The 72,089-nt window shown below is 43.0% G+C and overlaps 1 protein-coding gene across 1 annotated transcript; it reads left to right on the top strand.

The window, feature by feature from the left end:
• Positions 1-31,074: 31,074 nt before the first annotated feature.
• On the top strand, positions 31,075-59,744 carry LOC120940821. The gene is made up of 7 exons (XM_040353892.1): positions 31,075-31,270; positions 36,554-36,698; positions 41,263-41,376; positions 50,806-50,950; positions 53,180-53,328; positions 56,821-56,960; positions 58,839-59,744. Exons 1-7 carry the CDS (start codon positions 31,168-31,170, stop codon positions 59,018-59,020), a joined length of 978 nt encoding a protein of 325 aa, XP_040209826.1. The 5' UTR covers positions 31,075-31,167; the 3' UTR covers positions 59,021-59,744.
• Positions 59,745-72,089: the final 12,345 nt, after the last annotated feature.

The raw sequence follows: 72,089 nt of genomic DNA, 5'->3' as shown, positions 1-72,089 counted from the left end.
ATTAACCTTCAATCCCCAATTCTAGCCAGACGGACTGGCTCCGACACCCGCTCTTAACCTGCAGAACACAATAAAAGGTATTTCACAAGCTGGTTCCACTTAGCATTTCAAAAGCCGGTGTCCTTACATTGAATGTCCCTCTCCTGTGTAACAGATGTCAAGTAGAAACACTTTAACCAGTTAACCACCAGCCGCCGTCCAAAAACGGAGGCAAGGTGGTTGCTTAACTGGGGGTCGCCGTTCTGAAACGGCGCCCAGCAGAAGCAGTAATGCCCGCCGCCTCGGGCGCGCACACAGAAAATTATGTGCGCGCCGGGTCTATGAGACCCGGCGCTACACAGATCACGGTAACTGACCGACAACAGCGGTCTTTTACCATGTGATCGCGCCGTCCAATGACGGCGCGATCACAGGTAAACAAACCGGCGTCATTTGATGACGCCGGTTCCTCCCTCCTCTCGCTGTACCGATCGGTACAGTGTGAGAGGAGAGCGCGGATGGCAGCAGCAGTGTGGGATGGATCTGTGACTATTGCAGTCACAGATCCATCCATCCCTGCTCAGCCATCCCTGCATTAACCCCTGCAATACTCTGCCTTCCCTGCGCAATACTCTGCAATGCTCTGCCTTTCCTGCGCAATTACTCTGCAATACCCCCGCGCAATACTCTGCAAAACCCCCGCGCAATACTCTGCAAAACCCCCACGCAATACTCTGCAAAACCCCCGCGCAATACTCTGCAAAACCCCCGCGCAATACTCTGCAAAACCCCCACGCAATACTCTGCAAAACCCCCGCGCAATACTCTGCAATACCCCCGCGCAATACTCTGCAATACCCCCGCGCAATACTCTGCAATACCCCCGCTCAATACTCTGCAATACCCCCCACACAATACACTGCAATACCCCCGCACCAATACTCTGCAATACCCCCACGCAATACTCTGCAGTACCCCTTGCGCGATACTCTGCAATACCCCCACGCAATACTCTGCAATACCCCCGCGCAATACTCTGCAATACCCCCGCGCAATACTCTGCAATACCCCCGCGCAATACTCTGCAGTACCCCCTGCCAGTACTCTGCAGTACCCCTTGCGCAATACTCTGCAGTACCCCCGCACAATACTCTGCAATACCCCCCGCGCAATACTCTGCAGTACCCCCTGCACAATACTCTGCAATACCCCCCGCACAATACTCTGCAATACCCCCCGCACAATACTCTGCAATACCCCCCGCACAATACTCTGCAATACCCCCCGCACAATACTCTGCAATACCCCCCACACAATACTCTGCAATACCCCCACACAATACTCTGCAATACCCCCCACACAATACTCTGCAATACCCCCGCACCAATACTCTGCAATACCCCCGCACCAATACTCTGCAATACCCCCGCACCAATACTCTGCAATACCCCCGCACCAATACTTTGCAATACCCCGGCCAATACTTTGCAATACCACGGCCAATACACTGCAATACCCAGAAAATACTCTGGGGAAAAAAATGTGTTTTAACCACTTTCCGCCCACGTCATATGAGGTCCTTGACTTTGTGCAGGGATATCTAAATGATGCCTGCAGCTACAGGCATCATTCAGATATCATTTTTTTCAGCCGGCGATTCTCTACACCATAAGAACAATCATGGCGGCTGTTCCGCCTCTTGATCGTTCTTACGGGAGGCAAAAAGGGACGTCCCCACTCCCTTCGCCCTCCGGTGCTTCTTCTGACTCACCGCTGCAATCGAAGCCAGGATCGTTTTTTTTCTTGTTTTTTTTCAGGCTTCCCAGCCTAGAGGTGAGATGTGGGGTCTTATTGACCCCATATCTCACTGTAAAGAGGACCTGTCATGCTATATTCCTATTACAAGGGATGTTTCCATTCCTTGTAATTGGAATAAAAGTGATCAAAACATTTATTTTTGGGGAAAAACGTGTCAAACTAAAATAAATAAAGTAAAATGAACAATAAAAATAAACAATAAATATTTAAAGCGCCCCTGTTCCCGCGTGCTCGTATACAGAAGCGAATGTGTACGTAAGTCCCGCCCACATATGAAAACAGTGTTCAAACCACACATGTGGGGTATCGCTGCGAACGTTAGAGCGAGAGCAATCATTTTGGCCCCAGACCTCCTCTGTAACTAAAAACATGTAACCAGTAAAAACATTTAAAACGTCACCTATGGGGATTTTTAAGTAGCGAAGTTTGGCGCCATTCCACAAGCGTGTGCAATATTGAAGGGTGACATGTTGGGTATCTATTTACTCGACGTAACTTCATCTTTCATATTATGCAAAAACATTGGGCTAACTTTAATGTTTTTTTTTTAAAAGCACAAAACAGTTTTATTTCCCAAAAAAATGCGTTCGAAAAATTGCTGTGCAAATACCATGCAACGACCGCCATTGTATTCTCTAGGGTCTTTGCTAAAAAAGCATATATAATGTTTTGGGGTTCTATGTAATTTTCTAGCAAATAAATGATGATTTTTACATGTAGGAGAGAAATGTCAGAACTGGTCTGGGTGCTCCAGAACGCCTGATGGTGCTCCCTGCATGTCGGGCCTCTGTATGTGGCCACGCTGTGTAAAAGTCTCACACATGTGGTATCGCCATACTTGGGAGGAATAGCAGAATGTGTTTTGGGGTGTAATTTGTGGTATGCATATGCTGTGTGTGAGAAATAACCTGCTAATATGAAACTTTTGTGGAAAAAAAATAAAAATAAAAAAAAAACTTGATTTTGCAAAGAATTGTGGGAAAAAATGACAACTTCAAAAAACTCACCATGCCTTTTTCTAAATACCTTGGAATGTCTTCTTTCCAAAAAGGGGTCATTTAGGGGGTATTTGTACTTTTCTGGCATGTTAGGGTCTCAAGAAATGAGATAGGCCGTCAGTACATCAGATGTGATCAAATTGATCAATTTTCAGTAATTGGTACCATAGCTTGTAGACCTTATAACTTTCACCCAGACTAAATAATATCCAATTTTTTTTTAACCAAAGATATGTAGCAGTATACATTTTAGGCCAAATTTATGAAGAAAAATTCATTTTTTGCAAAATTTTATAATAGAAATGAAGAAAAATTCATTTTTTTACAAAATTTTCGTTCTTTTTTCATTTATAGCGAAAAAAATAAAAACCGCAGAGGTGATCAAATACCACCAAAAGAAAGCTCTATTTGTGGGAAAAAAAGGACAAAAATGTCATTTGGTTACAGTGTTGTCATTGTTATTGTCATTCAAAATGTGAGAGCACCGAAAGCTGAAAATTGGTCTGGTTATTAAGTGGGTTTAAGTGCCCAGTTGTCAAGTGGTTAATATCTCAAGATCCATGACACTTTTCAACTCCCTTAATATCATATGTCTTTTTTCTGGAGAATTGAGGCCTCTTACATTATATGTGATAAAATTTACATCAGTCATTTAAATTTCTTATTCCTACGTTTTTTACGGGATGTACAGATCCTACCCCCCTTCTCCTTCCCACTCCCCTTCACCCCCTCCCTCCCTCCCATCCACCCCCCTCCATCCAACCCCTCACCCCCTCCCTTGTTGGTAATTTGACCTCATGGTCTTAGTGCAGGATTTTCCTCCTTAAAGTGGAGTTCCGGCCACATTTTCACTTTTTAAATATAAATACCCCTGTAATACACAAGCTTAATGTCTTCTAGTAAAGTTAGTCTGTAAACTAAGGTCCGTTTTGTTAGGTTGTTACAGCATTTAGACACTTTATAAAATAGAAATTGACTGGGGCCATCTTAAGTGTGTGCATCATGAAGCCAGACTGTATGACTTCCTGGATTTCAGCCTTGCAAATCTCGCACATGCTCAGTGCTGCACAAGCAGTGTCAGATCAGGTTTCAGCACCTGTGCTGTCCAAGTCACATGATTCTTTGAGACTGGGGAATGCACAGACTCGTGCAAAGTTACACCCACTACATTCCCAGGAGTCTGTGCGGTGCATTAAGCACCTAGGTGCAGGAAGTGGAAAGATTAACTATTCTGCCTAGCAACAACACTTTGAAGGCATCTAAAAAAAAAAAAAAAAATTCGTAAAGGACTAATGAAATTTTTCTAAAAGTACTGATGTAATGCTATATTTATGGGTGGAACTCCACTTTAAGGCCACCTTTGGCACTCTGCACTTCTAGGCCCGATGTGGAATTCTGTTTGGCACAATGGATCTCCTTTCCCCTACTACTAGGGAGGTGGTACCAGAACAGTCAACGAGTCCTGGTCCCCCATCCCCCACTATTTATTTTCCTTTTCCCCTTTTTATTTTGTTTACTTTTACTCACCCTCCACCCCACCTCCCCCCCCCCATCGATCCGGTCAAGGACACTAAGGAATGAGGAACAGGGAGAGGGAGAGAGAGAGGGGGGGGGAAACACAACCATAAATGCAGAGCATATGCAGTCTTGAAATTATTCAGTTACATCAACATCAGGTGCTTGGTAGCTGGTGGTTATTCAAGCCTGATTCATTTTTATGAAGGTCAGTTAATCGACCGAGTCGGTGGAGAGGCGCACCCTGTGATCCGTTACAAAGCCTCCAGCAGCACTGAATGTGCGTTCTGAAAGAACGCTGGATGCAGGACAGGCCAGTAGTTCAATTGCATACTGTGCAAGCTCTGGCCAGTGATCCATCCTCAAGACCCAGTAACCCAGGGGATTTTCGGTGGGAAAGGTGTGCAAGTATGATCTTGCCCCTAGGTATTCCGGCACCATGTAAAACAGACGCTGGCGATGGTTGCTGGAACCGGTCATACCTTGGGGCTGCAGACTAAAAAATTGTCTGAAAGCATCGGTCAGACAGCCACCTTCTCCATTGCTCCTTCTTTGACTGACCGAAGCCTCAGCAACACGTTGTCCATGACCAGGATTTTGTAACATCCCAGTCTCTGGGAACACGTTGCACAGACCTTTCTGCAAGGCCTCCCTAAGATGTTTCATCTTCTGCTCCCTCTGCGCCGGGAAGATAAGATTTGCAACCTTACCCTTGTAATGTGGATCAAGGAGGCTTGCCAGCCAGTAATGATCCCTCTCCTTGATAGCACGAATACAAGGATCCACGTAGCTTTAGGTGCACACTGTGCAGAGGACACAGTACACCAAGTGAGAATACTTGCTGATCAGTCACTGCCTGTGGTATTAATATGAGAACACCAGCAATTGTATTCACATAGCTTTTTTGTGCACTGTGATTGGCCAAAGCATGCAGGTCATAGTGCATGCTTGGCCAATCATCAGCCAGCAATGCACCGCCATGCCGCAGTGAATTATGGGCCGTGACACGCCACTCGAATTTGGCGCGAATGGCCATAACGGTTGTAATTCGCTGAATGGTCGAACATACGATGTTCGAGTCGAACAGGAGTTCGGCTCGAACATGAAGTTCATCCCTAGATAGGAGGGTAGTTAGAATGGGTAGGGTGATGCAAGGGTTAGTAACAGATAGTATAATGTCATCTGCAAATAAACTGAGCTTATGATAATAGCTAAGGATTAGAGAACAGTTTGGCCTGAGCATGAGTTCGGGCCAAACATTGTCTGTTTGCACGTTCACCGAATCATCAGGGCATTCGACCATTTGTTCAGCCAGCCGAACAACAACAATGCACTGAGCCACCGCAAGTGGAAAGAAAATGATAAATGGTTTTCAAAATTTCTTAAAAATAAATATCTGAAAAGTGTGGCTTGCATTTGTATTTAGCCCCCTTTACTCTGATATCCCTAACTAAAATCTTGTGGAACCAATTGCCTTCAGAAGTCGTCTAATTAGTAAATAGAGTCCACCTGTGTGTAATTTAATCTCAGTGAAAAATCTCAGCATTGCACAATACTGTTTTAAAATCCTTGTTTTTCTGTTAAATTTATATTTACAATAATATTTTCACTGCACAAAAGAGGCACCTTTTTGCCTAAATGAAACATATAATCTGGCTGAATGTCTTATAGACTGATTGGCAGGGTTAAATTTCATGACAGATCTACTTTTAAGGGTCAGGAGGAAAGGGAAGTCTATATGTGAAGTGACTACAAGTTTACAATTGTGTAGCAATTGTACAACTACTTTGATTGGTACACCGTTTATATATAGACTGTGAATGTTTTGATGGCAGGTTGTGATTTCTTGTTGAAAAATGTAAAACATATACGTCTTATTATCTTTGCTAAAAACGTGTTTACTTCAAGCTTTTCTCATTGTAAATACCAAATTTGCGTTAAATAATACAGACAACTCCTGCTGTGTGTCTTATTTTAATTTTGTCTGACAACAAAAGAACATCTCTTATGCCTTGGAGGACAATTGCTTGATGCTTCAATCAGCTGCACTTTTGACTTTAGATTAAAGTGATTGCCTAGTCTGTTGAATTATCTGATCACTTAACTAGATAAAGCTGAAGATTAGTGTTCCTCTGAAAATACATAATAGTATGCACAGAGCAGATGCTGCATTGGGCTTTATATCCTTGCTAAGTCATTTGTTTTCTCAAATGTTTGGCCTACAGATATAGGTTCACAATGTTCTGATGAAGTTCAAAGCAAGTTCTCGTTACTAAACAATATTTATGTAGCGGTACCCCCGCAGGGGCTGCTCACAATTGTGGTTTGTCTGTCACCCTGCCCAGCCCTGCATTCACTCTCAGGCACTCCATGACATAAAGCAGTCAGTGAACTTTTTTTATTTTTTATTGAGGGGATGGGAGCTATAGGATGCCCAGCATGGATCAATATAAACAGAAATTCCTGTACAAACCCCTTCAAGCGGAGTTTCACCCGGTTCTGTGTTCATTAAAAGTCAGCAGCTAAAAAAAGTGTAGCTGCTGACTTTTAATAAACACACACTCACCTGTCCCATGGTCCAGTGTTTCAGGTGCCCGAAGCTCCGCTCCTCTCTCCCGGCGGATGTAGTCCCAAGGGAGGGGGCGAGCACGAGCACGCTGACAAACCTTCATCCAGAATGGCTTGGATTATGGGGGCAAGCTTACTGAGGAGGAACAGGAAGTGAGAAATTCAGACAAAGAAAAAAAACATTTAGAAGGGAAATCGAAGGAAAAAGTAAGTGAACCAACAATGCACTAGCTTAAAGGAACCTGTTTAGAAAATAAAAAGCGAACCTTTACAATCCCTTTAGCCTAGGTTCACACTGCTGCGATTTTGCCGTGATTTTGTCGCGATTTTGGCCGCAATTTAATGTAAATCGCGGCCCGAAATCGCAAAAAGTAGTACAGGAACTACTTTTTGAAATCGCAGATGCGGCGTCGCACTGATTAGGACAGTGCCATTGCCGACAATTGCCGCCGATTTGAGATGCGATTTGACATGTCAAATCACATCTCAAATCGTTCCAAATCGTACCCAGTGTGAACCAGGGCTAACGCATGTATACTTTTTCTATCCTAGGGGGAGTTGTACTGTTTGGACATGTTCAAAGGTCTTTGACTCTAGTGAGAGTCAGTCACATAATAGCTTTATTGCAGTGTAGCTGAATGGGTTTAAAGCCTCTGACAGTGATGTAGCTGGCCCAAACCAACATATCAACAACTCTAAATAGGCACTGAATATTTTTGCGTAACATAGAATTTAGCAGGTACTCTTAGCAGATTGATCCAAGATAAAATGTCTAACACCCCACTTGGATTATTAGTGATATTATTCCTCCAATATAAATTGATATGTGGTATGTCCATAGTGTACATAGATTATACATATATAATTATGGCATAAACATTGACAGTTGCATAACTTGAAAATGTCCAGAAGGTATCTGTTGTCCATACCTTGTTTCCAGTGTAAATATATTTTATTTGTGAACAATAATCAAAAGATAATAAGAATAAGCATTGTCACTCATGTGTCAAAGGTACATGATATCTGAATCCGAAAACCTGAATCCGATTGATGGGTTTACTAATACATCGATGTACAGGCATAAGCCCTATATACATAGGGCCAGATTCACAAAGAGATACGACGGTGTATCTACAGATACACCATCATATCTCTGACTTACACTGGTCCTATCTATGCGCCTGATTCATAGAATCAGATACGCATAGATAGGACTAAGATCTGACAGTGTTACACTGTGTTACACTGTCGGATCTTTTTTTCAATTTAAAAATGGCGCCGGGGGCGTTCCCGCTGATTTACGATAAATAATATGTAAATCAGCGAGATACGCAAATTCACGAACGTACGCGGACCCGTCGCAGTGTTCTTACGTCGTTTCCGTAGCGGTTTTCCCGTCGTATACTTACCCCTGTTTTTAGCAGGCGCAGCCAATGTTAAGTATAGCTGGCGTTCCTGCGTCGAATTTGAATTTTCCAACGTCGTTTGCGTACGCCGATTCACGAACACGCGCGTCGCAAGTCCCGCTCACGTCGGAACCACTGACGTCCTAGTGACGTCAGTGGGAGCAATGCACGCTGGGAAATTCCCCGGACGGCGCATGCGCATTTAAATCGGCGCGGGAACGCGCCTGATTTAAATAGTACACTCCCACACAATTTGAATTCCGCCGGGGGATTTAGGATCCGCCGTCGCAAGTTTAGAGGTAAGTGGTTTGTGAATTAGCCACTTGCCTCCTAAACTTGCGGGAGCGGATCTTAATTCACGTAGATCGAGCGGATCTATACAGGGAGTGCAGAATTATTAGGCAAATGAGTATTTTGACCACATCATCCTCTTTATGCATGTTGTCTTACTCCAAGCTGTATAGGCTCGAAAGCCTACTACCAATTAAGCATATTAGGTGATGTACATCTCTGTAATGAGAAGGTGTGTGGTTTAATGACATCAACACCCTATATCAGGTGTGCAGAATTATTAGTCAACTTCCTTTCCTTTGGCAAAATGGGTCAAAAGAAGGACTTGACAGGCTCAGAAAAGTCAAAAATAGTGAGATATCTTGCAGAGGGATGCAGCACTCTTAAAATTGCAAAGCTTCTGAAGCGTGATCATCTAACAATCAAGCGTTTCATTCAAAATAGTCAACAGGGTCGCAAGAACCTTTTAGAAAAACCAAGGCGCAAAATAACTGCCCATGAACTGAGAAAAGTCAAGCGTGCAGCTGCCAAGATGCCACTTGCCACCAGTTTGGCCATATTTCAGAGCTGCAACATCACTGGAGTGCCCAAAAGCACAAGGTGTGCAATACTCAGAGACATGGCCAATGTAAGAAAGGCTGAAAGACGACGACCACTGAACAAGACACACAAGCTGAAACGTCAAGACTGGGCCAAGAAATATCTCAAGAATGATTTTTCTAAGGTTTTATGGCCTGCTGAAATGAGAGTGAGTCTTGATGGGCCAGATGGATGGGCCCGTGGCTGGATTGGTAAAGGGCAGAGAGCTCCAGTCCGACTCAGACGCCAGCAAGGTGGAGGTGGAGTACTGGTTTGGGCTGGTATCATCAAAGATGAGCTGGTGGGGCCTTTTCGGGTTGAGGATGGAGTCAAGCTCAACTCCCAGTCCTACTGCCAGTTTCTGGAAGACACCTTCTTCAAGCAGTGATACAGGAAGAAGTCTGCATCCTTCAAGAAAAACATGATTTTCATGCAGGACAATGCTCCAGCACACGCGTCCAAGTACTCCACAGCGTGGCTGGCAAGAAAGGGTATAAAAGAAGAAAAACTAATGACATGGCCTCCTTGTTCACCTGATCTGAACCCCATTGAGAACCTGTGGTCCATCATCAAATGTGAGATTTACAAGGAGGGAAAACAGTACACCTCTCTGAACAGTGTCTGGGAGGCTGTGGTTGCTGCTGCACGCAATGTTGATGGTGAACAGATCAAAACACTGACAGAATCCATGGATGGCAGGCTTTTGAGTGTCCATGCAAAGAAAGGTGGCTATATTGGTCACTGATTTGTTTTTGTTTTGTTTTTGAATGTCATAAATGTATATTTGTGAATGTTCAGATGTTATATTGGTTTCACTGGTAAAAATAAATAATTTAAATGGGTATATATTTATTTTTTGTTAAGTTGCCTAATAATTATGCACAGTAATAGTAGTCACCTGCACACACAGATATCCCCCTAAAATAGCTAGAATAAAAAAAAAACAAAGAACTACTTCCAAAAATATTCAGCTTTTGGGTTCATTGAGAACATGTTTGTTGTTCAATAATAAAATGAATCCTCAAAAATACAACTTGCCTAATAATTCTGCACTACCTGTAGATCCGCTGAGCTACGTGAATCTGGCCCAAAGAGTATTACAGAAAGACTTACACATGTACACACATATTTCACTCTTTTATATGCTTACCCATTAGAAATCAAAATGATCTGCAAGCATGTCTTGTATATTAAACTGCAATATCAATTTTGCAGCTCAATGGATAGAGAAATACATTTACATAATTGCACTGCATATGAATTTATAATTCCCTTCCTTTGAAAATCTATAGCACTTTCTAAAAAAGGTAAAGAGAATATGATAAAGAAGGATTGCTATAACTGAACTATAGTTATGTGAGCTGGGTTGCTCAGTCTTTACCACCCATTTACACAAATGGGGATAATCCACACTGTTTAGAAAAAGCAGCACTTACATTTTTAATAAATAACCTTACATAATAACAACCTTCATCATAATGAGGGCTATGTATTGCATTGCAATGGCGTCACTAGGGTTGGTAATACCTGTTGCAGTAAAACATGCTGTCACCCCCGCATAATTTCTTTCCCTGTGCGCAAGATCATAATTTGGGCCCTAATTCCTGAGGAAGAAGTTCTAGCATAAGCAGCGCGCCACGGCACAAATTGGGTGTGGTTTTTGGGGGGCTATAGGTAGCGCCTGATGGTTACATAGTATAGTAAAGATGCCCGATGATTGAGGGGTTACTTGCCTTGTGCAGCCATTCAGCTACCCCTCGGCTCCTTCTTGACAAGGTTGCCAACGCCCCACAACTCTTTTGAGAAAACATGGAAAATCTACTGACAGAACACATTTTTAGCTGAGAACCTGCCAGACACATTTTCACACGGTTTAGAAAAAGCAGCGCTGACATTTTTTTAAAGGTATTTATTAAACATATTAAACTATTTCTAATGTACATACAGTGCACTTGCAGATCGCTACATTTACATATTGTGGTTATCCTTGTGCCAATAAAGTTAATTTTCAAAATATTCAAGTTCAGGGTTCGCCAAAGCATACTGATTGATACATTACAGCCGGTACTGTGCAACCTAAGCATGTCAGGATCCCCCCCGTAGGGCATTGCAGAATTCTGGACATTATCAACTCCCTGTGGCTCAGTCCAGGTGTATCGCGCCATAGTGACCTAATTCTTTCAAATCTACCTGGGTTTCGCCTGTGTTGATAAATATAGCGTTCCATAACCAGAGTATTACCCATGTGTTTTCTCCACTGGGCGACTGTGGGCTGTGAGATCGATTTCCATCCCATCAAAATAAGTTTTCGGACTTGAAACAGCGCCCTAAATGCAGTCCTAACCATCCCAGGGATTACCTCTTCCAAAACTAGCGCTTACATTTTTAATCAATAATCATAATAACAACCTTCATAATGATAGCTATGTATTGTATAAGCAATGGTGTCATTAGTGTTGGTGTCACCTGGTGCAGTAAAATATGGTGTCACCCCCCAATAAAAAATTTCCCAGTGTGCAAAATCTTAATTTGGCTTTAATGCCAGAGGAAGAAGTGCAGCAAAAATTAAGTGTGGTTTTTGGGGGCTATAGGTAGCATCTGATGGTTTCATAGTACAGTAAAGATGCCTGATGATTGAGGAGTTACTTGCCTTGTGTGGCCATTCGGCTCCCACTCTGCTCCTTCCTGACAGGGTTGCCAACCCTCCACAACTTTTTTCAAACTGAGAAAACATGGGAAATCTACTGACAGGATAAACATTTTTTACCGAGAACTTAAAATAGGATAGAAAATTCCATTAGACATTAAGAGGGGGTGTAGGGATAGAGACGGAAGCAGGGAGGAGGGAGAGATAGGAAAAGGAGGGAGAGAGGGATGGGGGATGGTGAAGCAGGAGAGAGATGGAGGAAGGAGAAGGGAAAAGAGCTGGGTAAAGAGAGAAGGAGGGAGGTGAGAAGGGGGAGTGAGATAGAGAGGTGTGGGTTTAGAGAAAGAAAGGGAGAGAGAGAGCGAGGCTGAGAGAGTGGGGGTGAGAGAGTTGGTGAGGGGGGTGAGAGAGTTGGTGAGGGGGGTGAGAGACAGGGGTGAGAAAGAGGTGGTGGTGGGGTGAGAGGTAGTGAGAGAGAGGGGGGTGAGAAAGGGGGGTGAGAGAGAAAAAGGGGGTGAGAGTGACAGGGGAGAGAAAGAGAGGTGGAGAGAGGGAGACACTTCTCTCACAACCTGTGATCATTCTCTTTAAATGCATAGGGCTGGATTCACAAAGAGTTACGCCGGCGTATCATTAGATACGCCGACATAACTCGGAATCTAAGCCGTCATAAGTTTAGTGTATGCTCAAACTGAGATACACTTAAACCTAGCTAAGATACGGCGGCCTGCGCCGTCGTATCTTAGGGTGCAATTTTTCCGCTGGCTGCTAGGTGGCGCTTCCGTTGACTTCAGCGTAGAATATGTAAATGACTAGATACGCTGATTCACGAACGTACGCTTGCCCGTCGCAGTAAAGATACGCCGTTTCCGTAAGAGGTACGCCGGCGTAAATATAAAGCTGCCCCCTAGGTGGCCTAGCCAATGTTAAGTATGGCCGTCGTTCCCGCGTCGAAATTTGAAAATTTTACGTCGTTTGCGTAAGACGTCCGTGAATGGGGCTGGACGTAATTTACGTTCACGTCGAAACCAATACGTCCTTGCGGCGTACTTTGGAGCAATGCACGCTGGGATATGTACACGGACGGCGCATGCGCCGTTCGTAAAAAACTTCAATCACGTCGGGTCACCAATCATTTACATAAAACACGCCCCCCTCATCCTCATTTGAATTAGGTGCGCTTACGCCGGCCCCATTTACACTATGCCGCCGTAAGTTAGGAGGCAAGTGCTTTGTGAATACAGCACTTGCCTCTCTGACTTAAGGCGGCGTAGCGTAAAAACGATACGCTACGCCGCCGTAAAAATGCACCAATCTACGTGAATCCAGCCCATACTGGCCAGCCTGCACATTCTCTTTTTACCTACTGTATATCCTTACCACTCCTTTCAAATTCACTTCCCTTCACTTCTGTCCACTACCATTTTCTTCACTGGCCATTATAGGGAGGGTCTATTTAACCTGTGTGACAGACGGAAAGAGATGATGTGGGTGCCAGAGATCACAGCGGGGCAGTACCTGGATGCCGGGCGCTAGCGATGCTTCTACTGCCCCATCCCCTCCACATTATCCTGTGTCTCTTCCCTGGGAGGAAGGAGTTTGATGGCTGGGCACGGCGGTCGGGGTAAAGGTGGGAGTGGGGGTCATTGGCTTTTAGGGGGATGCAACTGAGATCTGCAGCACCCCCTAGTTCTGGCAATAAGTTTCTTATGGGGCCCCCTACTGGCCACAGGCCCTTGGGTAGTGCCTGAATGGTCAGTTTACCCCTAGTGTTAGCCCTCTGGTGGGTGTCACCCAGGTGCAGTGTGCACTCCAATAGTGATGGTGTGAAAAGGCATACATAGTTGTCAAATCATATACTTTATGGTCAGTTTTGTTGAAATGTATCCAGCCGGTCAAATAAACTTAAAGCTTAAAGGGGTTGTAAAGGTAAAAAAAAAATCCCTAAATAGCTTCCTTTACCTTAGTGCAGTCCTCCTTCACTTACCTCATCCTTCAATTTTTCTTTTTAATGTCCTTATTTCTAATGAGAAATACTCACTTCATGTTCTTCTGTCTGTAACTACACACTGTAATGTGAGGCTTTCTCCCTGATGTGGAGAAAGCCTCTTGAGGGGGGAGGGGGCGAGCAGGAGTGTCAGGACGCCCACTAACGCACAGCTATCTCTATCTGCAAAGTAGAGAGCATCCTGACCCTTCTGCTCTCCCCCCGCAGGGCACCCCCCTGCCCAAAGCACTCACCCCCTCATGTTGAGGGCATGCGGCCTGGTACGGCTCAGGAGGGGAGGCGCTCGCTCGTTCCCACCCTATTTCCTGACCGGCCGGGCTGCGTGCTCGGATAAGGGTCTGGTGTGGATTTTGGGGGGACCCCCACGCTGTTTTTTCGGTGTAGGGGGTTCCCCTTTAAATCCGTACCAGACCCAAGGGCCTGGTATGCTCTTGGAGGGGGAACTCATGCTGTTTTTTTGTTTAAAATTTGGCGTGGAGTTCCCCCTCAAGATCAGCAAAGCACAAGTCGCATGCCAAAGTCGGATCATGCAAGACGGCGTTCCGACTTTGATCCGACTTCAATGATATTCAATGAAGTGAAGTAGGATCAAGTTGGACCAAAGTAGTACATGGATAATTTTCAAAGTCGGTCTGATATGTGTCAGACCAGTTAAGACTGCTCCCATAGGGAAACATTCATTTTCACACGTCATGCGACATGAGCTCCCAATGTCTGAGCGTTTGTGGGACCAGTGTGAACCCGGCCTTACTGAGCCAAATTCTCCATCTGTGTCTTACACACTTCCCCTCCCACGTACTGCAGCTCAGAGTGGGATAGGTTCAGCAACAGAGGCAGTGCTGTCAATTCAGAAAACAATGGGCAGGACTAAGTGTGGCCAGGTGCTGATTGATAAGCTCTAATGGGCAGGGCCCTCTGATTCCTCTTGTACCAAATTGTAATGTAACTATAATGTCTGCCTTTATTTTGCTTAGCACTGCGCAAACTGTTGGCACTATATAAAACCTGTATAATAATAATAATAATAAGCTACAAACCTGTGAATCAACAGTGGCAATGCTGAAAATCACACCCCCTGCAACATTGTTTCATCCCACTGCTTTGCAAGTAAGCACAGCCTACATGAGAGTGGCAACTCTGCCCTGAAATCAGAAAGCAGTGCAGCATTGTTGCCACACCATTACTAGGAGCTGTATTAGGTGGACTTCCCAGTCAAGCTCAGTGGGTATTTTTTGAGACATTTTTCACCTCCTTCAAACACCTTTCCAACTTGTTTATATAGGGATGGATAAAGGAGCACAGGGGACACCTTTGGACAGAAACATTGTCAGTCTTGGAGAGAGTGTTATGCCCCGTACACACCATCACTTTATGTGATGAAAAAAAACGACATTTTCTGTGAAGTAAAAAATGACGTTTTTGAAACTTCAATTTTCAAAGACGAAGTTGCCTACACACCATCGTTTTTCTCACAATGTTCTAGCAAAGCGAGGTTACGTTCTCACCACTTTTTCCATTGAAGCTTGCTTTATAAGTTCCTTCTGGGCATGCGCGGGTGAAAAAACGTCTTTTTAAACAACGTTTTTTACTACACACTGTCAATTTCTGTGAAGTAAAAGTTGACGTTTTGAAAAACGACACATAAAATTGAAGCATGCTTCAATTTTTTTTGGTCGTTTTTTAGAAGACATAAAACGACGTTTTCCCCCACACACGGTCAATTAAAGTGACGTTTTTAAAAACGTAATTTTTTTTCATCACATAAAGTGATGGTGTGTACGGGGCATGAGATGTGCAAGCAGATTTAGTAACATTTACAAGATGAAGCAAAACTCTGGCTAGTACTTTATAAGCAGTTACAGCAGTTGTTTTTCTTTTAGGATAACATTTTTTACATAATTTACATAAAAAAAAAATAGCATTGTAAGCACCCCCCGCCAGTGGTAAAACATTATTATTATTATTATTATTATACAGGATTTATATAGCACCAACAGTTTATGCAGCGCTTTACAACATGAAAATGATTTGTCTCATCCCTATAACTGCTATATCTGCAGGACAACTTGTTATTTTTAAAAACAATAGACTTACTGGCCAGATGATAATAAAGGAAAGAAAACCTATAAGAAAAAAATGCAGCCATCACATCTAAGAATTGGTAAGCTGCAATGTAATAAATGTTTGCTTTTGTGTTTAATTCCATTTCAAAGCGGTAGTAAACCACGAAAAGAAAAACAAAGAAAATCTCCCTGCAAGTTAATGTCATAATGTGCTAGTATGCATTGCATTAGAGCACATTATGAAAGACTTAGCTTAAAACAATGCCCTCCGGCGGCACGCTCTCACGGCTGACAGAGCTTCCATCTTCACCCGCAGCATAGCTATCTTAATGGAGGGCACACCGTCCATTAAGGCTCCATTCACACCTAGGCGTATATACGCCTGAAGCCCGACGCCGCAGCAGCCCCTAATACGCTGGAGGGGTGATTTTACATTGCCCTCTATGGAGATGGTTCACATCTCCACGCCGAACACCGAAACGTCGTACGCCTGAAGCTCAAAACAAGTCCCGGACCCTTTTTTCAGGCGGCTTCGGCGTTCTGCATAGGAGATGTGGACCTGGGGGTAGGCTACATTCACAATCGCGGCGTTTTGTCGCCGCAAATCGCGGTACAAATCGCCTCAATTTGTCGCCCCAATTCGCGGGACAAAACGCCGCGATTAGGTACGTCAAGGTGTGAATGCAGCCTAAGAGTGACATCACTGGTGCTGCTTAGATAAATATCTCCTAAACTGTACACAATTAGGAGATATTTAATGTACCCACAGGTAAGCCTTTCCTGTAGATCTAAATACAAAAAACACCTTTACTACCACTTTAAGTAATGTAAAGTGTGGCCATAAACATGCCATCCCAACTCTGATTTGACACTCAATCCGGAGTTTAGTTGAGGATTGGGCTGATTAGGTCTACCATAGGGGGTGATAATGAGCACTAGAGTCCATCGAAAGTGCTCAAAGCTTGGCGAATCTTTGTTAACCTCACTGAGAAAAGGGAAGGAGGTATTGCATTGCATATTTACTGCATATTATTTGCTCAAGGTGTATATGAAACAGCAGTAGATAATATCTTTTTTGCTATAGTCCTTGGAAGTCATCTGCCCATCCTTGGACAGATTGTGGGTTAGGGTTGGTGCCTTTAGCTATTTTTCCTTTTATCAGTTACAAATTGAAATTTTCACCTTATAAATATCTTTTCGTTTGTATTTGGCAGTTGGAAATATGTGCGTTCATTAGACCTGAACATGTTATTTGTTAGTACATGGTATAACAGGCTAGTATTTCTATATCAACAGCTTCCATGTGAGATGTTCTTGACAGCTACATTACAAATTGTAAATTTACCTAAGTCAGTGTTTTTCAACAGAATATGGCTGCTAAATGGTGCATGTAATGGAATTAAGTAAAATTGTGTCAAGGGAAATCTAACAGCATATATACAAGGTAATGTTTTCTTCACGTTCGAGAACCAGCTCATAGTTTTCTCGTCTGTTTCAAATTTAGCAATGACAGACTAACCTCTTTAAAGAGGCAGGACTATTTAGCAAGAAATAAGGGCCCGGATTCACATACCTGCGTGCATCTTTCTGCCGGCGTAGCGCATCTCATATGCGCTACGCCGACGTATCCCAAAAGGCAAGCAGAGTATTCACGAAGCACTTGCTCTCTACGTTGCGCCAGCGTAACGTAAATTATTTGGCGTAAGCCCGCCTAATTCAAAGTAGGTGGACGGTGGGCGTGATCCATTTAAATGAACCGTGACCCCATGCAAATGATGGTCCGAACGAATGGCGCATGCGCGCGCATGCTCAGAATCACGTCGAAGATACTCCCTAACATACGACGGCTCAATGCCTACGACGTTAACGTAACCTACGCCCAACCCCATTCACGTACTACTACGTAAACGACGTAAATTACGACGACTGTTCCGTCGTTCATATCTTTGCATGGGATGCACCTCCTATAGGTGGAATAACTTTACGCCGGACGTACACCTTACGTAAACGGCGTATATTACTGCGACGGCCGCAAGTACGTTTGTGAATCGGCATACCTCGGTCATTTGCATATTCGACGCTTAAATTAATGGAATCGCCCCTTGCGGCCAGCGTAAATATGCGCCCAGGCTCCGACGGCGTAGGAAACTTACGTCGTCGGATAATGCCAAATTTCAGGCGTATCTTGCATTAAGAGTCCAGCTTATAGATACGACGGCGCATCTGTGCACTTACGTGGCATATCTAGAGATACGTCGGCGTAAGTGCTACGAGAATCCGGGCCAAGGTGTTTAATTATTCATATGTCACAAAACTTTTCTGTATAGAAATGTCCAGCTGGATTACACTGTTGATTAAATTATATGGGCAAGGAACACCTACACATTAAAGGGGAGGTTCACCCTAAAAACGACTTTCTAGTATTACATTGGCCCCCCACATTACAATACAATTATGCCTATTATGTTTTTTTTTGTGCTGTACATACCTTGATACAGCTTATTCCCCCGTGGCTTCCGGGTTGCGAGTCCCGCGGGAGTGGGCGTTCCTAACATGCTGTTGATTGACGTGATGACAAAAAACGAGCTCCCCCCCGTCGCGTAAGCTGCGTCACGATTGGCGAAAGGAGCCGAACGACGAGTCGGCGCTATATTGCGCCTGCGCACCGCCGTTCGGCTCCTTTCGCCAATCGTGACGCAGCTTACGCGACGGGGGGAGCTCGTTTTTGGTCATCACGTCAATCAACAGCATGTTAGGAACGCCCACTCCCGCGGGACTCGCAACCCGGAAGCCATGGGTGAATTAGCTGTACCAAGGTACAGCACAAAAAAAAACATAATAGGCATAATTGTATTGTAATGTGGGGGGCCAATGTAATAATAGAAAGTCGTTTTTAGGGTGAATCTCCCCTTTAAATTTCTTATATTTAAAGGCAAAACTTAAATTATTGACTGACAGGTTTTCCTAAATGAGTGAATTAAAAATGGAAGGTGGTATCATATTTTCTTTTATCGTGGATGGAACTCCATTGGGTGGCGGGGTTGTATTTATTCCTAGGACTGAACTGAAAAGAAGCATGGAGCCCATGATACTACTACTACACCAACACTAAGAGCAAGAGACCTTCACATGCTGTTCCTGTCCTCGACAAAGACTCAAGTTACTAATGCTCTGAGCAGTGCTCATTTATTTTTAAGAATTATATCCACACAGGCCAGTCGTGTATTTAGGTTTTGTGCTGCCTAGGCCCGACTAAACTTTTGCACCTCCTAATTAAATTATAACCCACCCCTTCCTGTTATGGCCTCACACTGTTTTTTTAAGACCCGCCCAGGGGGGTGGGACACTACCAAAATGAAAAAAAAAAGTGTTGATTATAATTCTACTTTAAGCACAAATTTCTGATAATTTTATTTAAGGACTAAGAAAATATAACCATGCCAATGGTGCAACAGAAACATAGCACAGTGAGGAAGGTTTGTGGTCCAGGATGATAGGACAGTCAAAATTAGAAGCGCTCCCCCACACACAGTCGGGAAATGCCGGGCGGAAGCAGAGCGTCCGCTTTATGTGGGGCGCTAGACTAATTTGCCTAACAGTGTAGTGCAAGCCGGCATGGACTCCTTTTGTGCTGCCCCCCTGCAAAGTGCTGCCCTGGGCCTTGTTGGCCTTGGCTAGGATACATCGTTGACACAGGCATAGGTGCAAAACTGGCAATGTCATGGGGTAATACTTGATGGTGTTAACACATGCCCCCTGCACAAAGGCTAAAAATGTCACTTCAAAGCTGGTTATACGAGTTACCAAAGGAAAGCGGAAAGCAGCTGGGCTAACATGGGCAGAGAGTCTGCTCAGTGAAGACTGAGAACTGAGAGATCAGCGGCCTTTTATCACTCAGTTCTGTCTTATGCCCTGTACACACGACCGGTTTTCCCATAGGAATAAACTCAGAAGTTTTTTTCCGATGGCGTTCCGAAGGAATTCAGCTCAAGCTGTCTTGCATACACACAGTCACACCAAATTACGTCAAGAACGTGGTGACGTACAACACTATGACGAGCAGAGAAAAATTAAGTTTAATACTTCCGAGCATGCGTCGACTTAATTCTGAGCATGCATGGTTTTTAGTCCGTCGGAATTGCATCCAGACAAATGGAAATTCCAATAGAAATTTTTTTCATCTGAAAAATTGAGAACATGAAAAACTGAAAAAGTCCAATAGGGCATACACACGGACGGAATATTAGATGAAAAGCTTCCATCTGACTTTTTCCGTTGGAAATTTCACTTGTGTGTACAAGGCATCAGAGACAGATTCAGATCTATGCTGCATCTACCTAGGTGGGTGCCATATTTTTTTTCTAAAACTCAAACTTTTCTTTTAACCGCTTCTGGACCGGCCCCTTTACATATACTGCAGAAGGGCGGCCCAGCTGCATAAATTCAAGTACCTGTGTACGTGATTTCATGCACGCGGTCTAGGGGGCGTGCCACCAGAGCACCGCTCCTGCTGTGATTGGACACAACGGAAGTAAATCAGCGGGTCCGGCAGCCATGATTGCCCGATGTGACCCGCCAATCGTTCTGTAGAGAGACAGATCATCGGTGTGCCTATATAAACAAGGCAAGCCGCTGACCTGTCAGGAAGCAAAAGAGATCTTTGTGTTTCAGCTAAGCTGAAACACGATCTCAATTTTCCTCCAGTCTGTCCTTCCCCCCACAGTTAGAAAACACCTCCCAGGCACACACTTGATTGCCCCTGGTGTTAACCCCTTCCCTGCCCGTGTCATTTATACAGTGATCAGTGATTTTTTTTTAGCACTGGTCACTGTATTGGTGTCACTGGTCCAAAAGGAGTGTCACTTAGTGTCCAATTTGTCCACCGCAATGTCCCTAAATCTATCCCATAGTTTTGGATGAAAAACAACCTTTGTGCGAACCAATCAATATAAGCTTATTGGGATTTTTTTTAGCAAAAAGATGTAGCAGCAATACAATTTAATAAATACTTTTTTTTTTGGGGGGGGGGGTGTTTTATAGCAGAAAGTAAAAAATTATTGTTTTTGTTATTCAAAATTGTCAGTCTTTTTTGGTTTATAGCGCAAAAAAAAAAACGCAGATGTAATCAAATACCACCAAAAGAAAGCTCTATTTGTGGGGAAAAAAAAGAACATCAATTTTATTTGGGTGCAACGTAGCACGACCGGACAATTTTCAGTTAAAGGAACACAGTGCCGTCTCGCAAAAAATAGCCTGGTCATGAAAGGGGTAAAACCTTCTGGAACTGAAGTGGTTAAGCTGCCTGTGGATGGTGCAGGGTCACCAAGTGACCATACTGTCTAGACAGACTTAGTCTATGGAGATATGTCAATGCATAAAATAGCATTTGAAAGAGAAAAATATTGTTTGCACCATTTGCTGTAAAATTACAATTTGGGTATAAATATATCTATAGCAAATTTAAAGGGATTCTGTACCAAATCAAAATACTCATTTAAAAGCCACTGATGAAATCAAATGAGCCACATGCTGATTACAGGGGTTTTAAATTACACAGAATAAAATCAATAATATGTAATATATGCACTGGGGATTGCAAGCTTCTAAGGCTAGTTTACACTTGCTTCAAAACATGGCTTCGAACAGGCTTAGTTAAAGCTCTCTGAATGCTAGTCAAAGCTCTTGTCACTAATTACAATGGTTAGCTTACAGTCCTGTTCACACCTTGTGTTTGCTGTGCCTCAAAATGTATTCCCCATGATGCTTGAGTGGTGCTTCAAAGCTTGAAGCACCTGCAGCTTTTAACCACTTAAGCCCCGGACCAATACGCTGTCTAAAGACCCAAGGTGTTTTTACAATTTGTCACTGCGCTGCTTTAACTGGTAATTGCGCGGTCATGCAATGTTGTACCGAAACGAAATTTGCGTCCTTTTCTTCCCACAAATAGAGCTTTCTTTTGATGGTATTTGATTGCCTATGCGATTTTTATTTTTTGCGATATAAACGGAAAAAGACCGAAAATTTTGAAAACAAAAGATTTTTCTTATAACAAAAAGTAAAAAATATCGAATAAACTAAATTTTAGTCAAACATTTAGGCCAAAATGTATTCAGCCACATGTCTTTTGTAAAAAAAATCGCAATAAGCGTATATTTATTGGTTTTCGCAAAAATTATAGCGTCTACAAACTAGGGTACATTTTCTGGAATTTACACAACTTTTATTTTATGACTGCCTATCTCATTTCTTGAGGTGCTAAAATGGCAAGGCAGTACAAAACCCCCCCAAATGACCCCATTTTGGAAAGTAGACACCCCAGGGAAACTGCTGAGAGGCATGTTGAGTCCATTGAATATTTTTTTTTTTTGTCCCAAGTGATTGAATAATGACAAAAAAATTAAAATAAAAAAAAAATTACAAAAAGTTGTCACTAAATGATATATTGCTCACACATGCCATGGTTATATGTGGAATTGCACCCCAAAATACATTCTGCTGCTTTTTCTGAGTACGGGGATACCACATGTGTGGGACTTTTTGGGAGCCTAGCCACGTACGGGACCCCGAAAACCAAGCACCGCCTTCAGCATTTCTAAGGGCGCAAATTTTTGATTTCACTCCTCACTACCTATCACAGTTTCGAAGGCCATAAAATGCCAAAATAGCACAAAACCCCCCCAAATGACCCCATTTTGGAAAGTAGACACCCCAAGCTATTTGCTGAGAGGCATGTCGAGTCCATGGAATATTTTATATTTTGACACAAGTTGCGGGAATATGACAAACTGATTTTTTTTTGCACAAAGTTGTCACTAAATGATATATTTCTCACACATGCCATGGTTATATGTGGAATTGCACCCCAAAATACATTCTGCTGCTTCTCCTGAGTACAGGGATACCACATGTGTGGGACTTTTTGGGAGCCTAGCCGCGTACGGGACCCCGAAAACCAATCACCACCTTCAAGATTTCTAAGGGCATAAATTTTTGATTTCACTCCTCACTACCTATCATAGTTTTGAAGGCCATACAATGCCAAGATGGCACACAACCCCCCCAAATGACCCCATTTTGGAAAGAAGACACCCCAAGCTATTTGCTGAGAGGCATGTTGAGTCCATGGAATATTTAATTTTTTTTGCCCCAAGTGATTGAATATTGACCAAAAAAATAAATAAAAAATAAATTACAAAACGTTGTCACTAAATGATATATTTCTCACACATGCCATGGTTATATGTGGTATTGCACCCCAAAATACATTCTGCTGCTTCTCCTGAGTACGGGGATACCACATGTGTGGGACTTTTTGGGAGCTTAGCCGCGTACGGGACCCCGAAAACCAATCACCACCTTCAAGATTTCTAAGGACATAAATTTTTGATTTCACTCACACAAATCTTGAAGGTGGTGATTGGTTTTCGGGGTCCCGTACGCGGCTAAGCTCCCAAAAAGTCCCACACATGTGGTATCCCCGTACTCAGGAGAAGCAGCAGAATGTATTTTGGGGTGCAATTCCACATATAACCATGGCATGTGTGAGAAATATATCATTTAGTGACAACGTTTTGTAATTTTTTTTTTGGTCAATATTCAATCACTTGGGGCAAAAAAATGTAATATTCCATGGACTTAACATGCCTCTCAGCAAATAGCTTGGGGTGTCTTCTTTACAAAATGGGGTCATTTGGGGGGGTTGTGTGCCATCTTGGCATTTTATGGCCTTCAAAACTATGATAGGTAGTGAGGAGTGAAATCAAAAATGTATGCCCTTAGAAATCTTGAAGATGGTGATTGGTTTTCGGGGCCCCGTACGTGGCTAGGCTCCCAAAAAGTCCCACACATGTGGTATCCCCATACTCAGGAGAAGCAGCAGAATGTATTTTGGGGTGCAATTCCACATATAACCATGGCATGTGTGAGAAATATATCATTTAGTGACAACTTTGTGCAAAAAAAAATCAGTTTATCATATTCCCGCAACTTGTGTCAAAATATAAAATATTCCATGGACTCGACATCCCTCTCAGAAAATAGCTTGGGGTGTCTACTTTCCAAAATGGTGTCATTTGGGGGGGTTTTGTGCTATTTTGGCATTTTATGGCCTTCGAAACTGTGATAGGTAGTGAGGAGTGAAATCAAAAATTTACACCCTTAGAAAGCCTGAAGGCGGTGATTGTTTTTTGGGGTCCCGTACGCGGCTAGGCTCCCAAAAAGTCTCACACATGTGGTAGCCCCGTACTCAGGAGAAGCAGCAGAATGTATTTTGGGGTGTAATTCCACATATGGGGGGAGTATGTTTTGCGCGTGGGTGTAAGCGTTACTGGCACTAACTAGCTACCTAGCGGCACCAGCGACACTAATACAGTGATCAGAAAAATGATCGCTTAGTGATGCTGGCAATAGGGGGGTAAAAGGGTTAACTCAATCAGGGGTTAAAACCTTTATTAGAAAATGTATGGGGGTACCTAACGCTATAAAAACCTAGCGGGCGAACCTCAAAAAATAACTAGCTACCTAGCGGCACTAATACAGCGATCAGAAAAATGATTGCTTAGTGACGCTGGTAATAGGGGGTAAAAGGGTTAACTCTAGGCAATCAGGGGTTAAAACCTTTATTAGAAAATGTATGGGGGTACCTAACGCTATAAAAACCTGGCGGGCGAACCTCAAAAAATAACTAGCTACCTAGCGGCACCAGCGACACTAATACAGCGATCAGAAAAAAACGATCGCTTAGTGACGCTGGCAATAGGGGGTGAAAGGGTTAACTCTAGGGGCAATCAGGGGTTAAAAACCTTTATTAGAAAATGTATGGGGGTACCTAACGCTATAAAAACCTGGCGGGCGAACCTCAAAAAATAACTAGCTACCTAGCGGCACCAGCGACACTAATACAGCGATCAGAAAAACGATCGCTTAGTGACGCTGGCAATAGGGGGTGAAAGGGTTAACTCTAGGGGCAATCAGGGGTTAAAACCTTTATTAGAAAATGTATGGGGGTACCTAACGCTATAAAAACCTGGCGGGCGAACCTCAAAAAATAACTAGCTACCTAGCGGCACCAGCGACACTAATACAGCGATCAGAAAAATGATCGCTTAGTGACGCTGGCAGTAGGGGGTGAAAGAGTTAACTCTAGGGGCAATCAGGGGTTAAAACCTTTATTAGAAAATGTATGGGGGTACCTAACGCTATAAAAACCTGGCGGGCGAACCTCAAAAAATAACTAGCTACCTAGCGGCACCAGCGGCACTAATACAGCGATCAGAAAAACGATCGCTTAGTGACGCTGGCAATAGGGGGGTGAAAGGGTTAACTCTAGGGGCAATCAGGGGTTAAAACCTTTATTAGAAAATGTATGGGGGTACCTAACGCTATAAAAACCTGGCGGGCGAACCTCAAAAAATAACTAGCTACCTAGCGGCACGAGCGACACTAATACAGCGATCAGAAAAACGATCGCTTAGTGACGCTGGCAAAAGGGGGGGTGAAAGGGTTAACTAGGGGGTGATCAAGGGGTTAAAAGTGTTAGGTCCAGTGTAGCCCCCTACCCCCCCCCCCAATAAAGGTTTTAACCCCTTGATCACCCCCTAGTTAACCCTTTCACCCCCCTTTTGCCAGCGTCACTAAGCGATCGTTTTTCTGATCGCTGTATTAGTGTCGCTCGTGCCACTAGGTAGCTAGTTTTTTTTTTGAGGTTCGCCGCCATGTTTTTATAGCGTTAGGTACCCCCATAAATTTTCTAACGCTATAAAAACATGGCGGCGAACCTAAAAAAAAACTAGCTACCTAGTGGCACGAGCGACACTAGTACAGCGATCAGAAAAACGATCGCTTAGTGATGCTGGCAAAAGGGGGGTGAAAGGGTTAACTAGGGGGTGATCAAGGGGTTAAAAGTGTTAGGTCCAGTGTAGCCCCCTACCCCCCCCCCAATAAAGGTTTTAACCCCTTGATCACCCCCTAGTTAACCCTTTCACCCCCCTTTTGCCAGCGTCACTAAGCGATCGTTTTTCTGATCGCTGTATTAGTGTCGCTCGTGCCGCTAGGTAGCTAGTTTTTTTTGAGGTTCGCCGCCATGTTTTTATAGCGTTAGGTACCCCCATAAATTTTCTAACGCTATAAAAACATGGCGGCGAACCTCAAAAAAAAAATAGCTACCTAGTGGCACGAGCGACACTAATACAGCGATCAGAAAAACGATCGCTTAGTGACGCTGGAAAAAGGGGGGTGAAAGGGTTAACTAGGGGGTGATCAAGGGGTTAAAACCTTTATTGGGGGGGGGGGGGGCTATCCTGGACCTAACACTAACTGCCTGACACTAACTGCCTGTCACACTGAAACTAAATGCAGTGATCAGTAAATGATCACTGCAATTTAGTGACGGTGTGACAGGGGGGGGCTGGTGGGGGCGATCAGGGGGTGACCGGATCGTAAGCCTATGTGTCTGTGTGTCAGTGTAGTGCTTGTGTACTCACTGTGTGATGTCTCCGCTCCTCCGCCGGACGAAAATACCGGCGGGAGGAGCGGTGACATCACTTCCTCCTCTGCCTGTGTTTACAATGCAGGCAGAGGAGGGCGGGGGAGGAAGCTGATTGGCTGGGGAGCGATCCGGAGGGGGCGGACAAAAACGAACTGCCGCCCCCGCATCCCGGATCGCTCCTGAAGATTACCGACCCGCGCCATGTACCGGGGGGGGTCCCGATCGGACCCCCGACCCCCGTCAAGCAGGGCACGTACAGGTACGTTGATGTGCCTGTCCGTGCCATTCTGCTGACGTATATGTACATGAGCGGGTCGGGAACTGGTTAAGAGGCTTTAACCACTTCCGTACAGTAGGACGTCATATGACGTCTTGGACCTCAGTGGGGGATATCTGAATGATGCCTGCAGCTACAGGCATCATTCAGATAACCTTTTTTTCAGGCAGCGATTCTGCGCAAAATAAGACTTATCATAGCGGCGCCGCTTGATCGTTCTTATAGGTGGCGGGAGGGGACATCCCCATCTCCCGCCGCCATCTGGTGCTTCTCTGGGCTCTCTCGTGCCATCGGAGGCCCGGAGAATGAATTGAATGAAGAGCATAGAGATTTACGATGACCAGATGGTCACCGGTCATCTCTATGACCGTCGGAGGACCTAGCGCGATGTTATGACGTCACGCCCAGGTACCCGGAAGTAAACAAAGCCGCAATCGTGGCTGAAAGCATGAGATCTGTGAATTTTTTTTCCTGATCTCATGCTTTCCAACCTGGCAGAGACTTATTGACCCCGCATCTGTCCATAAAGAGGACCTGTCACACACTATTCCTATTACAAGGTAAAAATTATTGCGCAAATACTGTGCAAGATAAAAAGTTGCAATGACCGCCATTTTATTCCCTAGTGTGTCTGCCTAATATAAATATACTGTATATATATACCGTATTTATCGGCGTATAACACGCATAGGTGTATAACACGCACCCTAACTTTAAGAGGAAAGTTTCAGTAAAAAAAACTATCCACAGCCCCCTGCGTATAACACGCAGGCTCAGTTTACCCTCTATTTTCAAGGTAAAAAAGTGAGCGTTATACGCCAATAAATACAGTATATATATATATATATATATATATATATATATATATATATATATATATATAAAAAATGTTTGGGTGTTCTGAGTAAATTTTCTAGCAAAAAAATTATGATTTTTACATGAAGGAGAGAAGTGCCAGAATAGGCGTGGTATGGAAGTGGTTAATTCAGCTTTAGCTTTACTTTGGAGAAATTACAGGTATGAGATATCCACACACATGCAGGGCATCTGTCAAGCTTCAACAAAGCTTCAAAAGAGCATCACAGAAGCATCCCTGATGCTCCACCGTATGAAAAACCAAAGCTTCAGCGACCACCAAAGCATCAAAAACACATCATAAAAGCATGTTGAAGCGGTAAGCGCTTTAATGTGTGTTGAAGCCAAAGCAAGTTTAAATGAGCCCTAAGATTGAAGAATTTTGTAGGAGTCGAAAAGTTTGGAAATACCGCCATACATTAAAAAATGGGAGGAAGAACTGGGGTCACAGTTGAATGAACTAGAGCTAAAACAAATAATGAAGAGAGTACATTCCACATCAGTAAATAGTAAGATGACGGAGTTAAACTGTAAGTGCTTGGCACCCTGGTATATAACACCAGATAAGGCACATAAATATAAAGAAACATCAGAACTTTGCTGGCGTGGATGTAAAGAAACCGGAAATATGGCACACATATGGTGGTCATGCCCAAAAATAAAAATCTACTGGAGTAAGATCAGACACCTAATAACTGAAATAACCGGCATAGAGGTCCCAGATGATCCGTGGGGATGTTTACATCATGGGATCAGAACAACATCTAAGCGATATCAGATAACATTGCTTCCACACCTATTAAATGCTGCTAAGAGTTTAATAGCCAGAGAGTGGCAAGATAAGGAAAGTCCCTCAATGGGAAATTGGTGCAATAAAATAAATGTTAAGCAAAACTTAGAGGCCCAGATTCACGTAGGAGATACGACGGCGTATCTCCAGATACACCGTCGTATCTCTGAGTCTGAGGCGTCGTATCTAGGCGACTGATTCAAAGAATCAGATACGCCAGAATTTGTATAATATACGACCAGTGTAAGTCTCCTACGCCGTCGTATCTTAACTGCATATTTACGCTGGCCGCTAGGGGCGTGTACGCTGTTTTACGCCTAGAAATATGTAAATCAGCTAGATACGCTTATTCAAACGTACGCCCGGCCGTCGCAGTACAGATACGCCATTTACGTAAGGCTTTTTCCGGCGTAAAGTTACCCCTGCTCTATGAGGCGTACATGAGGTGTACCAATGTTAGGTATGGACGTCGGAACAGCGTAGAATTTTTCACGTTTTACGTAGTTTGCGTAAATCGTTCGCGAATAGGGCTGGGCTTCATTTACGTTCACATCGAAAGCATTGGATTCTTGCGGGTTAATTTGGAGCATGCGCACTGGGATACTTTCACGGACGGCGCATGAGCCGTTCGTAAAAAGCGTCATTTACGTGGGGTCACATTAAATTTACATAACACAGGAGCTGCGGTGGCTCAACGCGATTGGCACTGCGCTGACAAGCCATTCACCTCTGCAGCCAGGGGTTCGGATCCCGGTCTCGGCTACATGTGAATTGAGTTTGGTGGTCTCAGCCCGGCTCCCGGTGGGTGTGCTGTGCGAGGTAAGCCTGCGCTTAGTACGCCCACCCCCCTCCCACAAAAACCACCACACTTACACGCACTCAAAATTGAGTTAACATGCACGCACTTTGACCACGTGGTCTCTAAAAAGAGAGGCGAAGGACTAACGGGGCTGGTTGAGCGGGCTAGATCCTCTCACTCCCTTGTAGGGAGTCCCTCTGCCCCGTTGGGCTTCAAAGCGGAGCAGGTAGGGCGGGCTGTGTGGGAGGACCCCCTCACACACCCGCCATTGCCACCCGGGGCATGGAGAAAGGTGGCAGATTGCCTCTGGGGGAGGCCTGCCTACTCCCAACTCCTGCAGTCCGGCTCCTCTCTCGAGTACACGCACAAAATACACTTTAGAAAAAAAAAAAAAAAAAATTTACATAACACACGCCCACATCTTCCACATTTGAATTGGGCGGGCTTACGCCGGCCTTTTTACGCTACGCTGCCGCAACTTTGGTTTGTGAATACTGCACTTGCCTGTCAAAGTTGCGGAGGCGCAATGTAAATAGGATACGTTACGCCCGCACAAAGATGCGCTCTCCTACGTGAATCTGGGCCAGAATATTTAAGGCTCAGTGATACAGATGGGTTAGAAGAATATGAGGAGAATTGGATACATTGGATAGAATTTAAGCAGACGTTGAAATTTGCAGAAATGATGGGAGCATAAGAAAGTAAGAAACTAAGGGCTAGATTCATGTAGAATTAGGCGGGCGTAGCGTATGTCAGATACACTACGCCGCTGTAAGTTTGAGCCGCAAGTCCTGTATTCACAAAGAACTTGCGCTGAAACTTATGGCGGCGCAGTGTAACTGGGCCGGCATAAGCCCGCCTAATTCAAAATAGGGTGGTTGGGGGCGTGTTCTATGTAAAATACTGATGACCCCACGTATTTGACGTTTTTAATGAACGGCGCATGCGCCGTCCGTGGACGTATCCCAGTGCGCATGCTCCAAATGACGTCGGCAAATCGTCATGCTTTCGCGGACGAGTTACGCAAACAACGTAAAATTTTCAAATTTCGACGCGAGAACGACGGCCATACTTAACATTGGCTGCGCCATGTTTTTGGTGGAATAACTTTACGCCTGAAAACCCCTTATGTTAACGGCGTATCTTTACTGCGACAGCCTGGCGTACGTTCGTGAATCGGCGTATCTAGCTGATTTACATATTCTAGGCGTAAATCAGCGTACACGCCCCTAGCGGGCAGCGTAAATATGCAGTTAAGATACGACGGCGTAGGAGACTTACGCCGGTCGTATCTTAGCAACATTTAAGCGTATCTAAGTTTGAGCATACGCTTAAAGTTGCGATGGCGGGGATTCGGACTTACGACGGCGTATCTACTGATACGCCCGTCGTAAGTCTACCTGAATCTAGCCCTAAGTAAGTAAGACTGAATGGAGGTGAGAAATTAAAAGGGCCTGTGGGTTCAAGCCTGGGTGGGGGGGGGGCTAATATTATGATTGATGTTTTTCACATTTATATGTAAGTTTTAAATTGCAAGTGATAATTGAAAATGACAAAATGTCTGTCATGGAAATCAAATAAAGAAAATAAAAAAAATAAAATAAAAAAATGAGCCCTAAGAGAGGTATTGTGTGAACTCCTGGAGGTATAAAATCACATGGAAGAAATCAATAACACTTTAACAGAGATGGATCATGAAGCAAGGTTAACAAATGTATGAGATCTCTAATTTTTAAACTGTGTAATATACAATATTCAATAAGAATTCTAAAGATATAAGTATAAGTAGAAAACTTGTGTAACCAGTTACATAACTGTATTCAAATCTCAGGGGGGGCATCTTACCTAAGATTTTATGTTTTTAAATACTTTTGCTGTTATACAAGTGTCCCTTATTGCCGGCAATAAACTTCAAAATGACTTGTTGATGTTTCATAACGCTCATTACTACGCAGGTACAAAGTCTCATAGATAAGATCAATCCGGCGTAGTTCATGTATATAAAGGAAGAGCGGAGTGACCACCAACCACCTGAAGATTCTTAGCCTATCTAAAGTCATATCTTTATCCTAAACTAACGTGGACACGATGAGGGCACTCAACATCCTGCTGGTTTCCCTTATCTGCCTCTCGGTCGTCTCGTATATTTGCACAGTCATATTCAATGCGATATCTGCAGTGTCACTAAATGGTGAGTACACTATATGTGTATTTATTTTTATTACATATAACAGTGATACTTTTCTAATATGGAGGCATGACATGTTCACTATTTAGATGTTTAAACTAAAAAGATAACTTTATTAATAGAACAATTAATCAGAGAAACCAGGAAATAAACTGACACAAAATATCATTATCTAACGACTGAAGTAAAAACCAAAGTGTAAATTGTACAGGTACACAAGCCCCTATCGCAGACACATATATAAAGATTTGTTGGCACGTGACAGACTTAAATGACCCAAAACACTATTTTACAGGGACAGATCTAGATTTGGAGGATCCTTATATTGTCCCTAGAAATGTCCACAATTTTTTAAAAATACATTATATTAAAACTAAAGGCAAAACTTTTATTTTTAATTTGAATAGAGTGGCAGAGGGTATAGACCCCTGTTAGGTTTTAATTGTTGTCTGTGTTCCTTTAAAGGGAGATTCACTTTATGTAATTTTCCTGGCTATGAAAGTGGTGGTAATCATAAATACAAAACTGCCACCAGAACAGAAACAGAGGGGAAATCTTCCAATGGGTACACTTGTTCTCTCATAAAGACTCCCTAAGAAGGGATTTCCCTCATATTAGAAAGATATCACCTCACTCCCCGTTACATCTACAGGACAGGAAGTGAAGGCAAGTCTCTCCAGAGATACAAATTAAGAGATACAAATTAGCCCAATTGTTACAAAACAATCTTTGATCATTGCATTATTTAGAGCAAGGGTCTCCAAACATTCTAAACAAAGGGCCAGCTTACCGTCCTTCGGACTTTAATGGGGCTGGATTGTGGCTAGTGGGAGTAGAAAATTCCCAAGTGTCAGAGGGAATAAACAATGCCCTATCATTGGTTATAGTGAAAGGAATAGTACCCTGTTGTTATCAGTGGGAGGAATAGCACCCCATTCGTGGTGTCAGTGGGAGGAATAGTACCCCATCATTAGTGTAATTTGTGGATGAAATAGTGCCCCAAGGGCCAGATAGAGGCAGTCAAAGGGCCACATGCGGCACCTGGGCCTCAGTTTGGAGACCACTTACAATGTAGATGATATAAACATATATCTAAATCCAAAACCTTTTCTCATTTTTTTAAAGAGTGGGGAAGGGTTAAAACTATTATTTATTTTGGTGTCTGTGTCCCACATTATTTGTCTCATAAACACAAAAGGAAATGAGAGACAATCTCTCCAAAATGAAGACCCTCTCTTTGACGGTTGTCACTACAATCAAAGTATCCCTATTAGAAAATGTAATAACTGAAAATTTGGGCTTTTCTATCACTCCCTGGTTCCATGACGTTGACCACCAAGACAGATAAAGAGTTGGAAACATAGGTAGTAATAACAACCTGGTAGATTTTTAAGCTCTATCAAAAATGAACATTTAAGGTAAAAGTTCAGTCAAATCCTAACTATACTTAATCCTGCCCCAACCCCCATTCTAAGCCTATTCGTACTACTCTGTAAAGGAAAGATGTCTATACTTACTTATGTTGAGGGCGCTCTGGTCCGGTCACATTATCCCTCGAGCAGCCAGCTTTAGGGAAGAAGAGAGATTGCCGACAGTGGCTGCAGAACTGCATGAGCAAGCGACTTTGTCACCCATAGGCTTACTATCGGGCATCAGTTGTTGGCTCTCTCTTCTGTACACTGAAGCTGGTGCTGGGAGCCGATCATGTGATCGGACTGCAGCGCCCTCCATAGTAGTAAGAATAGGCTTAGAATGTGGGTGGGAGCAGGTTTAAGTACAGTTAGGTTTTAACTGGACTACCACTTTAAAACCTCCTATCTTTTTTGTACCAAATAAGGAAATTTCTCTTCATTTGCCATCCAAGTTACCAGAAGTCAGCAGAACACCAAGTGAAGGAACTGTCCCAATAGAGACGCATACAGAAATAAACCCCTCCCCTGTGCTAAGAAAGTGTTATTATTGCTTCTTTGTGTCCCCATTGGAGATGCTTCCCCATACTTCGTGTCTCAGTGACCTCCTGTCACAAGAACAGAAGTTAGGGAACTCTACTCAATAAGGATGCTGAAAGCAATAAAAAACAGATATTAAAACTAGGGCTGTGACTGATTAAAATTTTTGTGTTCGATTAATCGTTTTTTTTTTTAATCGATTAATCGACTAATTTCGATTAATTAACGCACATACAGATACAACTACTTTTAGCTGATCTCCTTGCATTGCAACTCTGCATTAGCCACTGGTAAATGTGGTGGGGGCAGTATGGGGGCAGATGTGTATATTCTTGCAGTATGGGGGCAGATGTGTATATTCTTGCAGTATGGGGGCAGATGTGTATATTACAGCATCTGCCCCCATGCTGTAATATACACATCTGCCCCCATGCTGTAATGTACACATCTGACCCCATGCTGTAATATACACATCTGCCCCCATACTGCAAGAATATACACATCTGCCCCCATACTGCAAGAATATACACATCTGCCCCCCATACTGCCCCCACCACATTTACCAGTGGCTAATGCAGAGTTGCAATGCAAGGAGATCAGCTAAAAGTAGTTGTGTGGCAGATGTGTACATTACAGCATGGGGGCAGATGTGTACATTACAGCATGGGGGCAGATGTGTACATTACAGCATGGGGGCAGATGTGTACATTACAGCATGGGGGCAGATGTGTACATTACAGCATCTGCCTCCATGCTGTAATATACACATCTGCCCCCATGCTTTAATATACACATCTGCCTCCCATACTGCAAGAATATACACATCTGCCCCCATGTGTACATTACAGTATGGGGGCAGATGTGTATATTCTTGCAGTATGGGGGCAGATTTGTATATTACAGCATGGGGGCAGATGTGTACATTACAGCATGGGGGCAGATGTGTACATTACAGCATGGGGGCAGATGTGTACATTACAGCATGGGGGCAGATGTGTACATTACAGCATCTGCCTCCATGCTGTAATATACACATCTGCCCCCATGCTTTAATATACACATCTGCCTCCCATACTGCAAGAATATACACATCTGCCCCCATGTGTACATTACAGCATGGGGGCAGATGTGTATATTCTTGCAGTATGGGGGCAGATGTGTATATTACAGCATGGGGGCAGATGTGTACATTACAGCATGGGGGCAGATGTGTACATTACAGCATGGGGGCAGATGTGTACATTACAGCATCTGCCCCCATGCTTTAATATACACATCTGTCCCCATACTCCAGGAATATATACATCTGCCCCATAATGTTACCACACACAGATGGTTGTCCTTTCTTACCTGACTATCAGGCAGGCAGACCCATCTGCAGAGTAGCCGATGGACACACGTGCGCAAGGGAAGAAGATACAAGCAGGCGGGCAGGTGATGATGACGTCAGCGCGCCGCGGCTCCGGAGCTAGGCCGAAGCCGCGGCCTTTCCTATGGGCGAGACCGCGGAGCTCACTCCGCGGATCGTCATCGATCAAAATAATTTTAATCGACCAAAGAAATTAACGATTAATCGACCAATTAATCGTTAATTTCCGCAGCCCTAATTAAAACTATTCTCCATTTTATGCAGAAGAAAAATATGTTGTAAGCTAACAGGAAATATTAACCACTTCCCGACCAGCTCACGCTGATATATGTCGGCACTTTGAAGAGGGATATCATTGTTATGGCAGCAGCTAGCTACCATAACCCTGGTATCCTCTTATTCAGTGAGCAGTCCGGTTTCCAATAGAAGTGGTCTCTGTGGCAGATTCGCCGCAAGATCACCTTCCCGCCTCTCTCCGGTGCCCTACGCCGCTTACCGTAACCTAAGTTCAGGGGCGCCAGAACAAAACCTGGTAACGTAATGCTGTGTCTGTGCCATTGTAATACCAGCTCTCAGTATGCAGAAACCCACAAATACCAAAAATTACAGAAAACTTATTTTTGATAGTATCCTAGAATCATTTTACAAATCAAGCATATATAATTAGAAAGAGTGTTAAAAACGTCTGCTTGCATCTCAAGCTTTTTCAGACAGCTATAACAGAACTTGTGTATGCATAAGTCCAAGAGGAAGCAGCTCTAGAACTTCCCCAACTGAGATGGATCATGAAAGATTGGCTCACATAGTATAAGACAGCCTTTCTCAACCTTTTCAACCCTTAAAATAACTTTCCATTCTCAGGGAACCCCTGCTAAAATTACTATATCGAAAACTCATGATACATTATCGTGATGGTCAGTGGGAAGAATGTTCTTACACTTGTGGTCATTGGGGAGAATTACCCCTCAACAGATAGCTAAAAAGATCAATGGTGTCAGTCGGAACATTCAAGGTAAACATTTCTCATGGCTCAAAGAACCCATAGCAACTTCTGGAGGTACCCTTGTGTTTCATGGAACCCTGGTTGAGAAACCCTGGTGTAGGAGAACCTTTGTTAATAAACTGTGTAACATAAAATATTTTTAAATTTATGAGTATTTACAGCCATCATGTGAATTTTCTGACTAAGGACATATAGCCAGATTCAGAAAGAGTTAAGCCGGCGTATCAGTAGATACGCCGTCATAACTCTGAATCTAAGCCGTCGTATCTTTAAGTGTATTCTCAAAATGAGATACACTTAAATCTAGCTAAGATACGACGGCCTGCGCCGTCATATCTGAGTTTTCTATTTAGGCCGGCCGCTAGGGGCGTGAACGCTGATTTACGCCTAGAATGCGTAAATCAGAAAGATACGCCTATTCTCGAATGTACGCTTGCCCGTCTCAGTAAAGATACGCCGTTTACGTAAGGCGTTTTCAGGCGTAAAGTTAGTCCAACAAAAAGCTGGGCCAGCCAATGTTAAGTATGGACGTCGGTCCCGCGCCAAATTTTTACATCGTTTGCGTAAGTCGTCCGTGAATGGGGCTGGGCGTAATTTATGTTCACGTCGAAAACCAATGAGTCTTTGCGGCGTAATTTGGAGCATGCAAACTGGTATACGTCCACAGACGGCGCATGCGCCATTCGATAAAAACGTCATTTACGTGGGGTCATGCTTTATTTACATAAAACACGCCCACCTCTTCACAATTTGAATTAGGTGCGCTTACGCCGGCTGATTTCCGCTACGCCGCCGTAACTTAGGACGCAAGTGCTTTGTGAATACAGCACTTGCCTCTCTAACTTACGGCGGCGGAACGTATATGAGATACGCTACGCCTGCCTAACGTTAAGCACAGGTACGTGAATCTAGCTAATAGTCTGTCTTTTTTTATCAGTGATCATTATGTGTAATTTACATTTCAGGCTTATTCAAAACAACGGCTAGCAATGTTTCTGCCAAATATCCTCTGGATGTCACTCCTGCAGGCTGGACATTTTCTATCTGGTCTGTAATTTATATTTGGAATGGACTATGGATTGTATATGTCTTCTCCACGCTGTTCAGAAGGTAAATAGTAAACTGCAGTATTGGAAATAAAATAAATGATGAAATAAATTATTAATAAAATAAAAATAAACATACATTTAAAAATATATAATTAGATGGTGGCAGCAAATTTCTTGTAGCATCCTTTGCTCATATATGTGGACCCAGCCTGTACTAGTTATACTAAAGAGAAGAAGACATTTCCTGTTTAAAAAAAGAGAATAAATAATGGAGATAAAGATATAACATGCACAAAAAATTGGTAATAGTTTTAGAACCTCTAGTCAGCTTAAAGCGGAGGTTCACCCTAAAAACATGTATTTAACATTCCATTCAGCATAATTTCAACATTTATACTATGCCGTTTTTTTTTTGTTTTTTTTTGCTGTACATACCGTCTTATTGTTATTTTCCACCCGGCTTCCAGGTTCTCACTCCCGCGGGAGTAAGCGTTCCTATGCAGAGGCTAGATGATTGATGCCTTGTGAAAAACTTCCCCCCCGCGCATAAGGTGCGTCACCAGTTTTCCGAAAGTAGCCGGCTCTATACGGCGCCTGCGCAGTCAGCTCTACACGGCAGGGGCAAGCGCCGTATAGAGCCAATTAGCAGTTCGGCTACTTTCGGAAAACTGGTAACGTGCCTTAAGCGCCGGGGGAAAGTTTTTCACAAGGTGTCAATCATCTAGCCTCTGCATAGGAACGCTTACTCCCGCGGGAGTGAGAACACGGAAGCCGGGTGGAAAATAACAATAAGACGGTATGTACAGCAAAAAAAAACAAAAAAAAACGGCATAGTGTAAATGTTGGAATTATGCTGAATGCAATGTTAAATACATGTTTTTAGGGTGAACCTCTGCTTTAAAAATCAGTAGAAGGAACAGCTGTGATGTGGATACTGGGTGTAAAATGAAATGGGAATTTATAGAGCTTGAAGCGGTATGAAACTCCAAAACAAAACTGTATTATATTGCATCTTACCAATTCCTTTTCTCTTTTTTTACTTTTTTCCTTTATTTTCACCTGCTGATCAGGCTAGTAATTCTGTTTCTCAACGTCATGTTTCAATATGTTAAAGCAATATTAAACCGAAAAAAAATATATATGTTGACATCTGTGATGCTGTTTTGATGTTGGAAGGTGGCGGAGGACATATTGGACATGTTGGTACACCTCACAATACTCAGCACTAATGTCATAATGACACACAATGTCGTAATGACACACGATCGGAATTTCCGACTACAAAACCATGGATTTTTTTCCGATGGAATGTTGGCTCAAACTTGTGTTGCATACACACGGTCACACAAATGTTGTTTGAAATTCCGAATGTCAATGACGTACAACACTACGACGAGCCGAGAAAAATTAAGTTCAATGATTCCGAGCATGCATCAAATTAATTCCGAGCATGTGTAGGATTTTTGTGCGTCGGATTGCATACAGACGATCGGAATTTCCAACAAGAACTTTTGTTGTCGGAAAAATTGAGTACCAGCTCTCAAACATTTGTTGTCTGAAATTCCAATCGTGTGTACGCGGCATTAGGCCTTCAAAATTAAACATCAAAACAGCATCACAGATTTCAATATACATTATTTGTATACGCTCACTTTATTGCTAAAATTACTCAGAAATTCAAGCGTAGCTGAGTGTAGTAAGATGTCTGATGCCGCTGTTCAGTCAGATTAGCGAACCTGTGGAATGAATGCGCATCTGACGGAACATCACTTCCATTTACTGATCTTATGGGTTCACTTATCTGATAGAACATCGAAACACATCGCTGTATACTGTATGTACAGTAGATGAGGCTACATACAGTTCCTACAGCGCTGACTGCTGATGCAGGCAATTGCCAAATAAGTTGTTCATTTGGACCAACTTGGTCCAAGAAAACTATTTAAACCTAATTAAAACCTGAATATCAGCTTTGATTCATTAGTCAAGTCCATCTAAATTTTCTAGTGTATCTAACACTATCCTTTCCCCAGACTGACAATGCTGCTGTCCAAAGGTGTGTGTGTTGCTCCTCCATACAGAGCAGAGACACCCTAAGAAAGGAAGTGTGTTACTGGCCAGATTATGTGAAAATAAAGGGAAAAAAAGGCCTAAAAAAGATCACATTTGACGATTGATACGCTGCGATATATTACATTTTTGTTGTTTGGTTTATTATTGCTTTAAGTTAAGCTCTTATTTTATATGACAGGGCTGTAACTGCTTTAATAGCCATTAAGGATTAGACAGAGCTAGATTTACTTGATACATTATTTATTTGATTTTTATCATTTATACCTGTAGCGCTACCCCCGAAGGAGCTGCTGGTTTAGTTTTGGGTTTTGCACGTTACCTCTAAGTTCTTTGTCCAGGGGAAGAAGTCTGTAGAAATTGCAATGTCCACACAAGATGTAAAACCTTCAACAGTAGGCTTTATTTTTGCTGCACAAACTTGTGAAGGAAGTAGAAAGAATAGAGAGAAGGGGAAGGTTCAGGTACGCGGGAACAGAATGCACAAAAAGTATTCAAAGCTCCAGAATTCACCACTTACTCCTGAGTGGGTATTGCTCACCCGGATAGACCCCTCTCACAAAGTCAAAAAGTGGGTTTACAACCACTTTAAATCAGAAGAACAGTCCAGTGCTTTGTTTTTATGTTTTATTGGGGGGAATAAACTTGAATAGGGTAAGATATAGTAAGGTATTCCCACTTGATCAAAGCAGTAGAACTCTTTAGGGACACAACTATATACAGTCTGTATATACACTTCTCCTCTATCTCCAGCACAAATCTCGCTTGTAGAACTACAACTCCCAAGACCATCTGGCACTGTTTGGATGATCTGGCAAAGACTCAGTCAGACCAGTAGCAAATGCCCTTTGCAGGCAAGAACCATGGGCCCTTTGTTTGTGTTGCAAAGTCCTAGTGCCCAGCTGTCCTCCTGTGACTGCTGATCCCAGTACCACCTTTTCAGACACTGCCAGAAGCTGCTTCTTTCTATAGCACTCCTGGCTAAGACTCTACAGTCTTCCTAGACTGACTCTCTATCCATCCCAGACTGCTCTCTCCCAGTCCTCCCAAGCATGCTTCTTAGTCCTCTCCTGACTGTAACACTCACCAGCCCACCTGGCTGTCTCCTCCCTGGAAATTGTGAGCTATGACTAAGCACTAGACCTCTGTGCGAAACGCGTCAGTTTTTTTATCCCACTGCTTGCTGTGCTGTGTTTTGTAGTGCTTTTATCCTTTTTGCACCAATAAAGGCTACCTTTCAAGGTTTATTTTGGTGTGCGGCTGTCCATGAATTTTTTTCCATTGATTTCTGCCTTGTGCATTGCCAGCACCCACAGTTTTTGAGGAGGACATTGATTGCTCATTGCACTCACCTGGAGCGGCGGTTTCCCTTTCTTCATCTGGAAATTGTTCCGGCAGAGTTTCCCTGCTGTCCTCCACTTGCTCCTGTGCCTCCGTATAGGACACCCAGGGCCGCTGATAAGGCAGTACAGCTGGTCCTCCTGTACTGGGCCCGGGTCCCATCAGTTCAAAAGGGGGGCCCAGGCACCTGCTGAACAGGAGGGCAGGCTGTACATCCTTCATCAAAGAAACTAATCGTTGCTTGTAATATTTGTGCCCTCCCCCCCTGCTGTCCGGATCCCACTGTGTGTCCTCCTCCCCTGCAATGCTACCAGCTTTCCTCCTCTCCTCTCCTGCAGGCATACCGGTGGAACAGTTTCAGGATAAGCAGGGGGGGGACAGGGGATGCTGTCAGGTAGGCTGTATGGGACCCCATGATTTCTAACAGCAGCCCTGAGGACACCTCCATGTGTTCCGTGTCCGACCATGTGTACGAGGCATGTATGGACACTCTGGTTGTACAGAGGTTGATCTACCTTGATGTTTCCCAGCAAGTCAGAACCTAGGATGGAAGCAATGTACCAAAATTCTCGTATGAGAAAAGCTTTTTTCTTTTGTGTATTGTTTCTGAACATACGCAGTCATTCGTATCTGATTTTTCTCGTAAGAAAACAGTACACATTAAAAGTAAATCGTTCGTTCTGTTCAAGTACAAGAAAAATTTGGGAGTTTGTCCCTTCAGAAATTTCCATTTGGAAAGTCTGAATCGGATGTTCGAAAGTTGTGTACACACTATATAAAAATTGTGCCTCGTACAGAATTGTACCCAGCTGCATTTTTTTTTTCATCATATGCTCAATTTGAAATCTTCCATTTTGTAGAAGGTTTACTTTATGTTTTAGGGATTTACTAAAGATTGTACTTAATCTTAAAGCCAAACCTCCACCCAAGCTTGTTTTAGTTTTGGATAGAGCAGTAAAGCCTTCACATTTCTCTTTCTTTGGGAGATTTCCTGTCCTGACAGTACATATAGGGAAATCTCTGATAGTAATACAAACCTGACATAAACTCTAACTTATAAGAAGTGTTGGATGGAGTTAGTCTTTAATATTAGGAAACAACTAAAATGTATCATTTATGACCAGCTTGGTCTGTGCAGTTTTCTTATGACTTTTTTTTATAGATTACTATAAATATGTGCAATTGTATAAAGATAATCTCTTTTATTTTATTAGGAATAAAATGGGTCGTGTTTATGCTAAACCAACCATTCATCCTCCTGAATTTTTTGCCTTATGGATACTTAACAATCTCATAAATATTGGCTGGCTCTTTCTGTGGGATAGAGAGTAAGTTTTTTTCTTAGAACATATAAAGTGTTACCTCAATAATAATGCATTGATATGTCACACAGTATTGTATACTAAAAGAAATCTATGGTCACATAGCATACACTCTTTTTTTTTAACATCAGCATTGTAAAAATAGAGACAATACAGTAATTTTGACAATCTAATATAAGCTTACTTGAAAAATCTCCTTTTATGTTATGAGTTTTTCCTGTCTGATGACTACATGTACCATGGTACCTTTCTGCCTGAAAGCAGTAATTCATGTACTGACTCCGCCTCCTGAAACTCCTCCTCTCACCAATTTAGAAGGCAGGCTCTGTAAAATGTGTGACACATAATTTAAAGCAGAGTTCCACCCAAAAGTTAAAGCTCCGCTGCCACATTTTGCACCTTTCGGGGCAGAGGGAATACCTCTCAAAACCAGGTAACAGCTCTCACATCCGGGTAAGATCGCTGCAATCGTTGTGCAGCGATTGACAACATTTCAGGTCCCTCCCCCTTTCCCCTGCTGCCTTCTGGGAGACATTTAGAAAGCACAGCGTGACTCAGCGCATGGCTCAGCGCATTCGCAGTAGGAAAAAGTCTGTAAAGCTACAAGGCTTCACTCCCTGTTTCCCTTAGCGAAGATGCCAGTGCCTGCACCCAGAGCCAATGGACGGATCCGCTTGGGGTGCCAACATCATGGGATCTCTGGACAGGTAAGTGTCCTTATATTAAAAGTCAGAAGTATTTGTAGATGCTGACATTAAAAAAAAATGTACAAGCTGGAACTCCCCTTCTGGAAATGTGTGGGAAAACTTCACAAACAAAGTTTACAAACTTCATGATCATTTTGTTCAGAAGTAGGTTAGAGATAATTGAAATGAAATGTGGAAATTAATATATGATTTTACATTTTGACTATAGATACACTTTAAGAAATATTATTTTCAGGTAAATTTAATGATGATGGAAAATATTGATTGATAGTATGATATGCATTTAAAGTGATTGTAAAGTATCTGTGTATTTTAATTATAATAAACATATTATAATTACCTGCTCTGTGCAATGGTTTTGCATAGAACAGCCCCAATCATCCTCTTCTCAGGTCCCCCATCGTCACTCCTGGCCCCTCCCCCTCCACCGAGTGCCCCCATAGCAAGCAGCTTGCTATATAGGTACTCCTGTATATTTGCTACCCTGCCTCACTCTGTGTGCTGTGCTTAGACTCAACCCCTGCTTCCTCGTCACTGGTCATGATTGACAGCAGCTAGAGCCAATGGGCAATATCTTAAAGTGACATTAAAGGTTCATTTAAAAAAAAATAACAAACATGTTATACTTACCTGCAATGGTTTTGCACAGAGCAGCCCCGATCCTCCTCTTTTTGGGTCCCTCGCTGACGCTCCTGGCTCCTCCTCTTCAACTAGTGCTCCCAATAGCAAGCCGCTGGCTCTGGGGGCACTGGTGCATGCTTGCTCCTGAGCCCTGCTCTATGTGTCCATAAGACACACAGAGCCGTGGCTCAACCCTGCTCTGCTCCCTCCTCATTGGCTCACTGGCTGTGATTGACATTAGCAGGAGCCAATGGCTCCCACTGCTGTCTCAGCCAATGAGAAATGAGAGACCCGAGAGAAGCTCAGCTCTCGTGCTCGTCGCTGGTTTGGGAGGGAGCTCAGGTAAGTATTGAGGGGGCTGGGGGGGGCTGCTGCACGCAGAAGTTTTTTTTTTACCTTCATGCATAGAATATATGAAGTTAAAGAATCTTGAGCCTTTAAAACCACTTTCATTTATCAGATGTTATTTTGAGCACATGAAAGGGTTGTGGAATATGCCAACAAAAATTCTCAGCCGGACCCTTGGTAACCACTGTTAGGTTCAACATATGCTACTGATAAGTGCTAAAGATATTCCAAATTTGAGAATTGTGATAGTCAGGTAAGGATGAGGCCCTATAAGTCTTTCTAGGGAACAATAATAGTCACTTCCAACATTTGTTGATTTTTTGTTAGCAGGTATCAATTGATCCCTTCTCTAGAAAAGAGGAACAAGTATAGCATAATGTCTGTGTACTGCCACACCACTTTCGCCAATCCAGGAATAAGGCTGTAAATAGTCTAGGCCATGGATCCTCAAACTATGGCCCTCCAGCTGTTGCAGAACTACACATCCCATGAGGCATTGTAAAACTCTGACATTCACAGACATGGCTGGGCATGATGGGAATTGTAGTTCAAGAAACAACTGGAGAGCCATAGTTTGAAGACCCATGGTCTAGGCATTCCAACAACAAGTGTGTTTGAGGATGGCCAGATATCTTTCTGCTTGTCCTTCTTAGTCGGAAATCTACCTGCCTGTGGTGGGCCTAATGCATTCTCCAAGTTAGAGCATAGTCTGAAATGTATTGGAAGTTAAAAGCTCAGGTCAAGGGTCTAATCGGTGTTCCATTTCTTTCTCAGACATACCCTTGTAAGTTTGCCCTAATATTATCTGTTCATACATTCATGACATAATAGAAGTGTGCATGGCTGGCATAAATTGTCCATTTCCTTACCCTTCGTTGCGTCAGGAGTATCACATGGTACCATCAGTGAATCCTCATTAGAAAGCTTCAGATAATTTCACAGAAAATTTACTATGCAGCCTCACACCACCCTGGTCTGGCAGTAATGGACAGTTTTTTCATTCAGCAGAGGTCACCTCCGAAGGCTTTAGTGGATAATAAATACTGTAGAGGTTAGATTTATCGTGGCATAGACATACGCTTTTTGATATTATAAGCTAATGCATCAGTCACATAGATCAGAGGCAAACTACTTTAGTTAAAGAAGACCTGTACTGAGAGAAATATGGAGGCTACAACTGTTGACCTTTCCTGCGGAAAATACTGGTTGCTAGTCATCCTAATGCAGTCACTGACTCAGGACCAGTGTGTGTATCAGGAGCTCTGATTTCACTCTGTGTTCACTTGCTCCATACTTTCCTCTATGTCAGAGATAAGGGCTAGGTTCACACAGTGCAAATTTCCCCTCCATTTTCCCTGCGAATTTCCTAAACAGCAGTTCAGCCGTGATTTTAGATGCGGTTTGGATGCAAATTTTTGGAGCCAGAGGCTACCGGCGTCTTTAACATTAGCTGGTTGTTAAGGAGCGGCTGCTGCGTCCCCAGTAACGGATGACCCGTCAGCTGTCAGCGGGGTTCCCTGCTGAAAGCTGAATGTAAAAAACCTATTGCCAGCAATAAAAAATCGTGAAAAATCGTGAACCTCCTCCCTCCTGACCCATACCAGGCCACATGCCCTCAACATTGGGGGCTCCCAAGCACCTTGTCCCTATGTTGATTGGGAGGAAGGCCTCTTTCCCACAACCCTGGCCGATAGCTGTGGGGGTCTGCGGGCAAGGGGCTTATCGGGATCTGAAAGTCCCCTTTAACAAGGGGGCCCCCAGATCCCACCCCCTCTCCCATATGAATGAGTAGGGGTACATTGTACCCCTACTCATTCACCAAAAAAAATGTCATAAAGAAATAAACACAGGCATATTATTGACGATTCCTTTATTAAAAATTAAGAAAAAATGTCCCCTGGTGTAGAGCTATTGTTAATCATGGCACCCGCTGCCACCACCGGCCTGAAGAAAAGAAAAACAAACTGTTCTTGCTGAGGGCTCCCATTGTCTGCCTGCTCCAGTGTATGATAGTTCCTAAATAGCTAAGGGAGGGGACCACCATGCGACATCACCTGGTGGCACCGCCCCCCTTTGACATCACCAACCCAGCATGCAGCACTTTAATAGTTTTATAACACCACTTAAGAGCCAGATGCCTGCTTTTGCCAGGGCTGAGGGCTCTTGAGAAGAGTACTGAGGCAGTACTAGGGTTGCCACCTGTCTTTGATTTACCCAAACAGTCTGGGTTTTGAATCATGTGTCTGGGTTTCAGTCCACCCGGACACATTGTTCAGACAGGAATGTGGCTCAGAACAGGGCTAGACAGAAGGATGAGGGGGCACTATGTGTGCCACATTAATATTATTTGGAGTGCTCAAAGGTGTCCCAGGTCTGTTACAATCATTTAGTGTATACTAAAACGAAAAAATTAAGAAAAAGTGTCAACCCTGACCACCCCCCCCCCCCAACCTTCCAGCCATGATCTGCTACTGGGTCTAAAATAAGGTATACATACCTCTCAACTTTTTGAGATGGAAATGAGGGACACCTATCAGCAGAAGTATGTAGGCATAGGACACGCCCCCTTAAAGGAGAATTATACAATAAATAATTAGTTAAACACACAAGTCCTTTTTTTTACCACTACTATTATATACCTTTATGCTGGGTTTTGACATTTACAAATGCAGCAATTTAGAAATTGGATGAAAGATTTAGCACTGGAAAACACGTTTTGGAAGATAAAAAGTGCATTTTATATATAACTCTAAAGATCAGATCAAAATGAGGGACAAATGAGGAGGAAAGAGGGACAGAGGGACTTCTGTTCCAAATCAGAGACAGTCATTCGAGATCAGGGAAAGTTGGGACCCACGTGGAAGAAAAAATATATTTTAAATATATTTAAAAAAAAAACATTCTTAATATATTTTTCCCAAATATATTGACATATATTTGAAATACTACAATTTTGGCCATATTCAATATATTTATGAATATATTATTGAATATATGCCTTTAGAAAATATATTAAAATTATATTTTTGGAATGCATTTACAAATATAATGTAAAAATATATGTTAAAATTACTTTTTATGTGTTCAAAAAATCTGAAGAATATATTTAAAAAATATATTTTCCAATATATGTCTTTGGAAAATACATTTAAATTATATTTTTGGAATGCATTTCCAAGTATAATTAAAAAAATATGTTTAAATGCATTTTTTTTAGATGTTCAAAAATATATGGAAAATATATTTAAAATAAATATATTTTCAAATATATGCCTTTGGAAAATATATTTTAATTTAGATTTTTTGAATACAAATACATACTGTATGTAGCGCTCACCCCCGAAGGAGCCGCTGATTAGTTTGGGATCGGCTTACTGAGTTACCTTCTTGACTTGGTCTAGGGGTGATTTCTGTTAGTGTGAATAAAGAGCAAGTGTCCAGACATCAATTCAGTTTTCAATGCTTTATTCCAAGGCCCAACACGGCCAACATCAACATGGCACACGACAGAGAAAGGTTGATGAGCGTAGAGAAACTTTAGTATCAGGCCTTGGATATGAAGAGAGAGCAAGCCTGCTCTCAGCAATGATATAGGGTGGGTAATCAGGGTGCCCCAGATATATCCCCCTCCCAGCATGCCCAACGAGGGAAGAACTCCTCTGATTGGCTGCTGGGAAAAGGTGGGTCCGTCAGAACCCCTCTAGCACCAACTGCCGCCCAGGGGTGATAACATACCCCTGGAGCGCAGACTGACCTACAGGACCGATTCTGAAGTGGGCAGCAGCCTGAGTTTCCATAAATCATGAATGGGAGTAAAACTAACCCTTCCATTCCCCACTAACTCTAGTGTAGCGCCCGCACTGAAAGTAAGGGGGGCGCTACACATATATTGGAAATATATTTTTCTTCCATATGGGGAGCTATGGGTATATCATGAAAACACACAGGTTTTATTTCAACATTTTAATGTTCCCAGACCAGGGGGTAAGCAAAGAAAGGTTAGGATCTGTTCTTGCTCAGAAATTGTTAGCAAGAAGGATGAGAGTACAATTGTTTAGGATAGAGTATGATGCATGAATCACATCCTTTCTATTGTCTAATAAAAATGCATTGAATGGTTGGCATGCTTATTCATTCATACACCTATCAGCCCTTACCAATTAGACATTTGCTCCAAATCCCTGCAAGGAACTTCTGCATATTGTATTACATGCTTATATCTGTGAAGTCTTTGCTACACAAATGTTTAGTTCACAAGAAACGAGGAGCTCTAGACACATCCTATCTGACTAATATACAATGCATCCAGATTGTATTTCTATGCAATCCATTCAGAGCAGATTACTTCAATGAACTGCACAAATAGCTCATATCATTTGCAGAGATAAAAATGAATTGTTCTGTGTTTAAATAAAAGCTGGAGTTGAATAGACCTCTCGGTGCTTGCTGCTGCTTGAAAATAGCTGTATATTCTCTTGCAGCAGTAATTTCACTGGAGGAGCAGTATGGAAGTCCTGGTTATCTAGGCCTTACAGGGTAAACCATAATATATGTTTTAGGTATTCTAAAAGACGGGAAACCATTTGATCTGGAAAGAAAAACACAATTATGTACTATGACGCAAACATGTACCGCATATGACAATTGCTTTAAATCAGTGGTTCTCAACCTGGGGTCGGGACCCCCTCGAGGGTCAAATGACAATTTGCCAGGGGTCACCGAATCCTGGGATGTTCCTAAAGCCCGAACCGCTCTTCCAGCCTTTTTGGGGCCGCCCAGCTGGGCTGTTCCTGGAGCCCACGGCTGCCCACTCAGCCTCTTCGCCGGCCACCAATTTGGTTCACGGCATGGGTGAGGGGCAGAGGAACTGGTGAGAAATGTAAAGTGGGAGGGGCTGGAGGAGACCCCACCTCCCGATTGAGGCATAGGTGTCACTGATGCGAGACACCACAAAGCTGGAGACACAGTGAAGCCAGAGACACAGTGAGTAACACTACCTGTGATTAGAGTTGCCATTAAAAGTCCCCATAGGGAGAGAAAGAATAAGAGAAAGAACAAGAAATATGGCTAGCGAGAGTGATGTAAGAAAAAAAAGGTATAGGGAAAGAAAGAAGAACAAGGAGAGAGTGGTACATCCCAAAAATGTACCATAAGGGGTTTTATTATTGTACGAGTTGAATGGACTATGGGAGCGCTAAATGTCCGTGGGTTAGGGCGCAAATTACTTGTTTTGCCTTTGATGCCGACTACGAAGATAAGTTTACTGTTAGGGGGTCCCTACAACCTGGGGAATTTTATCAAGGAGTCACGGCACTAGAAAGGTTGAGAACCACTGCTTTAAACGGACTACTCATCAACACAATAGATAGCATGTACACTGAGAAACTGCCATCTGCAACATGGAAGGGTGTTGTCACATACCTGGAAAAGGAAGTCTGAAGTGGAGAGGAAGGCGATCCCTTTCATCTCTGGCTCAGTACCCCTGATAAGGTAACAGGAAGTACAAGAGCCTGGTGGTTGCAGATGAGAGGTCTGTGTGCACTTGGATGCAGACTTTGACGTGACACAGGGCAGCTGGTGCAGTAGGCTGGATGATGGTCAGCAGGCACTTGGCGGCTGGCAGGTCACAGGCAGCAAGCACTCGGGCAGGTGGCAAACAGCAGGTATTAAGCAGGCTGCAGGGTTGGCCCCCAAGGGCTGGACACATAGCACAGTCAGGCAAGCTGGGTCAGTAACCACCAGACACGTCAGGTACAGAGCAGCAGGCAGAAGAATAATCGGGTTCAGGCTGGAATTGGCAATGGTAAGCAGATAGTCAAAAGGATCAGGCAGGGACGTGGTCAAAGAGCAAGCCAGGGGTCGGTTCAGGCAGAGATCAAGCGTGGTCAGATGAAATAGCAGAACGGCAACAGGAGATCAAGCACAGTCACAGGTAGCAGAACGTTGTAGACCATAAGTCAAGGTCCTAGTGCAGCAGAGGTGTTTAAATAGCCCACTTGGCGCCAATCCAGTGGCAGTCGTGCATGCCGACGTGCAACAGGAATTTTCTGTTCACGCATGTTAATGCGCCTATGCACATTGGTTCTTTGCTGACAATAGATTTGGCTAATAGGTATTTGCCATCTGCACATAACTATGCGCCTGGGTATATTTTGTCTTTCCTGACAGGTGTAGGTAAAAATCACAGAGACCCATAGTAAAACATTAATGGGGTCCTAATCAGTGGCAGGTAATGCATTTCTATTTACATCCCTTTAACACTGGTGGTCAGCGATGGGAAAACTAAAATGGCCCCCTATAAAAACATATAAACTTGCCTTAAAGCAGAACTCCAGCACTTATAAAAATCTGCTTTCTTAGAAGGTGTTAAGTCCAACAAAGTGTATACCACCTCGTGGATTTTTCTCTTTTATTTTACTATTTTTATTTTTTACTGAGCTCCAGGAGTACAGCTATTGCTATACTTTTGGCACTCCAAAACTTGACCTTACGGTATTTGATACAGCAGCTGCAGAGTCATTTTCATCCATGTTGCCTGCCCTTCCTCTCCTCTTGCCCAATCACAGAACGCTTTGTTTTATGTGGATGCAAATAAAGAATTCTGTGATTGGACAGCGGAAGGAAGGGGCTTGGCTGTAAGGCTGCTGTGTCTGTGTATGTTTTTAGTCGAGAAAACTGTCATGGATCTTGACGAGAAAAAAAGAGAACATATTCTCTTTTTTTCTCGTCTGGAGTCTCAATTTCCTCGTCGTGTTTCTCGTCGGGCTGGTTTACGACGAGAAACACGTTTGTGTGTATGCTTAGAAACCCGCGCATGCTTACAATAATGTATGAGACGGGAGCGCACCTTCGGTAAAAGTAGCGTTCGTAATGGAGATAGCACATTCGTCACACTGTAACAAACTGAAAAGCGCAAATCATCTCTTACCAAACTTTTGCTTAACACGCAGTAACAAGAGATTAGCAAAAGCAGCCCCAAGGGTTGTGCCAGTGGAATCGAACTTCCCCTTTATAGTGTCGTCATACGTGTTGTACGTCATCGCGTTTGAGATTCTCACTCTTTTTAATATGGCATATATCCTGGGAGATATTGTAAATAAATATCCCATTTTAAGTAATCCAAGACATATTCTTAATGTCCATTATTTTCTTGGTCACCCTGCGCCCAAAAGTGACTACCATTGCACTCAGTTTCTCCAGTCTGCCAGTAGATGAGCCAATAACTGAGCTCATGTTTAAGTGAACCAAGAGGGAAGAGGTGATGGGAATTCCATTGATTCCTACTACAGTGTATGGCTAGGGCTACACTGAACAGTAAACCTCTTTACTACTAAGAAACTACTCATTAGCAGTCATTTCATAACAACACACCAATTTGATCCTAAGACAACTGTTGATGAGTAGATAAAACTCTAAGTAGCAAAGAGAATTACTCGCAGGGTAGCCCTGGCCTTACTGTGCCTGTGCAGTAGTGAATATGACCTGCTGCCACAGAGGTTGTAAATACTGATGACCAGGCAGAACATGTCAGCAAAGAGGAAATGATGCCATGACCTGAGTTCTGTACGGCCTCTCGTTTTTTACTTATGTGGGAGTGGAAGTCTTCGTTTGGAGGCCACACTCTAGAAAATATGGTTACTCACCAAGCATACATAGTTACAGATAGTAATATTTCTTAAGCCTCTTTGTGTGATAAGCATCCTTATGAAATACCACAACCATGTAACCTGTTTTTCTTTGTTTTCTTGCTTACCTTTAGGCTTCTCATATTTAGCAATATCTTTCTGGCTTTAATCCCGATCACTTGCTTCTTGATGCTTCACATATCCTACAGGAGATGTTATCGGTATAGGGCCTGGATGTTAGAGCACCAACGTTTTGATCTGTGGTGTATAAGAATTTTGGTAAGAGCAGAAACGTTCATTATATATATAAACCCTTTAAATGAAAAAAAAAAAAGATCTGTGCCTTTGACTTTGTGTACCCATGGTTCTACTTCTTTGTGGCAGCACAGTTCTTTGGCATAAGAAACATTATTGTATTATCTTTAGATTTTGCCAACACAACTGTGTTGTATGAAAACCTACTGGATAGGATAGAAATATAATGGAATATTAGGTATATCATCATGCTACTTAGTTATGGTTCCGTCTAAGGTTGTAACCTGTGTGGCCAGCTTTCTGTTAGGTCAAAAATGGTCCCTAATACTGAAATAACATATTAAACATACTATGATTCATACAACATAAATAGGTTCCAGGCTTAAAGCAGTATTAAACCCAAAAACTTAAATTTTGCATATTGTAGCTTACCAATCCTTAAAGTTGAGGTCCAGTTGTTTTTGTGTTTATGAAAAGTCAGCAGTTACAAGTGTAGCTGCTGACTTTAAATAAACACACACTCGCCTGTCCCACGGTCCAGTGATGTGCCCGTCCGAACCCTTGGTTCTCTCCCTCTCCTCTCGCCAGCACCAGCATTACAACTGTGGGCACCAGGCTGTGACAGCTTGCGGCTTCACAGCCAGGTGCGCACTGTGCATATGCGAGTCGTGCTGCGCCTCCCTAATGGTTGGGCAATCTTCTGGGACCTGTGAGGTGTCCCAGAAGGTTGCAGGGAGGAAGGGGGAGAGGAGAATTTCCACTCGGATCGCCTAGGTAGTCCAAACTTAAATGGGAGAGCATACTTGTCAAAACTAGGTACCCGCTCCCCCCCTAAAAAAAGACATGACAAATGTGGCATAGGAGGGGAGGAGGAGTGCTTAAAGTGGAACTTCCCCTTTTGGGTGAAGCTTCGCTTTAAGGTCAGTTTCACAGGGGCTTCAGCTTGTATAAGAGAACAGCAAACTTTGACAAAGAATGTGCAGAGCTTTCAGCAAGCTTTGACAAAGAATGTGCTTTGAAGCTTTGAAGACACTTTTAAAATAATTTGTAAATAGGCTGTTCACTTTTCAAGGGAATTTTCCCCTAGCTTAGTAAATGTGGTACAATTTCCAAACAAACAATATTTTTGGTTGCACATGAATGGATGATGGAAGTCAGTTGAGCTTCACCTCATTCATAAAGCTAGGGGAAAATTCACTTTCAAAGTGAAAGCCTTTAGTTAATCAACCCCCGAGTCTCAAAATGTATAAACTATGCTAATGTTTTCCTTATTTTGCATCCCTCATCTAACTACCCATGAATAGTTGTGACTAAACTCAGCAAGAGAACTGTAGGGCTAAGGGGTCCAGGTTGTTTAGAGTCGGAAGACTCTTTACAGCTCAGGAAATATTAAGCCATCTCTTTTTCTCTCTTGCTTGGTGGCAACCAGTAACGTTCCTTTTTGTTCCAATATATACAATAAATAGTCAACTAGATCCTGCATTTTTGTTTGCTAAATGTATACCTAATTGGACCAGGCAAAGGTTAAAGGGGTTTTCCACCCATTTTTTAAGTGTATTAAAAGTCAGCAGCTACAAAAAGTGTAGCTGCTGGCTTTTAATAAACAGACACTTACCTGCTCCACGTCTCCAGCGTCACGCCGGCCGGGGCTCCGCTCCTCGCCCCCCCTTGCCGGCTGGCATCTTCATTCCTAGTGTGGGCACCCGGCAGTGACAGCTTTCGGCTTCACGGCCGGGAACCCACTGCACAAGCACGAGCTGCACTGCGCATGCACGAGCGGCGTGGCGCTGTCCGATTGGACAGGCGCTCGCCTACAGGGGGGGGCTGTGAAAAGGCGATTAAGCTAATCTCCTTTCCAGCCCCTCGGCGGAAGGAGGAAGTGGGACAGGAAGTCCCCTTCTCCTGAAGCCCCCACTCCCCCCCCAAAAAAAATTCCATGCCAAATGTGGCATGTAAGGGGGCGAGGAGTGGGTTAAGCGGAAGTTCCATTTTTAGGTGGTACTCCGCTTTAAGTACCCAAATCAGGAAGTACCGGTGTAGCATGAAAATCACTATCCCGTGTCTGAAACCAGCGCATGCGCAGTAGCGCCAGGGGGTAGCGTCTTACACGGGATAGTGATTTTCATGCTACACCGGTAATTAGTAACTTAAACAAAAAACAACCAACTCATATGTGCATACATACACTACTATGGTGTCTAATGAAATTCTTATGATGAATAGAATAGTAACAGTTATTTTATTTTTTTCTAGGTACATAATGGATTGGCAACCTATGCAACATGGACATCCATTGCAACGATTATCAATTTCGGATTGGTACTCAAGTATAACGTTCACGTACCGGATCCTGATGTCAGCACCATTGTTCTTTCCCTTCTTTTCTTTGCTGTCTTATTCTGGTAAGAGTCTTATTAGATTTAGATTCATGGAGTTGTTGGTATTTGGTCACATCTTTATCCAGTGGTGCTAGTGCAAATTTGGAAAAACTATACTTCTATATTGTATAGAAAAATAGTCTACAAGGCAAACTTGTATTAGTTGGAGGAAATAGGGAAGCACTACACTGACCTCTTGTGGCAATGAGCTGAATGAGCAGTGATCTCAGCTCAGTGTCTGTCCTTGAATCTATTACAAAGCACCACAAGTTGTGCAGCCAGCTCAGAGTCATTTTGGCATAATATGCATAGCAACATTGTTCCATTTAGTAATATTAAACCCTTTGTGTTTTTTAGTTTATCACATTTGTCTATTACACATTACCCCATTTAGTTTATCACATTGCGTATTCCCCATTAAACTATTTTGAAAAGTCTTATGCCGCGTACGCACGGTCGTTTTTTGTCTTGTAAAAAACGTCGTTTTTTATCATGATAAAAAACGACGTTTTTCAAACTTCATTTTAAAAAACGACGTTGCCTACACACCATCGTTTTTTCAAAATGCTTTAGCAAAACGCGGTTACGTACAACACATACGACGGCACTCTGTTCCATTCAAGCTGGCGTCATAACTTGCTTCTGAGCATGCGCGGGTTTAAAAACGTTGTTTTAAACGTCCTTTTAAGCCCACACACGGTCATTTTTTATGACACAAAAAACGACGTTTTGAAAAACGACATAAAAAATTGAAGCATGTTCGAATTTTTTTCAGAAGACATAGAACAACGTCTTCCCCACACACGGTCATTTTAAATGACGTTTTTAAAAATGACTTTTTTTTCATCACAAAAAACGACCGTGCGTTCACGGCATTAGCCCAGCACTTTTTACAACTTTTAATGCTGTTGTCCAGACCGTTTTCATCAGACGAACCGATCGTGTGTACGCGGCATTAGGTTCTCTAACAAACTTCTGAGGGCTTCACAGAACAGCTGTATTTATACTGAGATTAAATTACACACAAGTGGAATCTATTTACTAATTAGGTGACTTCTTAAGGCAATTGGTTCCACTAGATTTTAGTTATTTAAAAAAAAAAATACGGGGTGTACATGGGGGGTGGATTTCAAGAAATGCAAGAGCCAGCAGCACAAGATTAATAGTATTGTCCCTTGTGCTGTTTTTTTTGTTTGTTTTTTTTACTGAACTTAGACTTTTACAGTGAACAGTGCAGCCTTAAACCAGTCTGTTAGCTTGGAGAAGGGGAGGAGATGAGTAGCAGGGGGGTGCCTTGCCATCCTAGGCTAAGGGGCTTTGTGTTTGTATTGATGAACACACTGTAGAGAGACACAACTCTAGCCCCTGCATGCAAGTGTGGCTTCATAAGATGGTGCCAGAGAAAAGAAGCTATCCTGAAACAGGAAAACTGAGGCAGTGATCATGGCACCAGCTTAACCACTTTCCTACTGGGCACTTTGACCCCCTTCCTGCTCAGGCCAATTTTCAGCTTCATACTTTGATTCACAATTGCGCGGTTGTGCAAAAATGTACCCATATGAATTTTTTATACTTTTTTTCACACAAACAGACCTTTTTTGGTGGTATCTAATCACTGCTGTTTTTTTTTTTTGCTAAACAAATTAAAAAAGACAGAAAATCTAAAAAAATTCTCCTTCACTGATGTGTGCTGATAAGGCTGAACTGATGGGCACTGATAGGTTGCACTGATCAGGCGGCACTGATGAGGAGGCACTGAAAAGGCTACATTGATATGTGGCATTGATGGGCACCTATAGGCAGCACAGATAAGCACTGATGAGCACTAATAGGTGGCACTAAAGGGCACTGATAGGCTGTACTGATAAGCGCCACTGATGAGGAGGCACTGATGGGTACTGATAGGCAGGACTGATGGGCACTGATTGGCACATATTGGGAAACAGATAATCAGGACAATGAAGATAAGGGTGCTGATTATTAGTGTAGATGTCCCCTGTCACCAGTAAGTTATGAAATCAGCTGCTGAAAGTACTTAACCACTTAACGCCCGCCCACTGTATATATACGTCCTCTTTTTAAAGGTGGATATCTCTGTAACGGCAGCAGCTGCTGCCACAACCTAGGTATCCATCTTTTTAGTGGGCGGGCCTGTAAACGATAACGGCGGTCTCCGCGGCGGATTCGCCGCGAGATCGCCGTTATCTGTGGCGGGAGAGAGTCCCCCCCTCCCGCCGCTCTCCCGCGCCCTCCGCCGCTTACCGGAGCCGTCGGTAGCGGCGGAGGAGATCGGGTGCTGCTGCCTGATGTGTGAGGACTTGAGTGAGGGGAAGATGGCCCCCACCCATCCTCACAGCTCTGCTGGGCGGAAGTGACGTCAAAACGTCAGTCCCGCCCAGCCTCTTAAAGAGAAAATTTTTTTGTTGTCATTTTTTAAATGACAAATTTTCCTTTTTTTTTTTTTTTTTCTTGCATTTTAGTCTAAATATGAGATCTGAGGTCTTTTTGACCCCAGATCTCATATTTAAGAGGACCTGTCATGCTTTTTTTCTATTACAAGGGATGTTTACATTCCTTGTAATAGGAATAAAAGTGATATTTTTTTTTTATTATTTCAGTGTAAAAAAAAATAAAATCAATAAAAAGAAATAAGAAAACAAAAAAAAATTGTTTTAAAGCAGCCCGCCCCGACGAGCTCGCGCGCAGAAGCGAACGCATACGCGAGTAGCGCCCGCATATGAAAACGTGTTCAAACCACACAAGTGAGGTATCGCCGCGATTGTTAGAGCGAGAGCAATAATTCTAGCCCTGGAGCTACTCTGTAGCTCAAAAAATGCAACCTATAGCATTTTTTAAACGTCGCCTCTCGAGATTTTTAAGGGTAAAAGTTTGACGCCATGCCACAAGCGGGCGCAATTTTAAAGAGTGACATGTTGGGTATCATTTTACTCGGCGTAACATTATCTTTCACATTATATAAAAAAATTGGGCCAAATTTATTGTTGTCTTATTTTTTAATTAAAAAAAGTGAATTTTTTCCAAAAAAAGTGCGCTTGTAAGACCGCTGTGCAAATACGGTGTTACAAAATGTATTGCGATGACCGTCATTTTATTCTCTAGGGTGTTATAAAAAATATATATAATGTTTGGAGGTTTTAAGTAATTTTCTAGCAAAAAAAAATGTTTTAGTCTTGTAAACACCGAATCTGAAAAACACCTTCTGTCCTTAAGTGGTTAAACTGAGGGTTTAATATTACTTTAATTCCAATAGCAAATTCTGCAGATATAAAGTAAGTGCTGCATCTAGCAGCTGACAGAGTAGGCTGTTAACTCTGTCTGCTTATGCTTTTGGCTACCAGATGCAGCTATAATACTGTATATACGGTAATCAGAGTCTGCCACAGAAAAGCTTTAAGTTTCATTGTTTCCTTAGGTCCATACTGTTTTCACCTTTGTATATAGGCTTACATATCATACTGTTACAGTGTACAAATATTTCTATGTTCTATTTCACAGGTTCTTGATGGAAACATTTATTTTTGAAAAATATGTGCGCTATACATTTACAATTTACCCAGTAGCAATTATTGCTTCAGTTGGAGTCTTTGTTGGGGGAGAAGAGTCTTCGAAATTGACAGATAATGATGTAATAAATGGTGAGTTACCTATCACTTACCCATATATGTTTCATGTACTGTAGTCGAGTTTATAAACTTTCCACATGTTAGGTGCTAATGTGAAGTGTGTTACATTACATTTCTAAGTTCGAAGGTAATTTGTCACACTACAGGGTTGAAGAGTATGCTAAGATACTGTGGAAATGTACATCCATACTGCTATTGCCTGGTATTCAGTAGTGGGAAATTACCAATTATGGCTCTTTTCATTTTAACCTCTTGCAATTTTATACAAAAAAAAACAGCCCTCATAAATCCTCTAGACTCTGCTCTGTGGTTGGACACTACAGAGAAGTATTCCTTATAACTACCAAACTGGGCATCCATTGACATTTTGAACATCCTCTATCAGCTTTTAAAGCGAATCTGTGGCCAGACTATTGAGTGTTTGCACATTCCTAATACGCAGTACTTTAATTCTGGACCCCTTGCTGACCTCTGTACTTGCAGGCACTCTGGAGCAACTCATCCCTAAAATTGACAGAAGAAGTACTAACACTGTTTACTTAGGTAGCTCACCTAAACCTCTTACCTCCCAGAGCTCTTGCTCTGTGTTAGGCTAGGTTCACATTTCTTTGGCTGGGGAACACATGCAAAATTGTACGCGTTTACAACCTGAAGACAAATGCACTGCACTTTAGCAGACCTGTTGTGTGTCCTTACTTCTTAACGGCACCCCACGCATCAGAACCTGCGGCACATTTTTGCATGCACCATGCAGCTTGGTACAGCACAATTTAAACAAAAGGGTTTGGGACTTCCTTCTCCATGTTTCTGGCTGGTAGGGCAGCCCATTAAAATGAAGGGTTTGCCCAACCTGCAACAAGCGGACACGCTCACACAGATCTGAATAAAGCCTTAAAATTAAAGAATAGAGGACTGTAAGGCCACTAAAATACAGCTGGGGAAACATATGCTGAGCTGCTATGGGAAAATTTCAATGACTTCATTGTTTCTGCTCTGCAGCTGCAGAGATCAGTATACATATCACATAGTGGGTAACAAAGTGGGAAAATATAAAACGGTTTAAAAAGAGTGCATTAGTTTAAAAAGAGTGCATTAGTTATATGATTATTGGGATTATGAACCCAAATATGTTAATGAATATAACAAAATGGAAATGTGAGCCCAATTTCTAATATATTCAATATTGTAAGGTCTGGCAGGAAAATATATATATTTGTAAATACAGTATTTGTATTGGCTATTGTAGAATCTGTGGGCCGGATTCAGAAAGAAGATACGACGGCGTATCTCCTGATACGCCGTCGAATCTCTGAGCTATAGCAGGGGTAAGTGCGGCGTATCCTATGTTAAGTATGGCCGTCATTCCCGTGCCGAGTTTTGAATTTTTTACGTCGTTTGCGTAAGTCATTCGCGAATACGGCCGGACGTAATTTACGTTAACGTCGAAACCAATGATGTCCTTGCGACGTCATTTGGAGCAATTTACGCTGGGAAAATTTGCGGACGGCGCATGTGCTGTTCGATCGGCGCGGGGACGCGCCTGATTTGAATAGTACACGCCCCCTAGCCGCGGAATTTGAATTCCGCCGGAGGATTTACGATATGCCGCCGCAACTTTAGAGGCAAGTGCTTTCTGAATAAAGCACTTGCTTCAAAAAATAGCGGCGGCGTAACGTAAATCAGATCTGAATCTAGCCCCATGTATTTAAGATCCAAACGGGACGAAATACCCTACTTTTATTTTTATATTTTCAAGTATTAATAACTCATTTGTGTTAACAAAACCTATAAGGACCTAGTCCTTTGCCTAAAATGTCAATGATTGTTTTTATATACAGTATTTAATCATTGTCAATGACTGCTAATGCTAATATTATTTATTTTTTGCAGTTGTGATCATTGCAGCCGGCTCTGTTTTTTGCCTCTTGCGGTTTGCTTTGCTCTTCTCTTGTGATAAGTTGAGACCCTTGATCTCAGAAAACAAGGTTGACCTCTCCAAAGAATTCCATGTAAATACATCACAAACCAATGGTCATGTCAATCCCATGGATATGGAAAGAGATGAGCTATGAGAATCCATAACACATAGACCTTTGAGAAGAGAAAGAGGGATGCATGAAGTACCAGTACCCATGACAAGCAGCAATCTGATTGCCTACTTTACACGGCTGTACAGTACATTGCATTGATGTATTAAAATTAACCTTTGCTCAGATCATATACATTAAAGTATTTGCATTAAAAGCACATTAAAACAAGTCTTCCTTCACCTCAGTAGCTTTAGGCATTGTGCAGAAATTCATGTTTACACCAAAGGCACTTCAATCACAACCCCTCCCCCCTTCAGTTATTATGGAAGCAGAATGGAAGGAATAACAGACTAATTCCTGTGATCTTTGAGGATCTTTGAGAATGAATTTCTTCAGTACATGCAGCTAGAGAGGTCAAGGATGAGTTGCTTTAAAGCCCTTTTAATGCATGTTAAATTGATGTAAAACCAATAATGTCCATAGTCTGGGCCCAGGTTTCTCTTAAATAAGCCCAAAGGGCTTTGTACATAGCACTATTTGTTTTCAATATTCTTATTAATTACAATACCCAGACATTTGTCAGTACTTATCATGAATAAATCTATTATAATAAATGAGCTTTACTGATGCCATTGTTATTATATACAGTATGTATGCTTATGTTCAGATCTACTTATGTTTTGATAGTATTGAAATCAATGTTATTAGAGGTGTAACATATTTATTTTATTTAAAGAAAAAATAAAGCCTTCACTTCTTTCTGAGATATTGCTGTTGTTAAATACTGTTCATACGCATCAAAGGACACATTACAAACAAAGGTTACCTTTACATTAATATGAATATTTTTCACTGTCAAATAGAAACAAAAAACTTTGACCACTGATTACTATTTGCTTAAAAACTGTGGTCCAGATAAATACATCACTAAATAAAATGTTATTAAATGTTAATAATGTATGTTACTGTCAATAACATACATTATTATTATTATAATACAGGATTTATATAGAGCCAACACTTTGCACAGTGCTTAACAACATATGGACAGAAAGTACAGTTATAATACAGTTCAATACAGGAAGAATCATTACAACAGCTTACAATCTAAAAGGGAGGGTGAAATTATACCAGTTATTAAAGTGTTACTAAACCCACAGCAGTAAAATCAGTCTGTATATGTAGTAAAGCATGCTTGTTATACTCACTATGGAATCTAAGGGGTTAATCCTCTGCATTTTGTATAAAGGCTGTGTGATCCTGTCTTCTCTGATCCTCCTCTTCTTTAACTGAGTCCAACCCATCTCGTGATAGAGCAGAGCATTTAGGAGTCAGGCTGCACATGCTCAGATCGGTGTGTATTGCTAGAGAGTGCGACGAGCCAGAACCGCAGGGGAACACGTGAGGTGCACGGTGGGCCGATGAGAGACAGCAATAATACAGTTCATCGGTTTACTCACGGTTAGCAGAAAGCCTCCCTGGGCCGGTCGCACAGTGAAAGGGAAGACAGCACGAAATCCTCCGGGGCACGCTCTGCGATAGGGAAACGCCAGCCAAGATGGTGGTTGAGGTGCCCGTGATGACAGGGGTGTTTAGAGTGCTTGTGGCGGCTGGGTCCCTTGATGATATTTGTTGTGACGCCAGTACCGTTAATGGTGGTACAACCAGTTGTAGTAACAATGTTAAAGAATGAGGTAGACAGTGGCAGAATACAACTCACAACTTTTACTGTGTCTGGTTTTGGTTGCAGTACAAACATCCAGTTAGAATACAGTCTCTGGGTAAATAGAGGAATTCTGCTGATCCACTGCTAATAGGCTTTAGTAGGCCTGGACTCAGGCTGTGGTTCAGTAATAATGCTTACTTGTGTCTGGTCCTTTTTGAATCCAGTGACATGGGTGAGGTTGCCGGAGGCTAATAAATCCTTCACCTTTATACTCAAAGGTCTTTGCTGCCGATTACTGGCTTTTATCCTTTGATTTTAGCAGTTTAAATGTGTCCCTTCTCTGGACTGACCTTCTCTCACCTTCACATTCTCCTTTCTCTCTCCACACTCCTTCCTGTACTGAACAACTGACCACAGATAAGCCTGAGCTGGGATAGATTTCCCAGAGTGGTGCTATCCCCATCTTGTGGTGGGAAGTAAGAAGCACACCTGACCAGCCTATGAACAGGGATACCACAGGTATACAATGCAAAATGACATGCAATATAGCAATGACAAAGAAGTAATACTTTTGCAGTTCCCACATGTCCTGAGTGGGACGCTGCATACCCCCATGGTAAAACGTGTGTCGACCTCGGCACACTTTTGACTCGATGTTGTGTCTTCCTGTAAGATATAAGAGAAAGGGAAAAGCATGCATGCATAGGAAATAACAATATAACCCCATTCTTGTACTTCTTGTATCTGCAAGTAAAATGGGTTAGGCAAACATATCTCAGGCAACAACGAAATGTGACAAACGGTGACAAAAAGGGGTGTAGTTTTTCCTCTGAAGACTGGTATGTATGGCAAAACCAGAATAGTCCACGATGAGATGGAAAAAGAAAAACAAAACAAAAATAACATCTCAGGAGGCTCACAGGGTATGAGTCCGTTCCCTGGGCACAGGAAAATGTCAACAGATGAATATCACGGATGCTCAGGTACGTGAAAGTCTATCTCCGGGTACAGGCTTGAACGTTGCAAAACAGTAGGTATGTAGTCCTTTTGAAAAGTCCTTTAAAGGAAATAAACATAATATCCCAAGTAAGTCTTCTTCTCACTCTGGAACTTCAGACGATGTAAGGATGCACTCAACGATGAGATGACAGAGTCGGTAGTCGACTTCTCGGCTGCTGGGGCAGGTAATCCTCCAAACGGACAGGTGGTCGTCCTCTTGTAGTTCTGTCAGATCTTCTTAGCGGCTGAGTTTCTACAGGCCTTGTTTCAAGGGAACTTGGTGTCTCTTGAGCTGTAGTAGACACTTCTTGAGATAGCTCCTCTGGTTGAAGTGCGGTTGTATTGTTCTTGGCAGGCACTAAGATATTGAGCCATGGTGTAAGGAACCATTGTAAAGGATCAGAGTCTAATAATGCTTTTCCAAAAGACTGTAGTGGATTCTCTGAATCAGATGATTTTGTAGGCTCTGGTTCTATGGATTGTGTTTCCTCTTGGATAGCTTCTTCTTGAAGAGTTTCTTCTTGAGTACTTTCCTTGAGACATAACTTAAGGCGATTGCGATGTACTACACGTGATTTGTTTTCTTTAGTGATCTCATAAGTATCAGTCTCTGGATTGAGAATAGCTGTAATGGTGTAAGGTTCTCTCTCCCATTTGCTATCTAACTTGCTGGTGCGATGGTTGTTTTTTAACCATACATGGTCACCAATTTTGAGAGGTTCTGCTTTGGCAGATTGGTTATAATCTCTTTGTTGCTTTTCATGAGCACGTTCCATGCGATGTTGAACAATTTCTTGTGCATCAATTAGACGTCTTTGGTGCTCACTCACCCAATCAGTCTTTGGTAGAGGGTTGATTGCATCAGGCACTTGTACGCCCAAAGTATGGTCAGCAGGTAGTTTACCTTGTCGGCCAAACATGAGATAGTAAGGTGTATACCCAGTAGAACAGTGAATCGTGTTATTGTAGGTGTACATCAACTGAGGCAATAGAGTAGGCCAATCACTTCTTGTAGCAGGAGGTACTGCTCTTAACATCTCAATTAAAGTTTGGTTCATTTTCTCGCAAAGTCCATTCCCTTGAGGGTGGTAGGCTGTGGTCCTGATTTTCTGGCAATTGTGAAGTGTACACAGTTCTTTGAAGAGTTGCGACTCAAAGGCAGATCCCAGATCTGTAAGGATTCTTTCTGGGCATCCATATGGCAATAGGAAATGTTTCCAGAAGGCATCTGCAGTTGTTTTAGCAGTCAGGTCCTTGACAGGTACGGCTACAACAAATTTGGTATAATGATCAATGATGGTCATGGCGTATGTGTAACCTGAGCGACTTGGTTCCAGCTTCACATGGTCAATCGCAACTATTTCTAGCGGTGTTTGGCTTACAATGGGATGTAAGGGTGCTTTTTGGTCATGTTTTTCATTTCTTCCAACAGCACAGGTGGAACATTCTCGACACCACTTTTCAATGTCTCCTCTCATCCCAATCCAGTAGAATCTTCTACGGATGGTGGCTTCTGTCTTCTGCACGCCAAAGTGTCCTGATTGATCATGATACATCTCAAGAATGATTCTTGCATCTCGGCGTGGTATTAAGATTTGGTATAGACAATCCGAGGTAATTGGGTCTAAAGTTCTTCTTAATAGTAGGCCCTTCTGTAGGAAGAGATGTTTTCTGTGTCTCCAAAGTTTTGACAATTCTGGATCAGCATTTCTTCTGCGAATTCTTTCAGGGGTTCTTCCGCTGGTGAAGAAATCTTGCAGTTCTCCCAACACTCTGCTTTCATTTTGCAGCTTGATCCACCTTTCTTTGTCCACTTGGGATCTTGGATCCACTTGTTGTTGAAGGTTAAGGACTTCTCTTCCTTTGATGGTGATAAGGTCTTGTTGGGCAAAATTTTTGTAAAAAGCTGGCATTTCTACCTCTTCCCAAACATCTTCCTGTGTAGTAGGGTCTTCTTGGGTAGGCAGACGGGATAATGCATCCGCATTTTCATTTGCTTTTCCTGTTCTGTATTTTATGGTGAAATCGTAGTTAGCTAGGCGTGAGGCCCATCTTTGTTCCAATGCTCCCAACTTGGCGGTATTCAGATGTGCTAGCGGGTTGTTATCTGTGAAGGCCACAAATGGTGTTGCGGCAAGGTAATCTTTAAATTTTTCTGTAACAGCCCACACGAGTGCGAGGAATTCCAATTTGAAGGAACTATAGTTTTGGTCGTTTCTTTCAGTACCTTTAAGAGATCTACTAGCGTAGGAAATAACTCTTTCTTTTCCTTCCTGTACCTGCGATAGGACAGCTCCCAGACCTTTCTTACTAGCATCTGTGTAAAGATGAAATGGTTGCTGGTAATCTGGATAGCCTAGGATTGGTGGTTCTGTTAACTTCTTCTTTAGGAGCTGGAAGGCAATTTCTCTTTCTGTGTTCCATTCAACTGGTATTGGAGACTTTTGGTACCTCTTAGGATGTCCTCTCAGAAGTTCTAATATTGGCCCCGCAATTTGGGCAAAGTGAGGAATAAAGCGTCTGTAGTATCCTGCGAAATTGAGAAAGCTCCTCACTTCTTTCACTGTAGTAGGAGTAGGCCAATTCCGGACTGCGGCTATCTTCTCTGGATCCGGTTTAACACCTTCAGAGCTTACAATATGCCCTAAGTATTTGACTTCTGTCTTCAGTAGATAGCACTTAGATGGTTTGACTTTGAGTCCATGTTTAATGAGGATTTGAAAAACTTCAGCCAAATGTTTCAAGTGATCTTCATACGATTTGGAGTAGATGATGACATCATCTAAGTACAACAGGACAGTTTCAAAATTTTTGTGTCCTAAAAAATGCTCCATTAATCTTTGAAAGGTTCCGGGCACATTGCAAAGTCCAAAAGGCATGCGGTTGAACTCAAATAGGCCCATCGGGGTGGTAAATGCAGTCTTCTCACGATCTTCAGGTGCCATGGGTACTTGCCAGTATCCACTGGTTAAATCAAGGGTAGAGAAGTAGGCTGAAGATCCTAAAGCTGTCAAAGATTCCTCTATGCGTGGTAAAGGGTAAGCATCCTTGTGGGTGATTTGGTTAATTTTTCTGTAATCCACGCAGAATCTGATGGTGCAGCCCATGGACTATGGCTGTCTCTAATGACATTGGAGTCCTTCATCTCTTGGATCATTTGCTTTACAGATTGGTACATAGTTGGTGGTATAGGCCGATATCTTTCCTTGATCGGTGGGTGCGAACCTGTAGGAATGGAGTGCTTGATGATATCCACTTCTCCATAGTCGGTGGAATGCTTACTGAAGGCAAGGTGAAGCTTCTTCACAATTTTTAGTACTCCCTCCATTTGGTTTGCTGGTGTGGAAGCATCTCCCACATGAAGTTCTTTCCACCAGGATGTGTTTACATTTTGGTCCTGGGGGTTCTGTCTCTTGGGAATTTGCTCTGTGGTAGCTGTAGCCACACTGATGACATCTTGAAAAGTGACTTGGATTAGCTGTGCAATAGGAAGGTGTTTTGATAGTGTTACACTGCTATCACTCAAGTTTAGGAGTCGTATAGGCACTTTACCTTCAGAGACGGTTACTAGGCTCCTTGCAGCTCTAACTAGAGGATAGTCTTCCAAAACAACAGGCTCTACCAGGGCTTGGTAGTCTTGACCTTGGATTCCGACTACAGCTCGGCACCACAAGAGAGTTTCGGTGTTGGGTTTGAGGATCACAGGTTGCTTATCCTGGATGCGGGCACAGCAAATTTCTCCTTTTTCGTTGGTGAATCTCTGTTGCGCATTTAGTACACGGATGGTTTGTTGGATCACCTTCTTAGAATCAGGAGGGGCAGTAGGCACTAACTGGTGCAAGGCTTCTAGCATCTCTACATAACAGTTCCTGAGGACATTCATTCCTAGGACTATTGGAGGGTTAGGGTTATTGTCTCTGACTTGTACCACAATAAGACCTTGTCGAGGTAGTGTAGTTCCTCCTACTTGAATGGTAGGTTCCCAATAACCATGGACTGGTATGGGTTTGCCGTTACTGGCTATGAGACTCAGCCAGGATTCTGGAGGCTGGGTAAGCTGATTTTGATCCCAGTATTTTTCAAAGGCTGCTTGTTGGATGGTGGTGACTTGGGATCCGGTGTCAACTAGGGCAACAAAAGGAACTCCATTTATTTGAAGTGCCACTTCAGGACGGGATCCAACGTATCTTGGCATCCAGTGGGGATCTTCTGGACCTATTGGTTTACCTCCCGAGGGGTGGTCCTTGGCCTCTGGGGTTTCCCGTTTAACTGCCAGCAGGTTGCTTCTGTATGGCCTGGTTTGTGACAGTACGTGCAGATAGGCCGCTTAGGGGTACTAGTGTGGTCAGGGGGGCGTCCGCCAGAATTTCTGGAATAAGTCTCTCTAGAATTAGAGGGGAAGAGTCTTCTGGACACAGGTTTCTCATCCTCTAACATTAATGGTCTCTCCCATTGTTCCAATTTTTGGTGGACTTTCTCCAGACTTTTAGTCAGAAAACGGACTTGCTCAGTCAAGGCAGCAACTGCGTCAGGAACTGGAGCTTGGGTTGCCTGACTGACTATAGGTAAAGACTTTACAGGGGTAACCAGCTGTGATACAGGCACGTCAACAGATCTAACAGGTTCTGTTGGTGGGCTTTTTCCCAGTATGCTGATAGCTAGTTCTTTAAAATCTAAGAAGGTAGCGCTTGGATGTTGGGTGGCTAACATTCTTAGTTGGCTCTTTAGATTGTCTGTATGGACACCTTCAATAAATTGTTCTTTCAGGGTTTTGTCCTGATTTTCTGCCTCACGGGGGTCTACTTGGACAACAGCTCTAAGGGCTTCCTGCAAAGATAATGCAAAGTCTCTGAGTGACTCACCAGATTGCTGTCTCTTGCTGAAGAACCTCATCTTGACCTCTGACACGGTTCTGGGTTCAAAGGTGGTGTAGAGACGTTCAAAAATCTGCTCCATGGTCTTTCTCTCCGAGCTCGGCCAAGATTTCACTTCTCTGAGCGCAGCTCCTTCCAATTGCGCAAGAAGAATCTCCATCTGTTGCTCTGAGGATACAGGGTACAATCTGAACATAGCCAGAATTTTTTCTTTAAAGTCCCTTAAAGTATGAATTTCCCCAGAATATCGTGGGAACCAGGGGGCCCCAAAATAATAAGGCATGGTTAAAGGCATTAAACTTGGTGCTGCAGCGGTTGGTATTGCATTGGGACCGACTGCGGCTGATGCAGGGGGTCCTCTGAGGTCGGGCTGCACGTCATCTCCTTGCACAGACATGGTAACAGCAGGTGAGTTCTAGTTAGGTAAGTCAAATGCGTTTTTAGACACTTTTTGTGCGTTGTTGCTATGGGCAACCGCTGTCTTGCGGGTGTATGGCCCTTTAAGAATTTAATGCCGGCTGAATACAATGCTGCAGCAATGTTGATTTTGGGTCTCTGGCAGAGTTCCAGCTATCAGTGCTCCTTATAGTTAGTAGAGGCACCTGACAGGCTGCGATTACTGCTCGGACGGCAAGCAATGCGATTATTTTCTCTCCTTTTGCTCGCATGCAAAGTCTCGCGACTTCTGGGGCGTGCGTTTGTCACACTTTCCTCCCAGGATTGACACAGCAAAGGTAAGGCGGGCTGGCCGGACAATTTTGCATAAATAGGTGGCACCAAACTTTCCCGCTCTTCAGGGGGTGTCACTAACTTATCCACAGTGATGGCGTAGGAATTTTTGAACAAGAAGGTCTCTGGCAGCCATTTTAAGTGAATGGAAATAGTCAATTCAAATACTGCATGCAGTTTTGTTAACACACAAATTGGATGCTGCGATTTTTATGCTGATAACTGGGATAACGCTTCCATGCAATTTTTAAACAGTTTAAACAGTTCTGTGGCCCCACACAGCATGCAATAAGTAAATAGTCTCTCAATAAAGCAAAGGGGCTTATTCTGATGCGACAGTCTTTTAGATAAGGCGCAGGGGTAAAATATCCTGTTCGTGACGCCAATTTTTCTTATGCGACGAGCCAGAACCGCAGGGGAACACGTGAGGTGCACGGTGGGCCGATGAGAGACAGCAATAATACAGTTCATCGGTTTACTCACGGTTAGCAGAAAGCCTCCCTGGGCCGGTCGCACAGTGAAAGGGAAGACAGCACGAAATCCTCCGGGGCACGCTCTGCGATAGGGAAACGCCAGCCAAGATGGTGGTTGAGGTGCCCGTGATGACAGGGGTGTTTAGAGTGCTTGTGGCGGCTGGGTCCCTTGATGATATTTGTCGTGACGCCAGTACCGTTAATGGTGGTACAACCAGTTGTAGTAACAATGTTAAAGAATGAGGTAGACAGTGGCAGAATACAACTCACAACATCCAGTTAGAATACAGTCTCTGGGTAAATAGAGGAATTCTGCTGATCCACTGCTAATAGGCTTTAGTAGGCCTGGACTCAGGCTGTGGTTCAGTAATAATGCTTACTTGTGTCTGGTCCTTTTTGAATCCAGTGACATGGGTGAGGTTGCCGGAGGCTAATAAATCCTTCACCTTTATACTCAAAGGTCTTTGCTGCCGATTACTGGCTTTTATCCTTTGATTTTAGCAGTTTAAATGTGTCCCTTCTCTGGACTGACCTTCTCTCACCTTCACATTCACCTTTCTCTCTCCACACTCCTTCCTGTACTGAACAACTGACCACAGATAAGCCTGAGCTGGGATAGATTTCCCAGAGTGGTGCTATCCCCATCTTGTGGTGGGAAGTAAGAAGCACACCTGACCAGCCTATGAACAGGGATACCACAGGTATACAATGCAAAATGACATGCAATATAGCAATGACAAAGAAGTAATACTTTTGCAGTTCCCACATGTCCTGAGTGGGACGCTGCAAGAGTTGTGTTTTTTTTTCTTGGGAGAGTGCATGTGAACTGCACAGTGCCAATCAGCACTGTCCAGACAGAGGGTCACGGGGGAAATATAGGCAGTCCCAGAGTTACGAACATCTGAGTTGCAAACAGAGGCAGCGTGACGTCACTGCCGGCAGCTTGCTCCACGCTGGTCCCAGGAATCGCTGAGTAGCCAACTTGCAGAACGGGACACATCCCACACTGGAGTACTACATGTACTGCACACCCAACATACAGGACTGCATGCCCAGAAGCGCCCAAACACCCCACATTGCACAGCCAGAAGCGCCTGGCTGGAGTTACACTTAAAAAAGGTACTGTTCCAACTTAAGAATAAACCTACAGTCCCTAGCTTGTCAGGCTGCACATGCTCAGATCGGTGTGTATTGCTAGAGAGTTGTGTTTTTTTTTCTTGGGAGAGTGCATGTGAACTGCACAGTGCCAATCAGCACTGTCCAGACAAAGGGTCACAGGGGAAAGAAAACTTCTCCTACAAGCTTAAGCAGACACTTATACAAGTCACAAGACTGCTATACAGTGCCTTGCGAAAGTATTCGGTCCCCTTGAACTTTGCGACCTTTTGCCACATTTCAGGCTTCAAACATAAAGATATAAAACTGAATTTTTTTTTGAAGAATCAACAACAAGTGGGACACAATCATGAAGTGGAACGAATTTTTTTGGATATTTCAAACTTTTAAAAAAAATAAAAAACTGAAAAATTGGGCGTGCAAAATTATTCAGCCCCTTTACTTTCAGTGCAGCAAACTCTCTCCAGAAGTTCAGTGAGGATCTCTGAATGATCCAATGTTAACCTAAATGACTAAATGATGATAAATAAAATCCACCTGTGTGTAATCAAGTCGTATAAATGAACCTGCACTGTGATAGTCTCAGAGGTCCGTTTAAAGCGCAGAGAGCATCATGAAGAACAGGGAACACACCAGGCAGGTCCGAGATACTGTTGTGGAGAAGTTTAAAGCTGGATTTGGATACAAAAAGATTTCCCAAGCTTTAAACATCCCAAGGAGCACTGTGCAAGCGATAATATTGAAATGGAAGGAGTATCAGACCACTGCAAATCTACGAAGACCTGGCCGTCCCTCTAAACTTTCAGCTCATACAAGGAGAAGACTGATCAGAGATGCAGCCAAGAGGCCCATGATCACTCTGGATGAACTGCAGAGATCTACAGCTGAGGTGGGAGACTCTGTCCATAGGACAACAATCAGTCGTATACTGCACAAATCTGGCCTTTATGGAAGAGTGGCAAGAAGAAAGCCATTTCTTAAAGATATCCATAACAAGTGTCGTTTAAAGTTTGCCACAAGCCTCCTGGGAGACACACCAAACATGTGGAAGAAGGTGCTCTGGTCAGATGAAACCAAAATCCAACTTTTTGGCAACAATGCAAAACGTTATGTTTGGCATAAAAGCAACACAGCTCATCACCCTGAACACACCACCCCCACTGTCAAACATGGTGGTGGCAGCATCATGGTTTGGGCCTGCTTTCCTTCAGCAGGGACAGGGAAGATGGTTAAAATTGATGGGAAGATGGATGGAGCCAAATACAGGACCATTCTGGAAGAAAACCTGATGGAGTCTGCAAAAGACCTGAGACTGGGACGGAGATTTGTCCAACAAGACAATGATCCAAAACATAAAGCAACATCTACAATGGTTCACAAATAAACATATCCAGGTGTTAGAATGGCCAAGTCAAAGTCCAGACCTGAATCCAATCGAGAATCTGTGGAAAGAACTGAAAACTGCTGTTCACAAACGCTCTGCATCCAACCTCACTGAGCTCGAGCGGTTTTGCAAGGAGGAATAGGCAAAAGTTTCAGTCTCTCGATGTGCAAAACTGATAGAGACATACCCCAAGCGACTTACAGCTGTAATCGCAGCAAAAGGTGGTGCTACAAAGTATTAACTTAAGGGGGCTGAATAATTTTGCACGCCCAATTTTTCAGCTTTTTATTTTTTTAAAAGTTTGAAATATCCAATAAATTTCGTTCCACTTCATGATTGTGTCCCACTTGTTGTTGATTCTTCAAAAAACAATTACAGTTTTATATCCTTATGTTTGAAGCCTGAAATGTGGCAAAAGGTCGCAAAGTTCAAGGGGGCCGAATACTTTCGCAAGGCACTGTATATAGGCAGTCCCAGTGTTACGAACATCTGAGTTGCAAACGGAGGCAGCGTGACGTCACTGCCGGCAGCTTGCTCCACGCTGTTCCCAGGAATCACTGAGTAGCCATCTTGCAGAACGGGACACATCCCACACTGGAGTACTACATGTACTGCACGCCCAACATACAGGACTGCATGCCCAGAAGCGCCCAAACACCCCACATTGCACAGCCAGGTGCGCCTGGCTGGAGTTACACTTTAAAAAGGTACTGTTCCGACCTAAGAACAAACCTACAGTGCCTAGCTTGTTCTTAATTTACCCTTTAAGTTACCCCCATCCACCCAATATCTGTCTAAGATACTGCCAGATCCATACTGAAATACCCATAAGGAGCTATGAATAAGTGCCAAGAATAGCGTGAAATGTGTTAGCTGTATGCTATAACCCTCATTTGTAAATTGTGGATTGCTGTGAATTTTCTGCATCAATAAAGGTGATTTATTGACCCAGTTGACCCAGTTTGATGTGGTCCGCATCCAGTTTGGTGGTATTTTAGTTTGGTAGGCATGTTTTGGTTTCACCCCTGTTTTTTGTCTTTTCAGTGCTCTCATTTGCCAGACCAACCATAGATAGGGGCGGTTCTAGGTTGCCTTCTGCTCCCTGTCTATTAATTAGCACACCTGGGTTCCTCCTTTTGGAGGCCTTCAAATTCATAGTTAGGACTGCAGTTACATAGAGTGCCGTGACGTGGCCTGCAGCTTCCCAGACATTTGCAAATGACTGCAACTAAACCTCTGTTTTAATTACATACAGTTAGACAGATGAATTTGGTTTTGTGCTTCTTTGGTTTGGTATTTTTGAGCCTGACTATTATGGTAAGAATTTTTGTATTTTCCATATGTATATTTAATCGCATTATGCTAATCGCATCTCATTTAAAGTCCCAACCTTCCATTTTTTAAACCCTTTCAGGGATGGAGGCCTGTGGTGGTGCAAACCACATGCCTCATTTAAAGTCCCAACCCCACTTTTTTCTATAACATAAAGGTGATTTATTGGAAAAAAATAAAAAATAATAATACAGCTAAAAAAGCTTGACACGTGCATTTAGTGGCATTTACTCCACGTCGGGAGCAGATGCTAGGTGTGTATAAGTCAGCTCCAGATTCAGCATGCAGTGTTGCAAATTGAGGGCTGCCAGGAATGTGTCTGCCTGCCAGAGCGCTCTGTGGGAAACCAAGGCACACACGTGCAAACCCCCAGAGGGATACGGGTCTCCATGTCATAGTAGTTATAAACACAGGTCCCTACTCTATCAGTCCTCTGTTCGAGATATTTGATGAAAGTCACTAGAACCTTGGGCCCGGATTCTCAGAGGACTTACGACGGCGTAGCGCCATGTACGCCGTCGTAAGTCCGAATCCGAGC

This window comes from Rana temporaria, chromosome 5 (assembly GCF_905171775.1).
Source record: "Rana temporaria chromosome 5, aRanTem1.1, whole genome shotgun sequence".
Lineage (NCBI taxonomy): Eukaryota > Metazoa > Chordata > Amphibia > Anura > Ranidae > Rana > Rana temporaria.
This window is presented reverse-complemented; position numbering and strand designations above follow the sequence as displayed.

Excerpts from the sequence above, each read along its gene's own strand:
- LOC120940821 (XM_040353892.1), top strand. The coding sequence starts at position 31,168 with ATGAGGGCACTCAACATCCTGCTGGTTTCCCTTATCTGCCTCTCGGTC. Across the intron at positions 41,377-50,805 it reads CTCTTTCTGTGGGATAGAGA|GCTTCTCATATTTAGCAATA; the intron begins GTAAGTTTTTTT and ends GCTTACCTTTAG. Across the intron at positions 50,951-53,179 it reads TGTGGTGTATAAGAATTTTG|GTACATAATGGATTGGCAAC; the intron begins GTAAGAGCAGAA and ends ATTTTTTTCTAG.